A 65,892-nucleotide genomic window follows, 5' to 3' on the forward strand; every position below is an offset into this window, starting at 1 on the left:
TAAATAGGTATTTTTCAGACGTGACCTGGCCATAACTGATAGCCCAACGACGAAGCTTATCACGTGAAAATATATAGCAGCCAAATACTCTGAACGCACGTTTGTCAATGTGGAGGGAAAAACCGGAGGACCCGGAGAAAAATCCACGAGACCACGAGGAGAGAGAGAACACGCAGACTCCAAATATACAGCTGGGCATCAGGGTCGAGATCGAACCCACGACCTCCTTCATAACCAGGCGAGGTAGTTCACATATCGCCACCGCCGACTACAATTGCACTTCCTTTTTATTTAAAGCGCTGCATTTATAAATTGTTGGCGTTCTCTGGAACTCAAAGAGGTTGATCTTCCGCGCCACCGGCCACCGTTCAGAGTACAGCGTTGCGAACGGCGGCTCGGAGATATTGGAAACGCGACGCCGATTCCTACGGAGCCCGGCTGCCTGCTACGTTTACATCTCTCGCCGTCACTTCTAATCGTGCCGGTGATGCGCAAGTGTGACATCGCGCGAGCAAACGGTGGACAAGTCTGTCCGGTGCCGTTAATTGCATTCTGCCACATTCGGCCATTGGTGGCGGCCTTCAATCATTGATAAGTCATGCTGCGTGTATGAAAAAAAGTGTTTTGTCGGGAGAGAAATGAGATTTGTGTGAGTGTCAATGGGGCCAACGCTGAATGTCGACCCGTTTGATTCGCCGCTTTACGGAAAACTATTTTTCGGAGTCCACAGCAACATACAAGGTTTGCGAGATATTCACTACTGCTCCTGGTATGCAGGAGATCGTGGGTTCGATTCCGACCCTCACGATGCCTGTTGTATGTTTGGAGTTTGCATATTCTCTCTCCCCGTGGTCGCGTGGATTTTTCTCAGGGTCGTCTGGTATTTCCCCTCCACATGCAGTATTTGGCTGCTATACATTTCCACGTGATAATAAGCCACTTCGTTAAGCTATAATTTGTGGTAGCCAGGTCGCTTCTAAAAAGTGTATTGTTTTGTGGGGGGTAGTCGATTATAAATTAATCGACATGTTGTTCATGTTATTAGTATGAATGATTTGGACACATGAGACAGACACCCTCCTATGAAAGAAACTGAAGAGACCGGGGTGTTAATATTGAGTTCCCACAACGTGGAAGCCATGTGTGGTGTTGCACACCTAAAATCCAGCGCTTTGAATTGAAGGGTTGGTAGATCACGAATATTTGGCAAAAATCTAAACTCGCTTGGCTGTGACGTGGTCAGGATATGGCAATCGAGCAAGTCAACTTTAAAATATATATGTATATTTTACCAGGTAAGAACCACTGAGCTGTATATCTCTGTATCATAAGCGACCTGGCCACAAATGATAGCCCAACGAAGTGGCTTATCACGTGGAAATGTATAGCAACCAAATACTCTAAACGCATGCTGATTCTAAATGTGGAGGGAAAAACTGGAGGAGGCGGATAAAAATTCACGCAACCACGGGGAAGAGAGACAAACTCCAAATATACAGTACATGCGTCGTCAATGTCGGGATGGAACCCACGACCTCCTGAATACCAGGCGAGGGAGTTAACATCTCCTAGCCACCGCAGCGAGATTCCTTGCCATTGTCTCGGAAAAAAGAACTCGTGGTGTCATTTACGCTGACGGATCGTGCCAGATCACCTCCAAGTGCAAGACATTGCTATAGCATAAATTCTCACCTCACCCAGAGTTGGCGTGATGATCGTTCTTCATCGGTGACAGTCACTTCATCATCGTGCTCCTACAGGCATTTAAAAATATTACTTGGGCTGACATTAGACACCTGCTGATCGACAGTTTTGATGGTATCTCTCTTCGTGTTTTTTCTGAAAGTGGCTCTGCTTTCTCTCTCTCTCTTTCCACAAAAAAGTGGCGATGTTAACTACCTCGCCTGGTATACAGGAGGTCGTGGGTTCAATCCCACCCCTGACACCTGCTCTATATTTGGAGTTCGCGTGTGTCTCTCTCCCCGTGGTCGCGTGGATTTTTCTCCGGGTCCTCTATATTTTTCCCTCCACATTGAGAAACATGTGTTTAGAGTATTTGGCTGCTATAAATTTCCACGTGATAAACCACTTTATTTGGCTATCATTTGTGGCCAGGTCGCTTCTGGAAATGAGCTATGCAGCTCAGTGGGCTTTACCTGGTAAAATAAAACAATGCTTTAGTTTAGTTTTAAGTGCAACGCTCCTCTCACCATCCAGTGATCGCTTCCTGTGTTGAATTTGTCTCTTGACAATCTGGCGTTTTGTCCGTTTGAGTCAAGTCCATCTCTGCTGGCTGTGACGTCTAATGGATGATTACCACCCTCTCTCTCCTCACTCCCCCCTCCCCGGCCATACTTACCAACCGTACTCTACTCTTTGCACCTCAACTTTAGCATCATAGTCGCCCATCACAGTACTATTATTATTATTATTGAACCCTGAACTTAACGCCTTTTAAAATGTATTTATCCAGTCATACACTGAAAAATCGGGAATCACTTTTTTGGACGTTTCACCGATTTGGTATGAGCCGCAACTTGTTGGTCACCCCACTACTGCCCCTCCTGTGAAGGTTTCCTGGCTTGGTTGGGATATTGGCAATGTGGTCTGGGATTTGTACTCGACTTCGTGGACTCATTTCTTTGTTGTGATATCGTTTTTTGTTTTATTTGTGCTTTCTGTTTCGGTGCCATTTTCTTAAATTGCTTATTATATTTTAGATTTTTCTCGGTAGTAGTAGAGTGGTTTTCATTTTCTCGGTACATATGTGCTGGGGCTTGTTTCGTACTGTACATAACCAACCGCGTATATGGGATAGGGTCCTCAAATATATAATTAATGTGCAGCGTTGTGGGATGCTGTTGGCATGAATGACGCCGCTATATAAAATGAAAGTAGTATTATTGTGATGTCATGCATTTTACACCCCATCTGTGGTTGAATAATTTCATGAATTTGGCCTAATTTGTCATCATGGTCGTTTGCTATTGGAGCATACACTGTACTCGTCTTTCGCTTGCTGAACGAATTCATGATATGGTCGCACTCATTACACACAAAGTGCTTGCCACAAATTAACCACAATACCTTGCTGATCTCGTCAAGGAGCATAAACTATCACGAGAACTCCGGTCATCCTCACAGCGGCTCTTGGCTAACCATCAAACAAAGACGGTGGTCACTGCATCGCGCTTTCAGATGCGCTTTTTCAGCCGTCTGGAACGCTCTTCCTTCTGATATTAGTGTAACGACGCCCGACACACGTTCTTGCTTTACTCAGAGCCTTTATTGTGGACACCAACACTCTTCTTTAGGCCCGAATTTCATCTACTCTACAACCGTCCCTTCCGCTTGTGCTATAATACCCTGTTATATCCCCCAAGCCCCCTTTCTCGAAGGTTCAGGCAATCCCCGGCCTCCTTCTACAATAGCTGTCAACCATTCCCTCGTTTCCCCACCTTTTGCGTTGGAATTTCTTCTCCAATCACTGAAATTCTCTGACCCTCACCAATCCCCTGTTGTTGAATTCTATTTCAATCGAGTTACCCCTTCTTACACATGCTAAAATACAATAAAAGTTGGAGTAAAGCTCCGACCGCGTCCCCCCACCCACCCCCTTCCTTTCCCTCCAGTGTCTCCCCACAGAGCGGTGAAGCTGCACCGTGGAGGGGCTTCATCCACAGCTCATCTCGTCACTGGCCGGGCCAGAGCAAAAAATCCCCACAAGGGGGTCGCAAAGGGCACGGGGGGGAGGCGGGAATGGGGCATAGAGTGCTTAAGGCTGCCCCATCTTTGAGTTCGTGCCGCACACCGGGGTTTATATCTATATTGTAATATCAACTCGCATGTATTCCCGCGATGGGAAAATGATACTGTAGCTGAACTCTTCAGCCCAAGGGCAGCTTGCTAAGTTTTCGCTGACATTTTTTTGCGTTACGTAAATTGACGGAGATTTTTTCTCCCCTACCGTCCAATTGTCTTAGGATTTGCCGCACTCGTAAGGAGGATTTTCTCGTTGGATTTCCGCTCTTGAAATGTAATGACTGTTTTTCTCTCTGCCTTGCTTGCTCCCTTTGGTTCTGACCGTGGTATCAACGGCCACGGTGGGGGGTGGGATGGGAGGAGGACACGTGGAGAGGAGAAACCTTTCAAGAAGAGGCTCAGCCCGGCTGGAAATATCTCTCAACTTCGTGTGTCCGGGGACGCTTTGGGAGTCATAGAAATCACGGCCCTTGGCACGTTTCAGAATCTTAATTATTTATTTATACTGGAGGAGGAATCCGATGAGCTACGAAGCTTTTTTTCACAAATTTCCGGTCGATGCAGATGCCGAGCAACAGCGACAATTTCACATTCTAGATTGATACAGCTAATCTGGCTGTGACGGTCCCACCTGATGACGGAGACTTGTGTTGCCTCCGAAACGTCGTGATTTTTGTTTTTATTTTATTTTACTTTCTACGTGACTTTACCGAAAAAACCTAAGAAGAAAATTTCACATTCTGTTGGTGAGAATAAGATCATAAACAGAATATGTAATCATACTGGGGGAATCACATGAGCTATTAAACAATTTTTCACAGATCTCCAGTGGTCAAGCAAGATAACCCTATCAGGAGTAGTGGAGTGTATCGCTGTGATGTCTCCTTCTTATTTGTGGATCGGGTATTGTCCCGTTATACTTTGTACGGTCTGTTCTGGATGGCCAGTCATACACCACTGGAGTTGTGATTTTCTATTTGTGCATCATGTACGTATTTTGAACTTATTTTGCACCGTACGTAGCTAACTGTGCTAATCGGAATTGCGGGGGAATGACAACAACACTATACACAAAAAGCAGTTCTAAAGAAAGTAGTTATTTTTTCAATCGAGATGACGATGTAAACGTGCATCCACAGCTGTTATGATTCGGGGTGGACCGTGAGCTCCCCGTGTGCTGCCTCCCACCACGTGGTTCCGCTCCCAGCCGACGTAATTGGTCAACCCCAACGATTCTGTAGCCTACGTCGGCATCTGTGGATTCCCTTAAATCGTGTCTGTATTCAACACCAACAATACAGGTGTTAAGATGTTCGAACACCAAATATATATATTTTGCAAGGAATCAAGTCTGCATTAACCACACGTGTTTATTGCCAGAAAGGGAAAAACCTATCCTTAATTTTCATACTTTGATGCTGCCAAAAATGTAACTCTACGTCACTTGCAACACGTGACTGTGCTGTATGTTACTGGCCTCTTCATTATTTAGGTATTTTTTATAGGGGGGGAGGGGTGGCTCTACTCAGAAACTGTGTGAAGAAAGAAAATAATTTACAACAAAAATCCATCCACCCAAATCTATACTCGATGTACATTCAATCGTCCTTGTACGAATCAATTATTTATATTTTTTCTGCAAAAGATTTGCAAGTGGAATGCTTAGATTTAGACTCTCCATGAAAAGGCAAAACTGTACGAAGCTGACTGCTAAATCTCTGTTTTCCCACGTACTGACCTATGCGGCACTTTGGAGACGCTACCTTCAATTGATACCCCCCCATCCCCCCTCCTGCCCTTGCCCCGGAGTGCCGCGAGCTGTGCCGTTGCTGTCTGTACCCTGAGACCTCTCTCTTGAGGGGCGCTTCGTCAATACACTTTCCACTCGGTGAATTTGATATTCCTGCGGTGGCGTGCCGAGAGGAACTTGGAAACACACAAAAGACGTTTGTTTGTTGTTGCTGCTTTTTCTTTCTCGAAGCACTTTGCCGTTATTAAGGCTCTCAGGAAAGAGGAGAAAAAAAACATAACCGGGCCAAATAAAGACCCAATTCGATCCCGTGTACTGCACCGACAGTGGGGCCACAGACTTTCCGCAACACATCCCACAAAGCACCGAGAGGACAACAATAATAATATATGGGTAATATTGCAACGTCCACACAGGAGGGTTCATGAGCCCACTCTCTAGGTCATATCCTACGCACCTCGGATCACAGCTTTTTGTGTTTGATGTGTTGTCCTTCTGCCGCTCCTCCGATTAGCGCTGTTGGCTACATACAGTGCAAAATAAGTTCAACATTAGCTTTATAAAGACTAAACAATTTAAAATTTTACCAAGTAAGGCCCACTGAGCTGCATAGCTCTATTTCAGAAGCGACCTGGCCACAAATGATAGCTCAACGAAGTTGCTTGTCATATGGAAATGTATAGCTAAATGTGGAGGGGAAAACCGGAGGACACGTAGACAAATCCACGTGAGCACGGGGAGAGAGCGAGACATGCAACCTCTAAATATACAGCAGGAGTTAGGGTCGGCATCAAACCCACGACCTCCTGTATACCAGGCGAGGTAGTTAACATCTCGCCACCGTGGCACCCCGTGGCACCCCAACATAGCACACAGGAAAGGCACACGATCCGCTCGTGCCAGCCGAGTTGGCAGATACACAAAGTCACAAAAACACACATCATCGTGCCAGTGTGCAGCAGAGCCCTCTGACAAATCCAGCTATCAATTCCGGACACTATAAACAATCCCTACCCCGAGGCGGCTTCAACGGAGGCGTGCACGTGAAGTGAGTGCACGAGACAAACCAAAGTCTGCCATCGCGCATCCTCAATAGAAGCCTCTTCTCTTCTCCTGCGGCCGCAGATTCCCCTCTTTGCTGTTGTCTATTCCGAGTCATGCGGTACATTCGCTCTGACAGTGAGTCGTGTGGTTGTGTTCTCGCGCAGTGACTGTGGCTTCAGTCTCACTGCACACGGAGGGAGGGGGTAGGGGCGGGGTGATGGGTTTGTGCGACACACTTAGCACCGGTTTAAAATATCGCTAACCACTGATGTTAGCCGTGGCTGGGAACTGGTGTCACGGGAGGTCTATTCTTCCTCGTGGTGGTGTTTGTGTAGTGGCGTAACGCGCGGGGTTGGCGAAGAGCGGGTGCAACTGAGGTCGCGCAGGTGTAAGCGGGGAGACGTGGATCAGGCGCCAGAGGCAGCAGCAATTAGGGGGAGAAGCATTAATTGTGCGGGTGCATCTGGGGACGAGCAGCTGCAAAGCGTGGGAACACGGGGTAGGCGCCAGAGAGGCGGGAGCATGAGACGATAAGAGAGAGAGCACGTGCTGGAGGCGCCGGGGAGGCACCAGCTTCATTGGGGGTAAGTGAGGACCCCTAATGAGGAGGGAGATATAAGGGGGTGTGCGGAGCAACACGGGGAGTGGGTTGGTTGGTGCTCAAGAGATGAAGACACAAGAGTCGGGGAGAAGACGCCTGGGGCCTTGCCCACCTCACCTCGTCCCCAGCAGTGTTGGCTGATCCCCTGCTGGGGGCAGGGACGAGGGTGGAGGTGTGAGGGAAGCAGGAGAGAGTTAGCGGAGTATTGAGTGAGAGAGATAGCAAAGTATAGAGTGAGAGAGATAATGGGGAGTATGGGGACAAGGGTGTGTGTGTGTGTTAGTGTAAGTGAGGAGCATCCACACTGGATGCGGGGTAAAATAAAGTGACATAGGAGAAAAGCTAAGAGTGTCTGTGTGATTAGAAGAGGTTTTACCCTTTCTGACAATAAAATAGGAGTTGTGTTAAGATGTTCAACCAAATGGATACATTTTGCAAGGCATTAAGTCTGCATTTACCACATGTACTCGTGGCAAAACATGCAACCAAACATGCTCTGATGTATGTATTGTTTTTTTTTAACTGATTGGCCTACATCAGAGCCAGCATTATTCATGTCCTTGTCTCACTGGTGTTAAAACAGTATAGATGTATTCTCTGAATCTGGAAATCCCAGGCTCCTTCATTTCGAGCAGTGGCGAGGAGGGTTTGTTTAATCGTCTCGCTGGGACAATTGGAGGGCATCTTCCTCCAAAACCTAACCTCTCGCATAATACTTAAAATAAGAAAGTCGGCGAAAACAATCCCAGAGAGTGTCAGGACTCGCTTACGTGTTATCGAGTCCTGAATCTCAGTGAGACTTTCATGAATACCGAACTAGTTACGGATAACATTCTGATAACGAGTGACGGACTGGAATAAAAAAAATCGACGCAGGGCATTTTAAAACACACCGGCCAAAATTCGGGATATGGGCAATTATTTATATTTTTGTTAAATGGGTTGTGCGATGACAAGCTGCGTACTACGAGGAGCTAGATGTCGCCATGTGATGTAGCGTATTCGCGTGGTTTTGCCGTGCCATCTTATTGGCCCATTTGGGCTGGGTCCAAAAACACAATTGGGGAGGAAGGTGGGGGGGTGAGGAAGACTCTTTGGGGATGCAGAATATGGGAGACTTAATGCCAACTGAGAGACCATAAACAACTAAACGTGCACATTAGAGATAATAACATATTTTAATTAACCAAAATTGTTTTATATATGTTTTTTTACTCCGATCACATTGGCAATTTCCCCACGCAGACCGGCCCAGCGGGTATTCACCCCTTGGACTGCTGCCCTATGGTCAGTCCGGGCCCGCTGATAAATTACAAAGTATAAACCTTCATTCGCAGTGTTGTTCAGTTGTAATGAACATTTAAAATTATATATACATATTTAAGTTGCAGGTGTGCCACCACGCAATCGTACGGACGTTTGTCGCAAATGTATGGCACTTAGAGCCAATATGAAAACCCCATCAACATTGCTCACCCCTCCGTTGTCTTCACCATGGCAGGGTGTAATGAAAACAGCATGTGGCACACTGCACTGAATTAAGCCAGGACTCCATGTGTGATTGTTGAGCTTTCGGAGACCCAGACAATAGCAAGTGGACAATTTACAAAAATAAATGTTTTGTAAAAATGGTGTGGTTGCTAGGGCGTGTGTGGTAAATCACATAAGTCCATGCTGCGCTTGGTAATGTTGCAACACGTGCAAATGTACCCAGCAATCGCTATTTCCCAATCGAACAACAATGACTTTGTTATTATATTGCCACCGGAGCATCACGTCAAAATCATATACAGAATATGTATTTATAACTGGATCGAATCCGATGAGCTGTGAAGCTCTTTTTCACGGATGTCCAGTAGGGGTGGGTCAAAACGTTGCAACAGCAAAGAATACAAAAACACGATAGGAGTGCAAAGTATAGAAAGGTAAACAAATTACCTGAGAATATACCAATAAAACAAAACAATTGTTAGCTTACCAGGTATTTTTATCTTGCCACTGAGATATTAACTTATTTTTGAGAAGCGACCTGGACACAAACAATAGCTCAGCATTACGGAAGCTGGGAACGCATCCCCATCGGACTCATGTTCAAAGTTATTCGATATACGCTGTTTTAATATACAAATGGAGCTCCAGGAACGCATCCACTTCGTATATCGAGGTAGTACTGATCTTTGCAATGCCCGGAGCAGATGGCATCACATGGCGCGTGCATGTTATTGGATCCACGTCCACGCGTTTGGCAGTGCGGCCTGGGTCACCTGGAGACTTGGGATTACATAAAAACAGAACTAAAACACAACAACGTAACCGCTCAGCCAAGAATTGATATTTTTCGGGGTAAACTTTCATTTTTGTTTGGTGAAATTTGATTCATGTTCTTTTTTTTGCTTGTTATTTCAACCCAGTCAGAAGGAATTGCTACAACTAAATGCTATTTTGACTTTTGTTCAACTAGCTTTGTTGCAGCCAGGTGTTCATTTTACTTTTTTCACAAAATCTTGGCCGGGGAGTTGGGGGCTGGGGTGGGCAGAGACTGGTGGAGGGGCAGGGGGCGGGCGAAGGGGGGGGCGTTGTTTTGTTTGAGTGATGGATAGAACTCCGCCGCTATGCGATGGCCGTGTAAATCGCCCTGGCTCGGGCAATTTTGAAAAATGAGATCGCTGCACGGCGACCACGAGACCACCGCATGCATTGCGGGCGAATTCATCTCTCTCTTTCTCTGTGCCGTCTGACTCCAATTCTGTCTGTAAGTGCCCCCATCTATACCTCTGCCCAAGTCACTCTCTCGCCCTGCCGTTCCGCGTCGCTTCACGTCACCCGATGAATCTCACAAGTCTTCGATAGGGTCCGTGTCTCCGGCCCTTTCCTCCTGCCTCTATGTGTCTTTCCTCTATGTGTCTGTGTGTGTCCCTCCTCTGTGTGTGTCTCTTAGTGTGTCTATCCTCTGTGTGTCTCCTCTGTCTATCCTCTTCGAGTTTTTCTGTGCGTCTTTCCTCTTCGTGTCTCTCCTCTGTGTGTATGTATGCACGTGTGGCTTTGTTACATTTTCACCCTCTGTATTTTGTTTTTGTGCCAGTGAACTTCTCTTCACTGACATACAATGGCAAATGTTTACTCGAGGGAATTTCTGTGACGTTACAATTTGAATGGAAAGCCATTGGCTATGTTCGTCTCTCTACTGCTGCTGTCTAGATTCCGGTGTGTACATCTCTACATCGAGTACACTGCCTCGCCCCGTTCGCTCGTCTTTGTTTAGGACATTGGATAGGGTGCAAGTTGTCTTTATTTATTTAGCTTGATTATTATTTATTTATTCATTACCAGGTAAGGCCCACTCAGCTATGTAGCTTATTCAGAATCGGCCTGGCCACGAATGATAGCTCAACTAAGTGGCTTATGACGTGGACATGTATTTCAGCCAAATACTCGAAACGCGTGATGTTGACCTGGAGAAAAATCCACGCGACCACGGGAAGAGAGACACACGCATACTCCAAATACAAAGCAGGCGTCAGGGTCTGGATCAGACCCACGACATCCAGTATACCAGGCGAGGGAATTAATATCTCGCCACCGCGACGCCCCTGCATAAAAAACACGCACTGAGTCTCGTGACTCTATTTCAAGAGGGTCGTGCCAAGTTTCCGCATCACGAGGCAATGATTGTTATATATGAACGTGTGATTCCTATTGATGTATTTGCGGTTAATACACACATCTTAGTTTTACTCAGGGCGGCCCGCTGGATTCGAACCGCAAGCCTGTGCAACAAGCTGTACCTGTGCTGTTTGACAGATGCCATTATTTGCTGGAGCGGAGAGGGTGCGGAGTAGAGTGAGATGAGAGGGGAGAGGTAGGAGAGTGTGTGGAGGGGAGTGGAGTAAGATTGGAGATGAAGGATGGGGGGAGATATTTTTGTTGTCCTTCCCCATACCTCCGATTAGCCCGGTTGGCTACGTACTGTGCGAAATAAATTCAACACACATGCATGGAACAGTCCGTTAAGGGGCCGTCCATAAATTACGTCACACGATTTTGGATGATTTTTGACCCCCCCCCCCCCTTCGTCACACGACGTCACAAAAAGTCAGACCCCTCTTCTAATATGACGTCACAAATGCAAACAAATAAAACATGCTTCGAATCACTTTCAACTATTGTCATTTCAGTGCGTATTTAATGTGGCGCTGAACTCTGATGTTGTTGGAGAAAACATTGATTAAAAAGTCAATTTAATTAAGTAGAACGTGTTGTCTATATTTATGTAAAGTTGCGCATTTCGATGTGACGTCACATTTCTTAACCCCCCCCCCCCTCGTCACACATCGTCACAAATGTCTGACCCCCCCTCCCCCTAGGTGCGTAACGTCATTTATGGACGGCGCCTAAGGCTATGCGAGGGATATTTTGTTGAGTAGCCAGATGAAGTTGGGTGGACCCTAGCTCAGTGTAAACGCCCGCGGTTCACAGGGGCCATGGCAATCACGCGACTGTTGACATTCACTGCCAGTGACCGTGGAGGGGGGTGGAGGTGTGAGCGAGCCAGGCTACTGGCGGTGGTCGAGCGTGAGATTTGCAACGGCTCGCTCGCAGTGCGCTTTGAGGTCACAGAAAACCAAAACCCGCCCGCTCAACGCGCGAGGCGGAGGTATGTTTCTGAATGCGCTGTGGTGCGACCTTGCTTGGGTCAGCCAGCTAAGGAAAAAATCCGAGCCCTTTAATTACCGCGTCGCCGGCCTGCCAGGTTGTTTAAATTTTAGTTTTTAATTGCTGGACTTAAAATGCAAATTGTTTTCACTCTTTGGAATTAAAGTGGCGGGTTGATTATATCTCGATGGAGACTTCGACATTTTAATTTATACAATTATATTTGTTTTGTGCCTTCAATAAAAAAGTAAAACATCACGTGCCCCCTTTTTGCATCGCATTTTCTGTAACATATGCTCCGCCGCTCTCCCCCCCCATCTCTCCATATTAAACGCATAGATCAACAGGCGTGCCGCGCGCACACAACACACACCGTGATGTAAAATAAACTTAATAATGTAATGCCGGGGGGGGGTGGGGGGGAGTTAGCATGTGAGGAGAGTGCCACGGTCCACAGATTGTGACCCGGCAGTCAAGGTCGCCGAGATTATCCACTTGCAGGGCCCGGAACAACTTAATTTGGCTCTGCCGGCTGTAATTGGGGCCTCGGAGCTGGCAGGCGAGCACCGCAAAGTGACTCTGCTCCTCTCCGTGACCTCCGTGACCCCCCCCACCCTAACGCCCTCGGCACATTCCCTGGGGCTGCGTGGCTCTCGCCGTGACATTTTCCCCCAATCTCAGCTGGGCCCCACAAAGGAGGGGGGTGCTGACACGCGTGGGTCCGTACTTCCCGTAGGCGGGGATACATCAAGGGGACATTTAAAATGCAGATGGTGGGTGGGGAGGAAGATGCGGTGAAATTGTGTTCCTGTAACCCCCTGGCAAATGGGAAAAAAAAATTGGTGGCACCGAGAATTTACGATTACATTGAACGTTGTCGCCATCTAGTGCCACGTGGACATATCTCACCCTTGTTGAAGTGGTTAACGTTGTTGAGTTTAACACGTTGGAGTCGGCTTTCGCGACCAATATGAATTCATAATAGAGGTTTTTGGGTTAGATGTTCGACACATTTATATTTACGCCATCTAACCCAAAAACCTATATTATGGTTATTTAGATTATTGAGATTATTTTGCTGTGAGAAATTTCCACGCGATAAGCCACTTTGTTGGGCTATCATTTGTGGCCAGGTCGCTTCTGAAAGAAAGAAGCGAATACCTCGATGGGCTTTACCTGGTAAGGTAAGAAAAATCTGCTCTGTATTTGTTTATGTTATAAAGTGATATGCTTACCTTTCCTATTCTTTGAACTCCTACTGTGTTTTGTATTGTTTGTCATTGTAACGTTCTGACCCGCCAATGCTGGATATCTGTGGAAAAGACTTTGTAGCTCGTCGGATTCCTCCTACATGAATACATATTCTAATTCTGTTTAACACGTAGGTTTTGGCGACCAATATCATCCATTATAGAGTTTTTTTAGGTTAGCTACTGCTGACAGTTGTATTTGGGAGAATTTAATATTTCTCTGATGTTCTTTTAGTCTCGTGCTGATCATTCGGTGTGTACAGGATTAACTGCACGTGTGGTAAATGTTATGTTGGGCAAACAAGACGAATGATCAGCACGAGCCTAAAAGAACATCAGATAAATATTAAATTCTCCCACATCCAACTATCAGCAGTAGCAGAACACGCGTGCCAACAAGGACACTCAATCGATTTTTATAATGTTGAAGTTATGTGCAAAACTAGCTACTACTGGCCACAACTAAGTAGATAATCTATCGAAAATGAAATAAATAGAAATAACTTTAACCGTTCGGATAGCTACCGCCTTAGTGCTGCGTGGAAGCGAATCATCAAATAATATATTATTTAAATGCATGCCTACAAAAGGCAGCTTACTTCAAAAGGAATTACCTTTGGTACTGTTATTTGAATAAACACAATAGACAGGAAAAAAAGATCAAAGGGCTCGCATAATGCGCATGCATAATGTACGCTGACTCATTAATCCCCCCCCTGCCCCACTTTTCCCAAGAGCGCAGAAGTGTGGTCACCACATCGACGCCTCTATATGAGGAACGAAACAGTTTAAGACTTCTCCACAAATCTATCTGTCGCCTGATGAAGCTGGTTGTAATTACTGGCGAAACGTCGTACTCAGATTGTCAATGTTGTGGCTTGGCTCTCCAACACACCGTTTAGTGCTGTACTCGTGACGAATTGGCATGTTCTGTTTACATGACAACCCTAACTAGTTGGCTGTGTCGGGTGGTGGCGGGTTTTAACGTCACACATATATTTACGCGATCTAACCCAAAAAACAACTCTATTATGTATTCTAATTCTGTTAAACAATTGTCACTAACAAATACTGCACTCTGCCCTTTTTGTTTTGAGTAATAAATTATTCACGCTCTGCGGGATATTGCTGTTTGCTTGACATGTTTACTGCGGCACGCATGGTTAGCCTCGTCCAGCTGATTATGGTAAATTACATTTTTTTACTCACCACCCGGAGTGTGCATATTCATCATCATCGTCGTCGCCAACATCAACATGGACGTTATTTATACATTCATAGCGGGTCGACGCGAGCGAATTTTGCCAGGAAGACCTGGGGTACAAAGTTAAACTCATCTCAGTGCAAAAAGCCAACGAGCTGAGTAAATATCCTCTGGGTCTTTCGGTAAAGTCACGTAGATAGGTTCAAAGAAAATAACAAAAAATAGCAAAAAAACTACGACGTTTCGATCGCAACGCAAGCGGTTGTCATCAGGAAAGCTGCTGAGGCAGGCTGTTTTAGAGCTGAGGAAAGACAACTCACACGACACGTAAGCGTGGAAGGCTCGCGCCACTGGCAAGAGGTCCACGGGACAGACGATGAGTTGGCTGGCTGAGATGACTTGGCAGACGCACCAGCTGTGCTCCCCTCTGCGTTTTAGCCACCCGGCACTCCGCTCGTTGTTGTGAGCGTCGCTCCTCTGCCCTCCGTTGTTGCTGGGAGGAGACTGCCTCCAACTGCCCAGCAGCCTAAAAGTGGACCTCGCCTGATACTGCCAAGTAGCGGCCTTCACGAGCCTCCTCCACAGACTGCACCGGTTTCAGTCACTGGCGAGTCCAATAAACTCCACATCATCCTGTACCACATCAGCCCATCTCCCCTCTACCCGGCCAAACAAAACGTGATTGGACATGCGGTGCCTGAGTATGCGGGCTACATGGCCCAGCCAACGCAGCCAAGCCTGCCGGAGGAGCTCATTCATGGAACCGTGTACAGATATTTCAAGTGATCGGTGAGTTCCTCACACAATCAAGACTGGTCAAACCCCGGATGAATTGTAAGCAGGCCATCCTTGAATGTTTGAAAGCGGCACGGGTTTTCCTGTAAATTGGTCCACGTTTCGCAAGCACAGAGAAGAGACATCACAACTGTGGCCCAGAAGACCCGTAGCTTAGTATGGTGCACTAGGCCAGGTGCCACTCGACTGATTTGAAGAGAGATCTCTGCTGCCAATCCATAGCTGACCATGAGCACACTGCACAGGAATGGGAACTCTTCCAACTCTCTCCACAACAACCCCATTACTCATGGGGAGTTGATTAGATGGAGTGTTTGATAACATTAAATAACCAGGAATGTGCTTGGTTTTGGTAGGGCTGATAGTAAGGCGCCACCTCTGAGTAGCACGCTCTAGGTTCAGCAGTAGAGTCATCAGCATTCATGGTTGAGCAGTGGTTGATCACAAATGAAACAAGGAACATAAATCATCACTCGAACTCCAGTCATCCTTGCAGTAGTGGCTTTTAGCTTGCGATCGAACAAAGACGGTCACCGCAGCGCGCTCTGTCAGATGCGCTTCTGCGGCCGTCTGGAACGCTCCTCCTTACTATATTAGGACGCCACTTGAGTTATGCACTTTTAAATAATCTAGATTGAAAACTAATTTCGCGTTTAGTTTGTGGTCCTTCCCTGCACCTCCGATAGCACGGTTGGCTACGTACGGTGCGAAAGAAGTTCAAAATACGTACATTTGTAACGGGTTCCGGAGACACTTGTAGAGGTAACTCCTTTATTACAATACAACACTCCAACAGTCCTGATACTCTGTTACAGCCTAGGTACACAGTCTAGGTACACAGCCTAGATACTCTACTCTGGCTACGCTCTGGAACTCGCCCTCACAAGGTCGTCGAGTCGGGAGTTCCAGAGTCCCACCACTGGCTCTCACATCGTCCCAGGGTCCTCAGATGGCTGGTCTTGGGTCTTGGGTCTTGAGCTACGACTGGCCCTGATCGTCCAGGGAGCTCCGCTTTTATGCCCAGTCCCCAACGAGGGGTGAGGACGTGTGCGCCCCCAGATATCCCACAGAGCACACACAGCCCCCCCCTTTGGCGGCGCCAAGGGGATTAAGCGCCTAGGAACTCAACGCCTGACGCCAAGAGGCTTCAGCGTCTGACCCGCCTGAGAACCCACGCCTGGCGCCAAGGGGATTAAGCGCCTGGCCCTTCCAGGGACCCAGAGCCCCCCAGCAGCCCCTCCCTTCTTATGTCACTACACATTCAAGGAGCCATCCCTTGACTGCAGTTGGGCATCAATCAACCCTCCCATTGTATCTGCACCGGATGGAAATTCCTTCGGTAGAGTCACGGAAAGCTTCTCTAACTACGCGCTCAAAGAAGATGTGAAATAGTATAGAGGGCAGAGAACTTCCGTGTTGTACTTCAAGCTGAAAATGACGTGCCTCTGTCTTCCAACATTACCCGGGCCTGCCCACCATCATGAAGATCCTTAACGATTGTGAGCAGAGGGTCAGGGACCCCGAAAGCACGAAGAATAATCCAAAGCCCTGGCATCTTTATGGTATTTTAGGTCTCGACCAGGTCGATAAAGCAGAGGCGTAGGTCCCGTTAACATTCACTGCACCTTGTGCAGGACCGTTCACACAACAAAGACAAAAAAAACACGCGTAGCCTTAACAGACTGCTGCGGCAAGTGCTGTTAGCGAGCATCACCTATGAAAGGACACACCCGGCCGCCTTTGCCTCCCTATTGGCGACGTTTACACACCAAAGACAAAGATCCCCATTGTAGCCTTACCAGACTGTTGGGGAATGTGCTGTTAGCGAGCACCTATGAAGCCCGGCACGCCACACGAATGGGTGGGTGGCCAGTGCCACGCCCGGCCGCCTTTGTCTCCCAAGTACGATGTTTATACACCTCACCTGGTACTCATTTGAGGCTGAGTCGACCTAGGGGAGGCCTAGGCCCGGTTCAGATAATCGTCACTGGTGTTCGCCGTGAGAGGGAGTCTAACTCGGGTTCGCCGGGTTCGTAGCGCGGCGCACTAACCACTACACTACCGCACACTCTCGGAACGCACGGCACCACACTCACGCGTTTGTCGCATCACCGTCTGTCTGTCTGTTTGTTTTTCTTGTGATCTAACGAAGGTGTTTGCGTTGCAGAACCATCAAAAATGCGCTCGAGAAAATCATCAAGCTCACACGGCCACAATCACTGCCTCGCCGATGAAATTACACCCCGCCCCCCTCTAGGTGTATTGCCTCTGGCTCCCCCATTTCACACTCATTCTCTCTCTCACCCGTCTTCCCCCATAACGCCACACTCGCTCTCACCTCTCCCTCTAGCCCAGGAATCGACAACTTGCGGCTCCCGAGTCGCACGCGGTGGCTCGTTAAAGAGTGCAGCGCAGCTCTTGCAATTCGGAAAAAAATGTGTCTTCATGTTATGTTGTTTGCCGACCGCTGACCGTGGCAGTCCAGTTCACCATGAAGTCCAGTTTACCATGGAAGTGCAATACACCATGGGAATCCAGTTCACCATGGAAGTCCCGTTCACCATGGAAGTCCAGTTTACAATGTTCGTCTAGTTCACCATAGAAGTGCAGTTTAGCATGGAAGTCCAGTTCACCATGGGAGTCCAGTTCCCCATGGAAGTCCAGTTGACCATGGGAGTCCAGTTCACCATGGAAGTCCAGTTCACCATGGGAGTCCAGTTCACCATCAGAAAGGGGTCAGCAACCTGCAGGCTCCAGAGCCGCATGCGGCTCATCAAGGACTGCTTCGAGGCGTTATTTATTCAGGACCCACCGTCTCATATTTACCACACAGTGCATTGCGGCTCTTGAAATATTGAGTTGTTTAAACCAATTCTGAAATAAGTGGCTCTCCTTGTTATTTTCGTTGCCGACCCCTGCTCTAGCCACACGCAATCTCGCTCTCATATCTCTCCCTCAAGCGCTCCTGCGATGAGAACGGGTTGCCTACGCACGGCGGTGCGAAAGAAGTTCAAAGTACCTGCGCAGCATTCAAAGGTGGTGGGCGACAACCGAGTGGGGATACGCAACGAGTCGGGCGGGAGAGACATCGCCCCTCGAGGTGCAGTCGGAGCGAAGCTGTTCAGGTATCTGCCAGAGTCAGTCATCGTCTCACGTCTCACACAGCCCGCAACTCTCTGCACATGAACGACCCTGTGCTCGCTCTGAGACTAAGAATAATTCATAAATTTGGTACTCATTATTGTTGTTGTTGTTCTTGTTTACCCATCACAGCACGCAGTCATTTGAGGCTGAGTCGACATAGGGAAAGCCCAGGGACGGGATCGGATGATTGTCACTTCTGTCGGTGGCCGTGAGCAAGAATAAAAGGTAGCAAAATGTTAACTACGTCGCCTGGTACGCAGGAGGTCGTGCGTTCGATCGCAACCTGGACGCCTGCTTTGTATTTGTGGTTGATGCATGTTCTCTCTTTCTCTCTCATCGCCATCTAGTGTCCAGCGGGGTTTCCCGCAACGTTTAGAATGAACGTGCGTTTTTATTATTTGGTTACTGCTAAAAATTCCCAAGTGATCAAGCACATCGATGATAGCCGGGTCGCTTCTAAAAAAATATGTAATATCTCCGTGGGTCTTACCAGGTAAAATAAAAATAAATTAGTTGAGTTTAGTTAATAATAGCTCAGTTAAAAGGTCAGTCGGATTTTCCTGGTAAATACACAAATATAAAAGGCTTAATTAACGAGGTAATGCTACATTAATCTTTACCAGGTAATGTTCACTGAGCTATATAAATGTTTTTTTTTTAAGCGCCCTGGCTACAAATGACAGCTCAACGAAGTGGCTTATGTGGAAATGTCTAGCCGCCAAATACTCTGATCGCACGTTGCTAAAATATGGAGGGAAAACCCGGAGAGCCCGGAGACAAATCCACGCGGCCAATTGGAGAACAAACAGCGAACAAACAGCAGCAGGCATCAGGGTCGGGATCGCAACCACGACGCCTGTATACGAGGCGAGGGATTTAACATCTCGCCACCGTGGCGAGCCATGAGCTGCGAGATTGGCCATTACAGAGTGAATGGGACCTCCTGCTCAAGACGAGCTCTGAGTCATTGGTGTTCACAGCCCTGAGCTCGTGGTGGACACGCCACGATCCTATTACGGGGGGGGGGTGGGGGTCTATCTGTGTTACTACATCTCGTTAACTTCGGCGGAAACTACGAATGACTTTATCCATCCAAGGGGAGGTGGAGGGCAGCATCGCCATGTAGTGTTTTTTTACAGCTGATGATGATTGCTTGTGTTTGCAGTCGAAACGTCATGTTAATTTTATTTTTTCTATTTTTATAGTTTTATTGTTTCCCTTCTACGTGCCTTTGCCGAAAGAACCAATAATATAAGCATCATCACCATGTAGTGTGTGACGTCATCATCACCATGTAGTGTATGACATCATCATCACCATGCAGTGTGTGACATCACCATCACCATGTCGTGTGTGACATCTTCATCAACATGTCGTGTGTGACATCATTATCACCATGTAGTGTGTGACGTCATCATCACCCGGATTGGCTTGGCCGTTGCTTTTGTGCTCAGTGTACCCGGGATGGTTGAATCCGTGCTGAATGGAAACACCGTGGCGCCGGATTGTGTTGGAGCGATGGCCAATTCACTAGAAAGCAGCATGCGGGCAAGCTGGTCCTGCTGTGGGGTAATTACATTGCTCAGAGTCCACCAGGGGACACCTTCAATGTGCCGGATCCAGCAGGGCACAAACCTGTGGATTCACACAGCTCTTACCATCATTACCACGGACGACAACGACTCATGCCGGATACGCTGCACATTAAAACAATCATCTTCATTATAACCTGCTGTATGGAGTGCCGCGTTGGTGAGATGTTAACTACCTCGCTTGCTATACAGGAGGTCGTGGGTTTGAGTCAAACCTTGACGCCTGCTGTATATTTTGAGTTTGTGTGTCTCCCTCTCCTGGTCCTCTGGTTTTTCCTCTCCACATTTTGGAACATGCTGAGAGTATTTCGCTGCTACTCTTCGTTGAGCTATCATTTGTGGCCATGTCCCTTCTGAGACAACTGCGACAGCTCAGCGGGGCTTTACCTGGTGGCCAAAGCTAGGAGCTGGGCCCCCCTTGACAAGCACCATGAGATATGTGTTCAACAACAGTGTAGAAGAACGAACGCTTATGTAATTATAGGATGTGATTAGGCGAGAGAAGAGCCGCGATGCAAACTAGCATCGGTGCGACCGTGCGAGACAAATTCAAATATTCGGGCCCCACGTGGCCGATTGCCTCACCCCCTGAGCTGATCATGTCGTTACTGCGTCACTGTTCAAGATGCACCTGGCCTCACGATGCTTGCCCTGCACAGAGCTAGTAATGGCAAATGCCGGGAATCCCCAAAGGCTCCAGTAGATGGAGGTGGCGTTCTACTCGCTGCGTTCCGTGAGCTTCTGCCCCGAACGGCTGAGATGTTCCACTTTAAGCAGAGCCATCAATCACCGCGGAGGTGATCGATGAACTTCTTTCGCGCCGTGTGTAGACAAACGATTGCACCTCCGATCAGATGCCAATGTCGAGGTCTGCCAGCCACGAGATGGCTTTAGGAGAATGTTCCTGCAGTTGTGCGGTTCCTCCTCCGTTGAAGGAATGTCGACTGCAGTGGGTTTATTATCGCGTCCAAAGTTTTTGGTTGCATGGCCACGATCGCACTCCTGTGGCTATTCTTTAATTTAACATTCATGAAGGAGAAGTGCGCATATGGATGTCGATATTGTGTTGCATGCAGATGGTTGCACCAGTGTCATCTAGAAATGCCAAACGCCACGGGGTGCGGTCACTGTCCAAAAAGTGATTATCTATTTTTCAGCGTGCGCCCGGATGAATAAAAAGGCCTTGAGTTCACATTTGAATAATATGACGATGGAATTGATTTGTCGGCCGCGGAATGGGAGGGTACTCCAGACTGCAGGGGTTGTGCATGAGAAAGCTCATCCACTAATGGTTTAAAGCAAAGGTTCTTAACATTTGCTGCAGGCTTGCACTCTTTCGGTTCTTAATCGTAAAAACAATGTAAGTTAATAAATACATAGAGGGTTTGATGAAACAAAGTGGGTGTGCTTACGTGCCCGTGCTTAATTTGTTTCGATGATTTACCTAATAAACAAGGGCATCTCGCACCGGTAAAAAATTAACCCGTAAAAACAAAGTTTTTCACTATAAATCCTTTATATGCGTGGCGGCTAGAGTCCTCTCGTCCTCTGGCTTGAGATGGCTGCCACCTATGGGTCAGATGATTGCCTGCCACCATTAAGCAATTGGTAATTAAATATAAAAAAACATTTTCCTAAAAAGTATAAAGTTATGGAAACAAATGTTCACGAAAATAAATTGTCACGCACAACGAGTCTGTGTGCAAAATGTCAGCTCGATTGGATCACGGTAAGTGGGTTAAAAAACGACCGAAAGATTTGCACGGTCGTAAGCGCGCAAGCAAGCAAGCAAGTGAACTTAATATAAAGGATTTTTTTAAAATGCGTGCACCCCAGGTTAAGAATCGCTGATTTAAAGTCCGACCTGGAATATCCCTCCTCTTCGTCTCGAAAGCAAATAGTCCGTGAGTATATTAATTATAATTAATTATAAGTATATTAATTCTAATTAAATATAATTTATATATTATAATAATCTTCTTAAGAGCATTACGTAAAATCCACCACGAATTTAAGTTTACTTCGTACGAGTCTTAGGGTTCCATCTGTCTCACTCAAGGACGACTGTTTCATAATTTCGAATCAAACTTTGTTTTATGCGTTCTCTGCTCTCCCGTCGTGGGCTGTAACGGCTCAATCATTCATGCTTCTTGTTTTTTATGTACATGCATGTTGAACTTCTTTCACATCGTACGTTGCCAACCGTGCAAATCGGAGGTGCGGGGTATGGACAACTAAACTCAAAACGTTCTCAAGAAATGCGTTTCCAAATTAGATTGGAAAGTGCATAGCTCCAGTGGCTTCCTAATATCTGAAGGTGCGTTCCAGACGGCCGCAGAAGAGCATCCGAAAGCACTGCGCGATGCGGTGATGGTCTTTGTTCGATGGCCAGCCAAAAGCCTTTTCGAGGAATTTCTCACTTTTCCCAAAGCATTTTAATTCCATGTATTCTCACCCTTTTGTTCATACTTCTCCGTCTCTTTGTAACCACAAGTCATGGACGGTAAGGTGGAAATCTGGCAAATCGACTGATACTATTTGTAATTACCAGCGAAAGGGCACGTACTCAAATTGTACATGTAGTATGTTTACTCTCCAATCCACCAGTGTGCTGTAGTACTGTAATGACTTATTGGCACGTTTGGTTTACGTGACAAACCTTGCTAATTGGGTGGCGGATTCAACGACACATTTATATTTAAGCGCTCGAACCCACACAAAAAGAAAACCTTTAGAGATTTTGGGGGGAAAGGTTTGAAAGAAAACAAGATATTTCTTAAACCACAAGGCATATTCACCTACTTATTGTGGTGCTCTATGCCACATCTACAAACATTTTGTATCCCGACTACATGATTTGTAATATTTAAATGCTGCGCTTAATGTTCGTGTGGTCGACAAAACATGAAACTTTCCGTTTGCGTCCCATTCAATTGTGACATTTTAATTGTACAAATACATTCCCCGTAGACGGCATCAACTTTCAAATAAAACAATGCAAAGTGCATTTCCGTCCAAATCAGTACCTGATCCAGTTATGGAAATTCTACGCTCCTATGGACGTGACAAGTTTATCCAAATAACTGCCGGATAACAGCATACGAGCACTTGGGAAATTCTATCAGATGTAATTTTATCCCTCGTGACAAAATATGGATATCAGTCTGGTTAAGAATATTTTTTTACAGAGGGCGTTAGTCTAAATTATTCATGGTGTGGCGTGAACAAAGATCCCGGATTAGAATCATGCCAGCCAGCCAGCCAAGATGAACGCACATTGTTTTAAGTGCAACGCGTTCACGGTCTTTGTCTGGTGACTTTACAAAATTATCATTCGATTGTGCTCTTAATGCAGCACTCGGGTTCTGAGAACAAAGAAAATTGGGTTTGCCAAATGCCACGATCGAGGCCTAATGGAAGACGGTCAACATCTTCTGTACGTACGCTGGTGTTCTGCCGCTTCTCAACGTTGAATTCTGAATTTAATATTTTTTTATCTCTAAAAGGAACACCTGAAAAACATAAATTGCGTAAAAAGTTTTAAAAGTAATAAAATACCTTCCTCTTCAGATGCTTATCACGCAATACCTCCCCTTAGAACGATTAATGTTTTTGCTTTTTACAAATTTGGCAATTAAAGAGCAGTATTTGACGATGCTGGACATGCGATTGGTGTGCATTACTCCACTCGGGGTTGGGGGGGGGGTCTCAATTACAAGTAAATCGATCCACCGAAGTCACGCAAAACTCACAACACACGGCACTTAAATATTGACATGAGATTCAAGTACTTTATTAAAACTTATTTTCAACATTATTTCGGTCTGTGTTGTTTACTACAAGTTCACAAAAAGCCTTGTAATAAGCAAAAAAGACGACAAAAAAACAGGGCCTTAGGATATACGTTGAGCTTACAAATCCTGAAGACTGTTAACAGCGCGTATTTGCAAAATTTGGCAGCCGAGCATGCAAACACCACATTCGGCTAAAAATGAAACAAAACAAAAAAAAGTGCCACGCCAAAAACTTTGCTGCCACTCACTGAGCCGAGCCACAGTGGGGGTGGTTGCCACTTGACCTCCTCGTGCACCGGTTGACACCCACCAACCCTCGATGCTGCCCGTGCCTCCCGGCATGCAGCGACGGGGCCAACCCCTTATTCTTCCTCCTCCGTCGGCGGCTAATAAAGGAGGGAGCAGCAGCACCACAGCCATAACCACCACAGAACCAGCAATCCTTGGGCCGGGGAGGAGTCGATGATGAGCCGATGAGGATGAGAGACAACGGGAGGAAGGGAAAAAAATGGTTCTCGGGCATATTTTTGTTTTGTAACTTGGAATAACAAGAGTTTATTTTTTTTCAGATTTGGGGTAGGAGGTGGGGGGGAGGCAGGAGGGGAGATAAGAGGCTGTGAAATTTAAATCTAAATCCATGTATGCATGAAATATGCTCGCGTTGATAGGAGCTGAAAAACATCATTTTTAGGTCAACCATATAACTATACCAAAAGAAATGGGTGGCGATAATAATGCTGATGTGTTTATATTAATTGGATAAAACAATACTCGGGTTCATAACGAGCAGCAGCATTTTGCCAACGAAATCTACCATTTTCCTATTTCCGATGATCAGGTTGTGCATTTGCTATTTTTTTTCCAAGGAACATCTATAACAATTGCGAATTTACAAATTGTCCGTGCACACAAATGTCAACTCCGGGTCCTTCCAATTTCCACACCAGGGGACAGCAGCCACAGAAGCCGTGTCCAAACCTCCGAAAACAAACCCTCACAACTTTAACTATTCAGTGAAGAGCAGACCATGGCTATTTCATCACCGTTCGCCACAGCAACGTTAATGGGCAACAGTCGAAACGTGTTTTAAGGCCTTGCAACAACCTTGGCGCTAAGGTTAAATAATCCTTTCGTGCCTAGTGGTTATACACGAGGTGTGCAACTCAAGGAGGTTGTAGGTTGAGTGGTGAGTGTAGAATGGTTTAAGGCTTCCCAACGCTCAGGTTCAAGCAATTTGGCGTGTTTAAAGGCTACCCCCCCCGCCCCCTCCACCCCTCAAAGCTGCTCAACAACAAAGTGTCGCCAACACAGGATTCACGAAAGCCATCTTTTTTTGCAAACGTACGGTCATTCATACCCCCACTGGTCATTAAAAGGACACGATTTTTTTTTTCTAAAATAAACTCTAAAAAAATGTATTCCACTAAGACAAGTCGAAATAGCAGTGTTTTAAAATTCATAGAATTTTAGGCCATATATGCCTTCTTGGGAGTATTATCAGCCACTTTAACTTTCTAACTATCCTGAAAGGTAAAAGGCTCAGCCCTACCATTCCGTGCTCACACCACTGCTGGTGAAAGGGCCTCTCTCTGCAAGAGGGCGCTGCAGGGGGGTATATTGATCTCCTCTTCCACACTGGCCCGGAAATCTTGCAATAATTAATCTATGGGACCCCTTTTTGCCGGTATCAAGATGAAAACAAAAGGTAGAGGCTTTACCCTTTCCAGCAATACTATCGGGTCTTATGCTATCCCATAGATATAACTGCTCAACCTGAGCTATTAATAACGCTTTGATGAGTTGCATTGTCTTTGTGCTGGTCACGTTTTGCTGTTCTATCGTCAAACACCGGTGAGACAAGGCCAATAAAGGAGGCTGTCTCTGGTGTAGGCCGATCAGTTTCAAGGACAATGCATAACATTATCATCAAAGCATGTTTTGTTTGCATGTTTTACCACACGCATACGTGGTGAATGCAGACTTGAAGCCTTGCAATAGGTGTATAGTTGGCGTTTTAACATCTTAACACCTCCTGTTTTATCCCTGCAAAGGGGAAAGCCTATTTTTGTTCATCTTGTAAAGAAGTTCAAGTACCCATACTTTACCACATCACACATGACAATGCCAATCAACTGTGGTGCACCCAGATATCTAATTGTATATTGACACAGCGCCTTCACTCAAGGTGCTTGACACAGCATAGACAACTGTGGCGGAATATAACGATTTACATGGCAGGAGCGTGCTGCAAGGATTGAGCAATGAGTGACAGCAGAGACAGAGGGCTACTTGGGCATCACGAAAGGGTAGGGGAGGGATGGGAAGGAGTGGAGGGGGCAAGGGGAGGGAAGAGAAGGAATGAGAAATAAAGAGGTGAGGCTTAAGAGAGGAATGGGAAGTGGTTAAGGAGGGGGACCCGCTTAATGTACAATGGAAGTTGATGGCAGTGGAGGCGTGCAAGTAAAGAGGACTGAACACGGGATTGAGCATGGGGAGGAGGAACAGATAGAGAGAAGATTGGGAATTAAGAGGGCGAGAAGACAGGAGATGAGAGAGGAGAGATGATCAGGTGGGTGGCAAGGCCATGGAGAGATTTAAAGATTCAGCTATTTCAAAAGACTGCGGTGTATTGAACAGGAAGCCCATGGAGTTGAAGGAGGAGGCAAAGTGGTGATAATTAATTGGGAGATTGAAAATAACCCACGAGGAAGAATTGTTTTTATTTATTGGGAGAGTAGTGATGGCAGAAGCAGGGTGACCAAGAAGAACGGAATTCCAGATGGGTAGAGAGCAGAGCATGAACTAGGAGGGTCTGCAGAAAATATGAACATCCTGATGATTGAGATAAACTGAGATTGAGATTAGTTGCTGGGTAGCCAGAGGGAAGGGGAAGATTTAATCAACTTGCTAATTCTCAACCGCCATGCCCGGAGATCGAACCGGCGACCTCTGGATTGCAGGGTCCAGTGTGTGCTGACCATTAACACCCCTGCGGCAGAGTCCCTGCTCGTTCTCACTAAAAGCTTCATCTGCTGATGTTCCCAAGACAAAATAACGTAATTAATTCTGTCACATCGTCTCCACGTTTTGACTTCTGTTTAAAGTCATTGTCTGCGTAACACACAACTTCCATCATCCTCTTCTTCGCTGTGCAGCATATATGGCCTAACAAAGCCTTTAAATGCCTTCTGACGCATGCTTCATTTCAAAATGGATTAAACCTTCAAAGAATATCTTTTTTTCACTGAATAGTACACATCACAAAAAACGCCGTCCAAACGTTGTTTTCTTTGTTAACAAAACGAAATGTTTTCATAGGTGCATAAGTCCAACCCGAGTTGTGACGGTTGAGTAGCTATTAAACAGATATTCTATATTTTACGCAATGATAGCATTAATGTTGCCAAACAGAATGGAAAAAAAATACATGTAGTCTTTTGATACCGCTCATAAGACCATATTCTCTAAGGTCACTTCTATCCATGTTAAGTCCACTTAGTAACATGGAGATTAATCATTTGTTTAGATTATAACAGCCTGTTTTGAGTGCTTAGAATGTATTCCTTTAGAGAACTAGCTGAGCTTGTGCAATTAGAACACTAACCAAATATCCTTCCCCAAACAGTCCAATTTTCCAGATGCATTTGCCCAATAAACTTTATTTTACACTCTGTTTACACATATACTCACAAGTATACGGTTCCAGTCCAGTTAGTATTTTTTTTGCTGTCGTTTTTTTCCTCTCAAATCTTAAGAATTAAACGGGAAGGGTGTGCAAGACTTGGATCCAAGCGCTCTGTGGCCGTTGCCATCGTAGTCGGAGGATGACGAGGAGGTGGACGAGGAGGAGGAAGTAAGGGGGCAGCGTCGTCACCCCCCCACCCAAGGCCTCCTCATATGAGGCGGCTGCGTTTGTGCGTCGGCGAGTCCGTGATCACGTCGGGGCACTGCGACGTGGCCGAGCGCTTGCGCGCGCTGGCCGCCATCGCCGCCGCCGTCGTCGTGGTGGTGGTGCCCCCCTCCAGGTGCAAGGCCATCTCCTCCGAGATGAACGTGTTGAGGTCCATGTCGTGCAGGCTGGAGCGGCGGCGCGACGGGCCCGAGCCACCGGCCGCGTGCGTGGGCGAGCCCGGGTTGCCCGAGCGCATGCTGATGCTCGCCATCGCTCCGCTCAGGCCTGTGCTTGCCAAACGCGCACGAAAAAGCGCACGCCAACGCGCACGCCAACGAGCGCGCACACGCCCCCCACACGGGGGCGCAAACACGCACGCACGCGCATCCGGGGTGAGAGTTACTATTTAAATAGATCAAACCCACAACCTCCTCCATACCAGGCAAGGTAGTTCATTAACATCTCACATGGAGCCGCACGTTCATGACAAGCGTCACACTCTGGGAATCTCGAGCTGTCTCCATAGCCGGCACACGACCTGTTCTTACACTTTTTTGTGACATGGATAGACTGGTACTTGCCATAGGAATGTGGAGTAGCCATAACTTGCTTAGGACCACGGATGGAGATGGTCACTGCCCAATGCTTGTTTGAGCATTGGAAGCACTCAGACTTTTAGCGCATTTAGTATCTACATTGAACTGTATGTACGTAGAACTTATTTCGCACCGTTCGTAGCCAACCGTGTTAATCAGAGGTACAGGAGAAGGATAAACGAAACATAAAAAGCAGTTCTAAAGAAATTAATTCTTAATTTAGATTAAAAATGCATAGCTCCATTGGCTTCCTAATATCGGAGGAGCGTTACAGATGGCCGCGGAAGCGCATCTGAAAGCGCGCAATGCGGAGACCGTCTTTGTTCGATGACTAGCCAAAAGCCACTGCTGCAGGGATGACCAAAGTTTGCATGATGGTTTATGCTTCTTGACGAGATCAGCGAGGTATTATTGTTCATTTGTGGCGAGCACTTTATGTGCAATTAGTGCGACCTGAAATGGTTTACTCCCATGCCCACACAGCGTGTTCTACAACGGGGAAACTCAGAACACTTTACATGTGGATAAGCGGCTTGCATCTAAGCTGGACCCACAAAGTAATCAAAGTAGAAGTCAGAAAAAAGGATGCATATAAAAGAAGACCTGATGTAGGCAGTGATGAAAAGGAAACTGGTACTGTCTGGACACATGTGTAGGATGGACAACAGGAAAAGTGAAAGTGTCTTGTTTGGAAAAAAATTGACGGAACCGGAGAGGAAGACCGAACAGAGAATGGCTTGATGACGACGACATAAGAGATTCGTTCCAAAAAGATGTGGAAACAAATGCCGAAATGTGCAGTGATGATGATGATGGAAGCAACTTGCATGAAATCTCTCAAACAATGTTTCTTTGTTTATTTTACCAGGTAAAATATCCAGTATGGGTGGGTCAGCAGGACGGTATTTTCAGCGTGGAGACGAGGCCGCATGGCTAATCGTCTGTCAAACACGTATGCCAACTTTGCATCTTGTTCTCATGCGACTTGGCGCCCTCTGCTGGACGTACCATGTCCTGTATGTCAAACTAAACTCAAACTATATAAGGGGATCTTCTTTGCCACCATCAACAGATGAAAAATAACCACACAAACTGCCAACATAAACTACTCTGGTAATATATACATTACCAGAGCATGTTTTGTATGCACGTTCACCACAAGTATGTGTGGTTAATGCAGACTTGATTCCCTGCAAAAGGTTTCCATTTGGTGTTTGAACATCTGAACACCTGTTTTATTGACAGAAAGGCTAAAACCCATTCTTATTCTTTCTACTCAAACAATTTTTTATTTCACCAAGTAAGGCCCACTGAGCTGTATAGCTTTTTGTCAGAAGCAACATGGCCACAAATGATAGCTAAACGCGGAAAATTATAGTAGCAGTCGAATACTCGAAACGCACATTTTTCTACATGTGGAAGGCAAAAAGCAGAGGACCCCGAGAAAAATCGATGCGACCAGGAGGAGAACATACAAACTCCAAATATACAGCGGGCATCAGGGTCAAGAACAAACCCACAACCTGCTGTATACCAGGCGAGGTAGTTCACATCTCACCACCGTGGCGTATGAGGAGTGGGGTTGCCTGCAATTGCCACAAAGGGTCGCTGTTGTATTTGTGGGGGTGTGACAATGACACCCTTGGAATGTCCTGGCAGTGCCCACTTTAACAGCATTGCCTTGGACACCAGTGGGAATTTTTGAATCGGACCTGAATTGCTTTTTTTTACTTTGCAGGGGGAACTCGGTGACAACGCCTTCTATTTTGGCAGTGTTGTTGTCGTTGCGAGTTCCTGTTTACAACTGCTGCTTGTCCTTCCTCTTGGCAAGTGTGTGAATAGGTCCCTACAACATCTGAACACTCAGGGCTGCTGCTCTACAATACAGTAGTCCCTCGGTTGACGTTTTTAATCCATTCCATGTACACTTCTGTTAATCAAAATAAGTATTAATCGAATGCACTAAAAGTTTAAAGGAAGAAAAAAATATCACCGAGTCTGCAAGAGAGCCGTTTCCACAGCCAAAACAGAAATCAGTGTAAACAAAGCCAGTGGAGGACTAAATGCTCATAAATGGGCGTTGCTGATTGGCTGAAGACATGGCTCAATCCCACTTAAGAGCGCTCGGATTGGCCAAAATTAGCGCCTGCGTGCATAACGTTAACATGACCGTGAATCAACATTTTTACATTAGTCAAAACCATGGGGATCCTATGGAAGGTGAAACGTTAAACGCAAAAACCGTTAAGCGAGGGACCTACTGTATATGCCGGCCTGACCAGAATGACCCAAGCCCTCCGCTGGTGTTTGTGTGCCCAACCCTACAGCTCAGTTGTAAAATCAGTAAGTCTAGTAATCGTTTTACTTCTGCAAATATTGTTCCGTTCACCGTAATTTTTGTTACATAACAAATTTAGTGTTTTGATTTTGCTGTGTGTCATTGATGGACTTCCTTGTAATACATACCTGTTGCAATACGGACCGAATTTCCTTAGTGCATGTATTGCAACTAAGAACTCAAACAGCCAGCTTGTTGGATGGTATCACTAAAGGTGTGTTTCAGTGTATTGACATTATGGTCAATATGTACTTTGTCCCTAGACTGTCCAGCTATTTTTTTAAAATATAAAACGAGCATTTTGTTGTCACGTGACCCTCATTGTCCGTACACAGGGACCATTCTTTGTTAAGCAGGTAATTTATTTGAATGCTTCAAGCGAGCAAGAATGTCACAATGCAAGGATTTGTGCAGGTGGGAAATTTTTTACGTGACTTTCACAAGAATCTGCTATACATGTATAAATAAATCTAACATCCAAAAACAACTTTTTTAACCATCGCTTGAGACTCCTTGCGGCTCTCGTAAATAAACAAGGAAACATGAATATACTGTATACTGTTTTTAATTGGATACCTATCCAATTCGGACCATAACGTGCAACGTACTTATTGGAAATCCATCTGGTTGGTGCAACGGAAAGAAGTTCTTGCTTTACAATTGGAAGGTTTAGATTTCAAGTAATGATCAGGGAATGAGCCAGACCATCATCACCTTATGGGATGAATATAAAATGTGTACCACTTTGTGTAAAGCCAACCAGCGGGTTTGTCCCATGGTGAGACTAGTCCTCGACATAGAAACATCTTGTCGCTATGACGAGATGTTAAAGGCCCTTGCCAGGTACGAAGGAGGTTGTGGGTTCGTTTCTGACCCCGATGCCTGTATATTTTGAGTTTGCATATTCTCCCCGTGGTCAGGTGGATTTTTATCGAGGTCGTTCGGTTTTTCCCTCCACATTTAGAATCAACATGCATTTAGAGCATTTGCCTGCTATAAATTTCCACGTCATAAGCCACTTCATTGAGCTTTCATTTGGGGAAGGTCGCTTCTGAAAAAGAGCTAGAAAGTTCAGTGGGCCTTACCTCATAAAATAGAAAGTTTAATAGTATAGCATAAGAATTGATAATATACTACACTATGGGATGCTGCTGTCATCCTCCCAGCCAAGATGGAGTGGCTACGTACACACACGGTAATGCCGTCAGGTGCCATGCATTGTTCTACGAGTGTGTGTTGTGGCGAGGTGTGTCGGGAACCAGTGTAGTGGTGAGCGCACTGCACTAGGAACCGGCAACCAGAGTTCAATTCACGCTCGCAGCCAACAAATGGTGACAAATATCTGACCTGGACCTGGGCCTCCTTTACATTGACCTAGCCTTAAATGAGTACCTGGTGCTGTGTGTAAAAACATCACCAGTGGGGAGACAAAGGTGGCCAAGCATGATGCAAGCCGCAACACCACCTCGTGTGCCCCGTGCCAGCCTTAAAAGATGCATGCTAGAGAGGCACTTAAACTAAACAAAATTATTTTTTATTTTACCAGGCAAGGCCCACTGAGCTGTATAGCTCTTTTTCAGAAGCGACCCGGCCACACATGATAACTCAACGAAGTGGCTGATCACGTGGACATTTATATAAGCCAAATACTCCAAACGCACGTTTCAAAATGTGGAGGGAAAACTGGAGGACTCGGAGAAAAATCCACGCCACGAAGGGGAGAAAAAATACAGGTGTTCATGTTGTTGTCGGGAAGCATGCGTGTTTGTGTAGTCACATGTTTACGTGTGAAGAAGGGAGCATGTGTGTTTGTGTATATTTATGTGTATATGGAGAGGGGAGCGTGTGTGTGTTTTGTGTGTCGTTTGTAGGTAGTGTGTGTGATAACTGGGGAACGTATGGATTTGTTAGACGGTGTATGTGTGATAAGGATGTGTTTGAAAGTGTGCGTGATAACTGGAGAACTTATGGAATTGTTAGATGGTGTATGTGTCAGGAGTGGTGCGTCTCGTGTGCGAGGCCCTCTCCTCACCGTGCAGGGCGATGGCCTCGCGGAAGGGCTGCAGGTCAGTATCGTCGGTGGGGCTGGGCTCCGTGGGGGTGACGCGGGGGGAGGCCGGGATGCCCGAGAGGCGCGCGGGAGCGCGACAGCCGCCGCGGGACGGCGGAGGTGGCGGCGACTTCCCGCACAGGAAGCTGATGAGGTCCTCGCGCCGGATGGTGCGCCGCCGCTTCTTGGCCCAGGCAAGAACGTCGCGCGTCCGCCGCTGCAGCCCCATCTGCGCGCCGTGTTCGTAGCTCCTCCGGTGCGTCTCTGCGCCGTCTATCCGCGGCGGGGAGGGGAGGGAGGTGGGGGGGGTGGGGTGGGGGGGGTGGGAGAGCCGCGTGCACGCGGTGCGGGGGCCACCCGAAAACGGAGATGGGCGCGAGTTTTTACAATATTCGCTCGATGCTCCGCACGCGGCGACGCTCTAGCAACGACGACACCGAGAGGTTTCCAGGCGGCGATTCCACGCTCTCACGACGACGATGACACACCCAGAGGTTCCCACACGGCGTGACGATGCGAGCAGCAGGCCCCTGACGCGCCAACGCAAAGCTTTCTTACATTCGCGATCTAAACGACAGTCGCAATGCCTAAGAATAAACTAACTAAATGCACTCACGCGTGCCTGAAAGAGACATCGCTCAAACTATCAATTTATTTATGTAAACATTAAAAAAAGCTATTAATCGCATTATTTCTAGGAGTTTATATATATATAATGCTGGATTCATAAGAAGCAATTATCATGTTTATCACAATTCACAATCACACATGGATAAATGCACGTAAAAAAAACGTTATTTATGCCAAATAATGCGCAAAAGTTACCTTCAGGCCAATGCAATTTTGACGGAACAATCCAGAACACAGGGACAGACGACACAAAGACGGCAACACAAACAAGCATCGATGTTTACATCGATCCACCACCGACACTTGTCCAACCACGTAGGATCCGCTGTTAGATGCCCAAGTAATACTACGAAGCGGGAAGCACGTGTACCCAAGCACTCAAAACATACAAACGCTAATGCAAATTAATCTACATTTGAACACGTGTCAACACGAATGCTGCGTGATTGAATTTGTGCGCTAAGTGCCACCATGAGATACAATCAATTGAATAGATTATCGGCCTCTTAGGCTTTGCACCAATTTTGCAGTGACAACTATGCAATTGCACAACAGTCTGGAACGTCTGTACAGAATTACCCAAGCATTCTGCCCGGCTAAAAATTGGGCATTGCTTTCAAGGGTATGCCGACTGAATGCTGGGGTAAGAAAAAAAAATACAAATATATGTTAATTTATGACCCTCAACTGAATGCTGGAAAACAAATTACTGTTCCTTCTTACTGTTAAATTTGAGGTTATCCCTGTATACACTACAACAGATCGTTAAAGAGTAGTTGGCTGCTATAAATTTCCACGTGATAAGCCACTTCGTTGAGCTATCATTTGTGGCCAGGTCGCATCTGAAAAAAAGCTATAGAGCTCAGTGGGGCCTTACCTGATAAAATAAAAATTAGTTTATAGTTTAGTCATCTTAAGAATCTCTTGTAAAAGACCGGCATTACTGCCGGTCTTTTACAAGATATTGACGATTTGGGCATGACAAAAACAGGGCATGCTGAAAATAACGTCTTTGTTGCTTGTCAAAGGCAAAACTTTGCCACTTCACGTTTACAGCATTCCAAGATGCGTTTCCTACTTTTCTCTTTATTCCCGCGCATTGGTGCTGAACAAAAGACCGTTCCCACAGATAATGCGGTTAGAAATTATGCAATCACAGAATGTCCCAAACAAACAAGGAATGCTGCCGGTCGCTTTAATCCCCTCCACTGTTGTCACCGGGCTAGGCGCAGAGAATCCACTAGCAGTGTGCGGAGGTGAGCAAAGCAATTTAAATGTACAAGGAGACACGCCGGACAAAGAAAAGGGTAGCCGTCTACAACATTATGCACTGCATTGGTGGAGTGAGAGTAATTTCGGATCGTAAACGAATAAAAATCTAATTGGTTTAACACATAGTAGTAGTAGGCTTTCTTGACCAATATCCATAATAAAGTTTTGTTTGGCTTAGATTGCGTAAATATAAATGTGTTGCTAAACCCGCCACACCGCCCGACAGCCAATTCGTAAAGTGTTTCATGTAAACAAAACATGCCAATTAGTTACTCATACAGCACTGGTACGTTGGAGAGTAATTTGTTGTAGTGGGTTTACTCTCCCACACACCGGTGTGCTGACGTTTTATTATGCACGGAGTTGCTTCACCCACCGAAAATAAAAACCACGTAGGACCTTTAAGCTGATTAAACTCGTGACACAATATTACCAATGTAATACAGGTTTCAACTGAGAGTCATCGGGCAGGGTGTGACCGCTGAAATAAATGTTGCTTGTTTTCCTGAAATGAACAGGCAAGAGCCCTGCATGGACACTGTGGGTCAATTGAGCACATTGCACAGCAACGTACGTGTAATTCAATCGAGCGAGCCCGAGACTGTATTAGCACCAAATAATACAATTAACATTAAAGTCCATCTGGTTAATGGGGCCTTCCAGACCTATGTTTCCCATCGTCATCACGTGGACATGTTGCCCTTTCCCGTGTTGCAGGTGCAGCCAGGGAAAGAGAAAGTCTGGGTGACTGCACGGGGCCACAGTGTCTGTGCCAACTATGCAATGGACACGGATTCAATCCAAACCGGTTCTTTACACAAGCGATACATTAATCAAAGCACGCGAGTAAGAGCCGATTGTGTACGTGTATACAACTGGGTCGAAAAAACCCTGCAGCAACATAGCAGAAAAAATATTCTTAAATCCATGGAGTTTCGATTGTTACGAGTCAATGAAATGGCAGCCTGACAAGGTTAGTCCGAGTAATTCCTCGAAGGCAATACTGAACTTTCAGCTCAGAAAATTGCAGATGTTCGCATTCCTCTAAAACCTTTATATTACAACTAGCGGAAGTACCCGGCTTTGCCCGGGTGAAAAATATATTTCTTAAAAACCTTACATATATATACACAGATACTAAGGTATTGTCAAAGTCCGGTGGGCTGTTTGTACATTTCTCCACCAACAAATATATAAGAGGCTTTCACAAGTCCAAAAAGTTGTAGAAAGTGTGAGGTAAATAGTTGATATCAAAAGGTTTCCGAAAATTGCGGTCTCCCCCCCCCCCTCAAAAAATATCTTTACCCCTCGTAGGTATATATACTAACAACACCTTACATACAACAGAGGAAGTGGTATCTATTGACTCTGTAGTAGTATCTACTGACTGTACAGTAGTATCAACTGAGCCAGTAGTAGCTACTGACTGTGTAGTAGTATTTAGTGACTGTAATAACTACTGACCATAGTAGTATTTACTGGGCCTACAGTAGTATCTACCGACTATATACTCGTAACGACTAACTGTATAGTATCTGCTGACTCTATAGTTGTATCCACTGACTATAGTAGTAACTACAAAATCTATAGCAGTATCTACTCACTCTATAATAGTATCTACTGACTCTAGTAGCTACTCACCGTGGTAGTATGTACTGACTGTATAGTAGTATATACTGACTGTAGCAGTATTGACTGACTGTAGCGGTATATACTGACTGTTTTAGTATTTACTATAGCGGTATCTACCAACTCGATAGCAGTATCTACTATCGCTACAGCAGTGTATACCGACTGAGGTCGTACCTGCTATCACTACAGCAGTGCATACTGCTGTGTTGGTACCTGTTATGATGGCAGCAGTGCATATTGTGGTGGAACCTGCTATGATTACAGCAGTGCATACTGCTGTGGTGGTATCTGCTATGATGAGAGGAGTACATATTGTGGTGGTGGTACCTGGTATGATAACAGCAGTGCATATTGACTGTACTCATCATTCACCCTCACCATTCACCACTCACAACTCACCCTTACCACTCATCCTCACCACTCCCACTCACTATTCACCATTCACCCTCACAACTCACCACTTACCAACCTCCCTCACCAATCTCCCTCACCACTCACCCTCACCACTCACCCTCACCACTCACCCTCACCACTCACCAATCACCACTCACCCTCACCACTCACTCGCACCACTAACCCTCACCACTAACCCTCACCACTCTCACTCACCACTATCCCTCACCACTCACCACTCACTCTCACCATTCACTCTCACCATTCACCCTCACCATTCACCCTCACCACTCACAACCACCACTCACCCTCACCACTCAACTTCACCCTCACTACTCACCATTCATCCTCACCAATCACCACTGACCAATCACCACTCACCACTCTCCACTAACCCTCACCACTCAACCTCACCACTCACCCTCAAAACTAACCACTCTCTCACCACTCACCACTCAGCACTCACCCTCACCACTCACCCTCACCACTCACCACTCACCCATCACCACTCACAACCGCCACTCACCCTCACCACTCATCCTCACAACAACCACTCACCCTCACCACTCACCCTGACCACTCACCACTCATCCTCACCAATCACACCCTCACCAATCACCACTCACCCGCACTGCTCACCCTCACCACTCACGCTCACCCTCACCACTCACCCCTCACTAATCACCACTCATAACCGCCACTCACCCTCACCACTCACCCTCACACACCCTCACCACTCACCCTCACTACTCACCACTCATCCTCACCAATCACACCCTCAACAATCACCACTCACCCTCACAACTCACCCTCACCACTCACTCTCACCACTCACCACTCACCCTCACAACAACCACTCACCCTCACCGCTCAGCACTCACCCTCACTACTCACCCTCACCACTCACCACTAATCCTCACCAATCACACCCTCACCAATCACCACTCACCCTCACCACTTGCCACTCACCCTCACCACTCACCCTCACCACTCACCCTCACCATTCACCCTCACCACTCTCCCTCACCACTCTCCCTCACCACTCACGCTCACCACTCACGCTCACCACTCACCCCTCACCCTCAACACTCACCACTCACCCCTCATCCTCACCAATCACACCCTCAACAATCACCACTCACCCTCAACACTCACCCTCACCACTAACCCTCACCACTAACCCTCACCACTAATCCTCAACACTCACCCTCACCACTCACTAATCACCTCTCACAACCGTCACTCACCCTCACCACTCACTCTTACCACTCACCCTCATCACTCACCCTCACAACAACCACTCACCCTCACTACTCATCCTCACCAATCGCACCCTCACCAATCACCACTCACCCTCACTGCTCACCCTCACCGCTCACCGCTCAACCTCACCCTCACCACTCACGCTCACCCTCACCACTCACCTCTCACTAATCACCACTCACAACTGCCACTCACTCTCCCCACGCACCCTCACCACTCACCCTCACCAATCACCACTCACCCTCACCACTCACCACTCACCCTCACCACTCACCCTCACCAATCACCACTCACCCTCACCACTCACCCTCACCACTCACCCTCACCATTCACCCTCACCACTTTCCCTCACCACTCTCCCTCACCACTCACCAGTCACGCTCACCACTCACCCTCACTTCTCACCACTCACCCTCACTCACCCTCACCGCTCACCACTCACCCACACTCACCCTCACCGCTCACCACTCACCCACACTCACCCTCACCGCTCACCACTCACCCACACTCACCCTCACCACTTTCCCTCACCACTCTCCCTCACCACTCTCCCTCACCACTCACCCTCACCACTCACCAGTCACGCTCACCACTCACCACTCACCACTCACCACTCACCACTCACCACTCACCACTCACCCTCACCCTCACCACTCTCCCTCACCACTCTCCCTCACCACTCTCCCTCACCACTCTCCCTCACCACTCTCCCTCACCACTCTCCCTCACCACTCTCCCTCACCACTCTCCCTCACCACTCTCCCTCACCACTCTCCCTCACCACTCTCCCTCACCACTCTCCCTCACCACTCTCCCTCACCACTCTCCCTCACCACTCTCCCTCACCACTCTCCCTCACCACTCTCCCTCACCACTCTCCCTCACCACTCTCCCTCACCACTCTCCCTCACCACTCTCCCTCACCACTCTCCCTCACCACTCTCCCTCACCACTCTCCCTCACCACTCTCCCTCACCACTCTCCCTCACCACTCTCCCTCACCACTCTCCCTCACCACTCTCCCTCACCACTCTCCCTCACCACTCTCCCTCACCACTCTCCCTCACCAATCTCCCTCACCAATCTCCCTCACCACTCTCCCTCACCACTCTCCCTCACCAGTCACGCTCACCACTCACCACTCACGCTCACCACTCACCCTCACTACTCACCTTAACCACTCACCACTCACCCTCAACACTCACCCTCACCGCTCACCACTCACCCTCACCACTCACCCTGACCACTCACCACTCATCCTCACCAATCACATCCTCACCAATCACACCCTCACCAATCACCACTCACCCTCACTGCTCACCCTCACCGCTCACCCTAACCACTCACGCTCACCCTCACCACTCACCCCTCACTAATCACCACTCACAACCGCCACTCACCCTCACCACTCACCCTCACCACTTTCCCTCACCACTCTCCCTCACCACTCTCCCTCACCACTCACCCTCACCACTCACCAGTCACGCTCACCACTCACCACTCACCACTCACCACTCACCACTCACCACTCACCCTGACCACTCACCCTCACCCTCACCACTCTCCCTCACCACTCTCCCTCACCACTCTCCCTCACCACTCTCCCTCACCACTCTCCCTCACCACTCTCCCTCACCACTCTCCCTCACCACTCTCCCTCACCACTCTCCCTCACCACTCTCCCTCACCACTCTCCCTCACCACTCTCCCTCACCACTCTCCCTCACCACTCTCCCTCACCACTCTCCCTCACCACTCTCCCTCACCACTCTCCCTCACCACTCTCCCTCACCACTCTCCCTCACCACTCTCCCTCACCACTCTCCCTCACCACTCTCCCTCACCACTCTCCCTCACCACTCTCCCTCACCACTCTCCCTCACCACTCTCCCTCACCACTCTCCCTCACCACTCTCCCTCACCACTCTCCCTCACCACTCTCCCTCACCACTCTCCCTCACCACTCTCCCTCACCACTCTCCCTCACCACTCTCCCTCACCAATCTCCCTCACCAATCTCCCTCACCACTCTCCCTCACCACTCTCCCTCACCAGTCACGCTCACCACTCACCACTCACGCTCACCACTCACCCTCACTACTCACCTTAACCACTCACCACTCACCCTCAACACTCACCCTCACCGCTCACCACTCACCCTCACCACTCACCCTGACCACTCACCACTCATCCTCACCAATCACATCCTCACCAATCACACCCTCACCAATCACCACTCACCCTCACTGCTCACCCTCACCGCTCACCCTAACCACTCACGCTCACCCTCACCACTCACCCCTCACTAATCACCACTCACAACCGCCACTCACCCTCACCACTCACCCTCACCACTCACCCCTCATCCTCACCAATCACACACTCAACAATCACCACTCACCCTCACCACTCACGCTCAACACCCACCCTCACCACTCATGCTCACCACTAACCCTCACCACTCACCCCTCACTAATCACCACTAACAACCGCCACTCACCCTCACCACTCTCCCACACCACCATCACCACTCTCCCACACCACCATCACCACTCTCCCACACCACCACCACCACTCTCCCACACCACCACCACCACTCTCCCACACCACCACCACCACTCTCCCACACCACCACCACCACTCTCCCACACCACCACCACCACTCTCCCACACCACCACCACCACTCTCCCACACCACCACCACCACTCTCCCACACCACCACCACCACTCTCCCACACCACCACCACCACTCTCCCACACCACCACCACCACTCTCCCACACCACCACCACCACTCTCCCACACCACCACCACCACTCTCCCACACCACCACCACCACCACTCTCCCACACCACCACCACCACCACTCTCCCACACCACCACCACCACTCTCCCACACCACCACCACCACTCTCCCACACCACCACCACCACTCTCCCACACCACCACCACCACTCTCTCACACCACCACCACCACTCTCCCACACCACCACCACCACTCTCCCACACCACCACCACCACTCTCCCACACCACCACCACCACTCTCCCACACCACCACCACCACTCTCCCACACCACCACCACCACTCTCCCACACCACCACCACCACCACTCTCCCACACCACCACCACCACTCTCCCACACCACCACCACCACCACTCTCCCACACCACCACCACTCTCCCACACCACCACCACCACCACTCTCCCACACCACCACCACCACCACTCTCCCACACCACCACCACCACCACTCTCCCACACCACCACCACTCTCCCACACCACCACCACCACCACTCTCCCACACCACCACCACCACCACCACTCTCCCACACCACCACCACCACCACTCTCCCACACCACCACCACCACTCTCCCACACCACCACCACCACTCTCCCACACCACCACCACCACTCTCCCACACCACCACCACCACTCTCCCACACCACCACCACCACTCTCCCACACCACCACCACCACTCTCCCACACCACCACCACCACCACCACTCTCCCACACCACCACCACCACTCTCCCACACCACCACCACTCTCCCACACCACCACCACTCTCCCCCTCACCACTCTCCCCCTCACCACATGTTAAGGGCGATCCTAAAGGAATCTACAACCTTCGATGATTCCTTTGCGCGATTCAAAGAATCGATTCCTGGCGCATAGGAGGTTTCCATTTTTAATTACAGAGTTTTATTATCATTCGTATGTTATGTTTTAAAGTTTTCAGGAGTTTTTAATTATATTTTAGTCCCGGTCAACGCCGGATATTTCCCATTCGTAGCAGTTTATATCAACTCTATAACCAACTAATATTAAACGGAAATAAGGCGATTCTAAATGAATCTACAACCTTCGATTCCTTTTCGCGATTCAGAGAATCGATTATTGGCGCGGTCGGGTTTAGAGTTTTAATTACACAGTTGTATTTTCATTGGGATGTTATGTTTGAAAGTTTTCAGAAGATTTTAAATGTATTTTTTCCCCGGGCAACGCTGGGTATATCGAGTTTATACCACAAAGTCGACGCCTGACAGAGTTGCGTGTCGAGGCCTAGTACCGTGCAGAGCCTCCGGCCTCGCCTAGATTGCCCATCCGGCTGAGGCTGGGTGCTGGGGCCGTTAACCCCCCCCCCCGCGCTACAATAATACTGTCTAATCGCTATAATTGTATTACCTACCGACCCTATAATAGTAATTGCACACATTGGGGTGGGGGGGGATTGAAGAGGACGTGAAACTTTGATGAATTTACCTCAGAATCGCGTGTTAATGCGTGCGCATATTTTTAATGGTAATTCAAAATGGCGTCCACCCCGCAGCGAACGCGTTGCTATCCGTTGCCAGGGGCAACCGCCGTGGTCCGCGCCGGCCGGCAAGAGTAAATAAATAAATAAAGCGTTAAATAAATAAATAGAAATCGCACTAAATCGATAATCGGTCCGATTTAAAGTTTAGAGACGAAAAATCGGAAATGCCTAAGTTTACCGCGGGGCCGGGGGCGTGCCCACCTGCAAAATTTAATCTCGCCGAACCCCACGGTCCGAGAGCTAAATCCCCCGGTAGGGAGCGTACGCAGACGGACGGACAGACAAAAAATGAATTATATAGGTTAGATTAATCAGGCAAGGGTAAATGTGTTGTTTACTGGTCTGAAGTGGCCATATCCATTGTGGAGCAGATTGCAAAAATTTTGTTTTAAAAGGAAAAAGATTTCCAAGGAATGATTGACGCAACAAACATCTCGCAGCACTTTCACGACTTCCCAATATCAGGCTCCCGTGGACATTACCAAGACATTGCCAGTAGGTCAAGGTTGGCCAAGACAGGGAGCGATGGCGGCAAGTTATAAAATCGCACACACAACGTCAACAAATCAAGACGAGCCATCATCCTACACACACACAAAACGATGCACGTTATGTGCGCAATAATCAATTTTAATTTATTCCATGCAACAATGCATGCCTAACAACAACTTTGTGCATCCAGGGCAAAAGAAAACGCCTGTTTCAAAGTCGTTTCTCTCACTTAGTTTAATCGTTCATTTACATTACATTGTGTGTGTGTGGGTACATGTTTACTGTGAGCTTTGAGTGTGATCAATGAGCACGGCAGTTAAATCAGCTCTCAGCAGCAGCACTGTGACTGGTACGCTGCCGTGACGATGACGCTCACGCTGGGAGCCAGACTCGCCGCGTCAGTGGATATCAGCTGCAGAAGCGGCATGCGCCGGGGTAGTTTAAACACGGTGGAGATGGCAGCACGTGAGAAACGATGAGAGGAGGGGGGGGGCTCTCGTCAGGGGTGACTCAACAGTTACCCGTCCACGGCAGGAGTCAAACAGCCGCTCTGCCGTGGAACTATCTTGCTTTGGTAAGTAAATAAACACCCGCTTGCTTTGGTCGAGTCTTCCATTATCGCTGAATGCCACGAACCTTAGGGGTGATTACAATGTGGTGGCTTTTGAGTCTGAGGGTCTCATCCTACAGAGTAAGAACCCAAAATTGTGCACCCAGGGCCTCAAAATCCAGAACCTTAACCAACCCTTTCCCCGTTCTAACCCTTTAAAGCTTTAGGATGGTGTTGTTATTGACAAGTGTTGAGAGCTGTTTAATTAAAACTAAAATTATTATTTTATGAAGTAAAGCCCATTGAGCTATACATCCCTTTTTCAGAAGCGACCCGGCCACAAATGATAGCTGAACGAAGTGGCTTATCATGTGGAAAAGTATAGCAGCCAAATACTCTAAGCGCGTGATATTGATTTTAAATGTGGAGGGGAAAACCAGAGGAGCGGAGAAAATTCCGCACAACCACGGGGAGAGAGATGTGCAAAATACAAATATTACAGGTGTCAGGGGGTTGGGGATCGAACCCATGAGCTCCTGTATACCAGGCGAGGGAGTTAACATCTCGCGACCGTGGCGCCCAAATTAGCTCTTAGGCATAACAAAAAGTAGGCCATCAGCCACCAATAAGTCACATCCGAGCCACACACAATACATCCCGACAGAGGTGCTGCTAGGTCAGAGTGAAGCTCATAATGTCCAGCACAGGAGATGTGGGATTGGTTTGCCACTGTGAGCCTCAAGCAATGAACCTCCATTATCCTAAGGGTTCCTACTGACACCTACTAAACATTAGGGAACAAACACGTACATATGTATACATGTTGAAATTCTTTCACACCGTACATAGCCAACCATGCTCATCGGAGGTGCGGGGAAGGACAAAACACAAAAAGCAGCCACCTCTAATAAAGCAACAAATGATCCTCATGGCGGTACCCCGGGGTACCAAATAACACAAAATGGCCGAGGCAATTAAATATTTTATTTCTGGGACACTATTTTGTCCAGGGGTGTACTTAACTCCGCGACTGGGGTACCAATCAATCCGAAATCAGTGCTCCTCCGCGATGTCGAAACGCCAAACATTAGCATAAAAAACTCCGTTATAAAAAAATGCAACTTTGAATAGTGCATCGTGTACAGCTCGTCGAGACGAGTCGATTGCCGCATCGCCGACCATCAACAGACTAAAAATTACGACATCACTGACATTGTGCGAGAGGCGGGGTACTATGGTACCCCGGGGTACCGCCATACGGTTTAATTGCACAAAATTATAGAACGATTGCCCTATGTCAATGCACTGCTGGATAACAGCCTCCCGATTCCATATCAGCCGTCGGGGTTGTTTGACCATACTTGACCGCGCGCATCATCAGTGCAGGTTGACGAAGGAGAATATAATTATATCCGTCGCCTGATGAGGCTGGTTATAATTACCGGCAAAACGTCACAGTACATGAACTGTAAATGTTGTGGGTTTACTCTCCAACACATCGGTGTGCTGAACTAGTAACCAACTGGCATATTTTGTTCACGTGATGAACCTTACTGTGTCAGGGAGTGGCGGGATATTGGTCGCGAAAACTGACTTAGGTGGGGGGTAGGATGCCCAGGAATGGTTCAGAGGTCACTCGCTTAACCATTACACACTCAATGTTCCTAAACATTACGTAAAAGTAAACTCGAGGCAAAATATTACAGTCAATGTATTCAATCACAAAGTATCATGATCACTGCATGATGCATATTGGTAAATTAAATATCCGATTCACAACAAATGGCTTGCGTAAATACAGATTCAGTAAAACCGTCCGATCTAGTTAAATTACTATGTTTCTTGGAATGTTTACATCTTGGTTATGCTGCACCAAATTTACTTTTGTAAACAGTACCTTTGAAACCCACTAAAAAACATCGGAGAAGCATCTCTTAATGGAAAAATGTAATAATTTTGTACGAGCCACACATGTGCAGAGCAAGCGTCATTTATTCTAAAGTATATTTATAATCGACAAAATGTTGCTTGTGAAATAAATTCAGTTAAATTAAACTTGAGCTGCCTTCCAGACCAGCCAAACGACCACCACCGTTAAATAAGTACAGAACGAATCAAATGGCATTCATTGCAACCGTCGGTATATATATACATACACATACGGTTGCAGGTTGAACTTCTTTCGCATCGTACGTAGACAGTCGTGCTAATCGGAGGTACGGGGGAAATACAACCAACTAAACAAAAAAAGCAATTCTAAAGAAATGAATTATCAATTTAGACTTAAAATGCATAGCTCCAATGGATTTCTAATATCGGAAGAGCGCTCCAGACAGCCGCAGAAGCGTATCTGAAAGAGCGCGATACAGTGACCGTCTTAGTTCGATGGTTAAGCAAAAGCCACTCTCCGAGGATGACCGGAGTCTGCGTGATGGTTTATGCTCCTTGACGAGATCAGCAAGGTATCATGGTTCATATGATCCTTATGGCGGTACCCCGGGGTAACAAATCATACAAAATGGCCGAGGCAATTAAATATTTTATTTCTGGGACACTTTTTCTTTCAGGGGTGTACTTAATTCCGCGACTGGGGTACCAATCAATCCAAAATAAGTGCTACTCCGCCATGTGGAAACTCAGCGAGGACGATTGCGCTGAAACCCTGACCGCTCGTACGTACCATCGTGCATCGTGTGCAGCTCGTCGAGATGAGTCGAATGCCGCATCGCCGGCCATCAACAGACTAAAAATGACTGCATCACGGACATTGTGCGAGAGCCGGGGTACTATGGTACCCCGGGGTACCGCCATAAGGTTCATATGTTGCAAGCACTTTGTGTGCAATTGAGTGGGACCTTATAATGAATTCGTTCAGCAACCGGAAAACAATGCAGCTCTGTGAGCACCGTACAGACATGGTCGGATCTTGCAGTACCCATCATGACACGTGCCAACGAGTTAAGTACACGCTGCAACTTTTGTCAGGCATCCCGTAGAGGCGCAAGTTGCAATAATCGTACAGAGTATGATCCATGCTACACGAACTTCCTCGCCATCCTCACCTCAATCCACACACATCCATCATCTCCATCTCGGTCCAACAGACCAACTTTCCTACGTGCATAATCGGCAGGGTTTCCCTGTTCCATCCCTCTGATGGTTATCTCCAATTGCAAAGTGAATTTGCTGCATGTCAACTTTGCTTTGCTCAATTACCGTGGGCCCAACTTCGTGACCTTCTTTATGAAGTTTAGTGTTCCCTCATTATTTGCGAGGGATACATTCTGAAGATGCTCGTGAATAGCAAATTTAGCAGATAATGATATTTGCTTACTAAAACATATATTTTATTTTTTAAAATATTTTATTCCACATCCCCCCTGACATCGTACATTGCAACATACTGACGTTCTGGATTGGCATTACCAGGGGCATCGTTGGTATCACAAAAAACTATTTTATTAATGAATTACAGTGGTACCCCGGAGATCGAACTTAATTTGTTCCAGAAGGCCATTCGAACACCGATTTGTTCGAGCAGCGAATTAATTTTCCCCATAAGAATTAATGTAAATGACATTAATTGTTTCCAGACACAAGAAATATCTCATTATAAAGCATTTTTACATGAAGTTTACAGTAATTACATGCATAAAATAATAAAAAAATAAATGGAATAAATTAATAAATATATGGAATAAATGAAATAAGTGAACATTGAACTTCACTTTACATGTAGTAAGGAGAGTTGATGGCTTGAGTGGAAGGTGGTGAGGAAGAGGAGGTGGTAAAACCTTTGTCTGGCCAAGCGTCATGCACGCTGGCCATACGCGTCTCGGCCGTACGGATTCTTTCAAGTCGCGATTGCCCGTTCGACCTCCGAATTTCGTTCAGTTTCCGGGGCAAAAATTTTTGGAAATATAATTCGAACACCGATTTCTTCGAGTTCTGGTGCGTTCGATCTCCGAGGTTCTACTGTACTAAAATAAAGACAAACAAGTTTTTAACTACATTTAAATTATCTCACCACTTTATCTTACCACATACATACATAGTACATTATCTCATCACTTTATTTCTCTCTCTCTCATCTCTCTCAATTCAGTAGTCGTCTAGCTGCATAGGCGATTCGCGGCCAGCCAAAATCGCACATGGCAAGTTCGTGAAAAACAAGGGAATACTGTATTCTAACACTTCCTGTAGTTAATTGACATTGGACATTAGAATGATTATTGTGCGCTGAAGAATCAATATAAATCGATATATAGTAGATATAGGAGCAGAGGGATTTACTTACTGGTCTCTGAGCAAGTATTGTGGGGATCTGTGCATTCAATACACCAGCCGATCTCACCCGGGGGCACGTGGACCCCTGAGGGTACACGTGGAAATGTCCCAGGGGGTATGCGAGGTGATTTATTAATGTGTGAAATTATGTCATACACTAGTCATTTTGGTGAGTAATCATGTAGGAATCTACCAATATAAAATAACGATTAAATATGAATCCATATGTACCCTCGAACGATATAAATACCTTTCTAAACTCGTTGGTCGTAAACAATGCGGTTTCCAAGAGTAACCTGCAAGCACGAACAAATGACATCACGCATGCAGAGGGTCTGTTGACTTTGTTTTCATTTGCCTGCAGTTATGAGCCAGTTAGAATACCTCACAAAATGAACAAAGAACCCTGAGAAAGATAATGGGGGCGGCCTTGCATCTCAAATATTCACCAACAACCATGGGATTATAAATGCACCCCAAATCCAGCTCTCCGACACGGGAAGTAATGCTTATATATTTTACATGTGCACAGTACAAAAAAAGGCAGAAGATCCCTCGTATAGCCTTAACAGACTGTTGGACGAGTGTTGTTAGCGAGTAGCACCTATTAAGGCTGGCACGGAACACGAGGGGGTGAGTGGACAGTGTAGCGGTTAGCGCACTGCGCTATGAATCCAGGGGAGATCCGAGTTCGATTGCTGCTCACTGGGCCTCCCCTAGGTTGGCTCAAATGATTCCCTGGTGTAGTGTGTAAACATCGCCACGAGGGAGAGAAAGCACTACAGAACCCACTGATATACATACAACAGATCATGAGGGCAATGAGCATGGCATCGTGCTCACCTGCACACACTGCGTTGCACCTACCCACCACAGGACAATCTGAACATCTCCGCGAGGTAGCAGCGACTTCCAATATTGTAATAGAATTTGGTCATTATATAGAAACACGCAAAAGTGGGGTGCAGCAGTAAGGCTGTGGTTCAAGGTGCTGCTTTACAATACGGGGGGATCTTCCGTCTTTTGGGCTAAGATCACCTCCCCCCTGAGTTCAACTCCTGTCCATGGTTAACATCAGTGGCATGTGATATCTTAACTACCCTCCCTACCTTCCACTGTCCACCCATCTTCACCAACCCCATACACACGCACAAGTCTTAGAAAACATCGGAGGCCAAGGCCTAGTCCAGATGGACTGTGGCTGCCTCATCCACCAGACAGCCCAGATCGGACACCCTCAAGATTTGTATCTGCCCTTGAAAGGATGGGCTACTTGGGCAACATTTAGAAAATTAACTGCTCAACAGGATGTCGTTTGGAAATGGTTCTCGCGAGGCTGATGAATCTTTTGCACCGCGATGGATGTCTGGCTCTGGCTCCACATTGGCACGAGTGCATAGAAAATAATAGAGGCCATGTTCATAAATAGCAAAACGTTAAATGGCGTTCCCGCGAACGTGTTTTTAATTTGGGCTTGCTACGACAGTTAGCATTCACCTTTGTGCAACTCTGTTAAAGCTAAATATATTTTAAAAGCCTTTTGCCCGTCCAAGGACGGGTGTATTGCAGTAAATCTGAAACTTGCAAGCGAAAAGCAGACTGCGACGTGATATTCATTGCATCCATTTGTGTGCAATTTGTAAGGCTGTGGTGACAGACCTATTTCATTTTAAGGTTATAATCCCTTGTTCATCATGACGTCCTTTTTACTTTGATGTCTCAATAGCGTTACGGAGAGCACGTGATGTGAGTGTTCTGCCTTTGTAGTGAGGGTTGTAAGTTGACACCAAGGAGGGGGGAGGAGGCGCCTCGCCCCCCATGTGGAGTGACGTCAGCCGCTAATTATTATGAATGGGGGGGGGGGGGGTCCATTTGGAGGACGTTACCTGTTTATGATTATTAATGAGGGGGGCTGTTCGATGTGGATTTACGTCACCAACTACATAATTATCAGTGAAGGAGGAGGGTTCTCTATGTGGAGTGACGTCACATGCTCATGATTATTAATGAGGGGGGGTTCGTGTGGAGGACGTATCCTGTTCATGATTATTAATGAGGGGGGGTTCGTGTGGAGGACGTAACCTGTTCATGATTATTAATGAGGGGGGGTTCGTGTGGAGGACGTAACCTGTTCATGATTATTAATGAGGGGGTGTCTATTTGGAGGACGTCACCTGCTCATGAGTAATAATGAGGGGGGCTGGTCGATGTGAAGTGACGTCACGAGCATTAAGGAAATTCCTGGGTGATTATAGTAGGTATTTTACCAGGTAATGCCCACTGAGCTATATAGCTTTTTCAGAAGCGACCTAGCCACAAATGATAGCTCAACGAAGTGGCTTATCACGTGGAAATGTACAGGGAGGGGAAAAAAGTATTTGATCCCCTGCTGATTGTGTACGTTTGCCCACTGACAAAGAAATGAGCAGTCTATAATTTTAATGGTAGGTTTATTTGAACAGTGAGAGACAGAATAACAACAAAATCCAGAAAAACGCATGTCAAAAATGTTATAAATTGATTTGAATTTTAATGAGGGAAATAAGTATTTGACCCCCTCTCAATCAGAAAGATTTCTGGCTCCCAGGTGTCTTTCATACAGGTAACGAGCTGAGATTAGGAGCACACTCTTAAAGGGAGTGCTCCTAATCTCAGCATGTTACCTGTATAAAAGACACCTGTTCACAGAAGCAATCAACCAATCAGATTCCAAACTCTCCACCATTGCCAAGACCAAAGAGCTCTCCAAGGATGTCAGGGACAAGATTGTAGACCTACACCAGGCTGTAATGGGCTACAAGACCATCGCCAAGCAGCTTGGTGAGAAGGTGACAACAGTTGGTGCGATTATTCGCAAATGGAAGAAACACAAAATAACTGTCAATCTCCCTCGGCCTGGGGCTCCATGCAAGATCTCACCTCGTGGAGTTGCAATGATCATGAGAACGGTGAGGAATCAGCCCAGAACTACACGGGAGGATCTTGTCAATGATCTAAAGGCAGCTGGGACCATAGTCACTAAGAAAACAGTTGGTAACACACTACGCCGTGAAGGACTGAAATCCTGCAGCGCCCGCAAGGTCCCCCTGCTCAAGAAATCACATATACGTGCCCGTCTGAAGTTTGCCAATGAACATCTGAATGATTCAGAGGACAACTGGGTGAAAGTGTTGTGGTCAGATGAGGCCAAAATGGAGCTCTTTGGCATCAACTCAACTCGCCGCGTTTGGAGGAGGAATGCTGCCTATGACCCCAAGAACACCATCCCCACCGTCAAACATGGAGGTGGAAACATTATGCTTTGGGGGTGTTTTTCTGCTAAGGGGACAGGACAACTTCACCGCATCAAAGGGACGATGGACGGGGCCATGTACCGTCAAATCTTGGGTGAGAACCTCCTTCCCTCAGCCAGGGCATTGAAAATGGGTCGAAGATGGGTATTCCAGCATGACAATGACCCAAAACACACGGCCAAGGCAACAAAAGAGTGGCTCAAGAAGAAGCACATTAAGGTGCTGGAGTGGCCTAGCCAATCTCCAGACCTTAATACCATAGATAATCTAGAGGGAGCTGACAGTTCGAGTTGCCAAACGTCAGCCTCGAAATCTTAATGACTTGGAGAAGATCTGCAAAGAGGAGTGGGACAAAATCCCTCCTGAGATGTGTGCAAACCTGTTGGCCAACTACAAGAAACGTCTGACCTCTGTGATTGCCAACAAGGGTTTTGCCACCAAGTACTAAGTCATGTTTTGAAGAGGGGTCAAATACTTATTTCCCTCACTAAAATGCAAATCAATTTATAACAATTTTGACATGCGTTTTTCTGGATTTTTTTGTTGTTATTCTGTCTCTCACTGTTCAAATAAAGCTACCATTAAAATTATAGACTTATCATTTCTTCGTCAGTGGGCAAACGTACAAAATCAGCAGGGGATCAATACTTTTTTCCCTCACTGTATAGCAGCCAAATACTCTAAACACGTAGATTCTAAATGTGGGGAGAAAAACCTAAAAACCCGGAGAAAAATTCATGTGACCACGGTGAGAACACGCAAACTCCAAATATACAGGCATGAGGGTTTGGATAGAACCACGACCTCCTGGAAACCAGGCGAGGGAGTTAACATCATCTCGCCACCACGGCACCCCTGAAAAGCACCTTCGTCGATCCATTGCTGGACGAGGGGGAGAGATTCCACCACACACTGCGGCAGTGTGAGGGTGCGGAGCATATGGGGGCAAAGAAATAAAGCGCAACCGACTTTGCTGCACTACCTTCTGCTGCCACACAGCCCTCTAAGCCGACAACATACCCGCTATGCATGGTGGTTGTCAATCCAGACACTTAACAACAAAGGATCTGCATACACAAAGAGTCTACTACACACACGGTTAATCATAAAAGGATATCGTAGAGTTTGAGGTCAGAATTATTTTAGTCGGTGGTGGTTTGATTCACTCCACTAAGGAGTGGCAATTTAATGCTCGAGTCAAAGAGTTGTTATTCCATCCCTCACTCAGATTGATGAATAATACAAAATAAACGAATTTCCCTTGAATTTGGTTTCAAGAAAAACATTATTTTGACCAACACGAAAACATCAGGCTACGGTAGTCCCATGTCTCTTTCCCAACGTCTTGTGTGGAAGGACCGCCTTAGTGTGCCCACCAACTAACATCTTGTGTTGTTTTGATTTTGTCTTTTGTGTACATCTGTGCGCTGGTGAATTTGTTTTGTACAGTCCAATGCAAAGCTAAACAATTTATTTTTACCAGGTAAGGCCCACTGAGCTATACAGCTCTTTTGCAGAAGAGACCTGGCCACAAATGATAGCTCAACAAAGTGGCTTATTATGTGGAAGTTAATAGCAGCCAAATACTCTAAACATATGTTTGTAAATGTGGCGGGGAAACAGGAGATGGAGAAAAATCCACGTGACCACGTGAAGAGACATGCTAATTCCAAATATGCAGGCATCGTCAGGGTCTGGATAGAACCCACAACCTCTTCCACGCCGAGCGAGGGCGTTAACATATCCCCTAGCCACCATGGTACCCCTGTGTAACGCCTAGAGGGGGGCAGTCTGGAGCTCCATTAAACAAGTAATGACAGGGCTGCACCATCCCCTACTTCTGTACTCGACTGGTTTCTTTCATCGAGTGGATCGATTATTTTCTGTAGTGTGAACCGTTATCTTTTAATTCGTCTTAATATACAACAGCACCCCCCCCCCCTTGTGTTTGTGCCCCGTCACGCGCTGTAGCTGTACTTTTGCCCGCACTGTATTTGTGTCCCATTTTGGTAATCTAATTCAGTCCTCGTCACATTCCCACGCGTCCTTGTGCTGGTCATAGAATTAACATAACATTATTAGAACACCACCAGTACTGCATTTGCATAATCGACAAGGTCATTTGGATGTTTATCGACGTATTGTACCGGGCTTGCGTTTTGTCACGATAAAAACTTTTTTTTAAGTTTGGAGATACGCCTTATAAACTGGGGACTACATTTATTCCTTCGGCAAGACTCGTTCTAATATGGTTGTTCAGGAATCACCTTCCAAAAGACTTCTCTCATTTTAAAACAGCACTATCAGAATCACCACTACCATAATCTCCCCATTACAGGACACTTTTTTTTAAACGAGCCACGTGTTTGGGGTGCGTCGGGAGAAGACGGTAACTTAAAGCTGTTCACAAAACTTTACCAAGTAAATAATGATGCACTCTGCTACTATATATTTAGATAATTTTAATTTTTTATGCATATGAGCAAATACCACGAGATGTATAGATACCCCAACTTCTGAGGAATGCCGTGAACTACAGAAGACTGAATGAAGGTTACCAGAATCCTAACATGCAGCATTCAAATTGTGGTTCCCATTTTACAGGTGGAAATGAGTTAACGATAAAATATGGAGACACGCAGCTTGCTATGGAGTTCCTTGTTTAAAACAAACCAGGAAAATAGGTACTATATATTAGAGAAATATGCTTAAGCAACTGCCTCATTCAATTGAGACATTAATCTAAAGAGCCTTAGATTTAAATGTAATTGGGTTGAGGAACAGGATGCTGCGGTGGCGCTATGTTAACTCCCTCGCCTGGTATGCAGGAGGTCATGGGTTCGATCCCGACCCTGACAATGTCTGTATATATTTGAAGTTTGCACTGTCCCCCGTGGTTGTGTGGATTTTTCTCCAGGTCTTCCGGTTTTTCTCTCCAATTTTAGGAACAACACACGTTTTTACAGAATTTGTCAACTATAAATTTCCACGTGATAAGCCACTTCGTTGAGGTATCACTTGTGGCCAGGTCGCTTCTGAAAAGAACTATATAGCTCAGAGGGCCTTACCTGGTGACATTAAAATTGTTTCGTTACCGTTGAAAAAGAAAAAAAAATTGAGATAAAAATCCCGGTACATGTCGTGTAGACATTTCAACAAAGTACATAATCGTAGCATCAAATGACTCGTCGACTGTTACCCTTCCCGTGTTAAGTGGTGTGCGTTTTTTTTTGCAACCACACACACACAGAACGGGACCCCACTGTCAATATCCAGGCTTCTGTAGAACAGTGTGTTCTGAAATGTCCCTGGCATTAGGTTTCCAGTGGGCTCGCAACGAAGCGCTTGGAAAGCATGCTCGTCCATGCCTACACTACAACCCGATGGCAATGAAAACGTGACGAGTTGTGCAGCCAAACACTATGTAAGCAACACTTGCCCACATTTTTGAAGCATTGTTTTACTATTAAATGCAATGTATTTTAACTATTAAACAAAACAACGTGTTTTTTTACCAGGTATGGTCCACACTGAGCTGTATAGCTGTTTTTTCAGAGGTGACATGGCTACAAATAATGGCCTAATTAACTGGCTGATGATGTGGACATTTCTGGCAGCCAAATACTCTAAAACGCATGATTCTAAACGTGCAGGGAAAACCCGGAAGACCCAGAAAAACAAATCCAGGCGACCACGAGGAGAGAACATGCAAACTCCAAATATGCAGGCATCAGGGTCGGGATCGAACCCATGACGTCCTGCATACCAGACGAGGTAGTTAACATCTCACCACAATGGCGCAATCAATAACGCTACCAATCTCTGTAGGCAACTGAAAATCGTACTTTTGGTGATATTTTTCTCGAGTAACTGTTTTAATAAGACAATAACTGTAAATGCTATACAGCTAGATATGTTGGTGCGAGAAAAGTAAAGTATCTGGGACCATGTCATGTGTTCTTTCAAACTGCTTTTTGCGTTTAGTTTGTTGTCCTTCTCCCGCAACTCCGATTAGCACGGTACGGTGCGAAAGAGGTTCAACGTACATACAGTTCAACGTACGTACTAAATGCGCTAAAAGTCGTAGCGCTTACAATGCTCAAACAAGCATTTGGGCAGTTCAAATCTCCATCAGCAGTCCCAAGCAAGTTGTGGTTATTCCAAATTCCTATGGCAAGTAACCATCGACCGATCGTACTCCCACTAAGTACTTGTCACAAAACAGGATACAATATTTTTAACCCAGGGGCATGATAGGCTAAAGCAGTAATACAACTTTCTTATATTATCTTTAACCTGCCTTGACTGGATATCTGTGAAAAAGAGGTAGAGCTCATCGGATTCCTCTGCTATAAATATCCTGATTATAAATATACACAAACACACGATGCGTGGAATGGCTAAATACTTTCAATTGCATACAGTGTTACTTTTGACAATGTAGACAGCGGGCATACAATGTTCACGCTGTCCGTACAACCAACTGCTAAGGAAAGAATAGCCAAAGCAGCTGCAGCATGATCGCTGAACTACAACTAGTCTTATTATTTCACTTGGTTAAGGCGACTCATTCCATATTTAACCCATTCATCTCAAGGTACAGGGTGCATTGATGACGACGACGATGATGATGAAGATGCAATAGCGTTCAAAAACAAAAACCAAACAAAATTAAACTGGAGAGACAGCCACCATCAACAAGGCCTCTCTCTCGCTTGTGTTGCATCATGTGCATGCGCTTTGTTTCTCGGAAGCCAACTTCATTATAATTGCTCCGCTCTGAAAGTACTGAAGTACCTCCGATTTCGCACTTCCCGATGAGCACGGTTGGCTGCGTATGGTGCAAAAAAAGTTCAACGTACATATGTACAAGTAGTTTAGAGTATGGCAGGGTAGCGTGCCAACATTATGTACCTATTTTGTGTGTAAATGTTTGTTTAAAGCACCCTCATAATGTGTAGATGGACGAACAGGCTTGCATTAAAAACAGTAGGCAAGACAGTTTCCCCTGTGCGTCTGCTTACACACATCTTCAAAACACCTCACTCGGCACGACACCTCAACCTAGGCCCTTTGTTCACACCAATCTGTATTCATGGCTGCCGAGTAAGATATGGTTATACGAGGTAAACGTGTGGTCAATATATCCCCATAATACAATAATATACACGTGCTGTAATACTCTGACCCTCAGTGATATTGATGACTTGTCGACAAAATACTTTTAAACACAAGCTGTGTACCGATACCGTGCACGGTCTAATAGTGAGAGGTGATTAAGTTGCACAAGAAGCCTGGTCAGATTTTATAAAGTAATCATGGTTGGGATGTACAGGAGACAATTAAATAGACACAATTATAGTTGGTAAACAGTATCCGACCTCATACTGTCAACATGCCACGACAACATGAACTGGATTTAAACATCAACTGCAATTTCTCAGTGAAAATCGTTAGAATGACTCAAATACATTATTAAGCACTTCAAAGGTAACAAATGCCGCCACAATGACACTCTCCTCCCTCAGCTTTAACAGAAGTTTAAAATCCCGCCTAAAAGCTGCAGTGCACCATACATCAGCTGTGAGTAATGTTTACTAAAAAACAATTGTGATCTATTGTAAAAAGAAACGGCAGACGTCAATCAACCTTCCACATTTGCGTCCAGGCAAGGCATTGCGCAAACATACAACAATTCATAGCAGCACACGCATACATGCATGGAGAGTTGTCGAAAATGACACGTGTGGATTTTTTGTGTACTACATACAATGGGAGGAGGGTGAGAGGGGGATGTTTCTGGGGACCCCTAAATATTAACAACTTCTGTTTTATACTCCCGAAGCTCAAAAAACTAAAAACTGAACAGCGTGCAGGGCAATGATGACCACATCACTATTAGTACTCGTGCCAATAGTGACACAGCTCGCACACGCAAGGACTCGGCATGACAGGAATGTGTGTATGGACACATCTGATGGACACCAACACAAGCAGGGACGAACGCAGATAACCTAAAGATATAGACACGCACTCACCGACACTATTAACAGGGCAACAAAATAACACGCAAAGACGGTTTACACCAAAACGGAGTTGTCAAAAGCAAACACAACACTCGGCAACCAAATCTACAAGCATTGCATCATTATTGTAGCGGGATTTTGCAATATTTTTATATATATAATTATTCACTGTACAGAATTCAATAGTTTAACCTTTCCATAAGCCATAAGTCGAGTCTGAGTTGCCACCTTGCCAGTGTTTCCACAATGTCAAACTGAGTTGACCCTAAAGATGTTCAGACATCACTTGCCAGTGATATTAGCTATGGCAGGGAATTACACTTGGGTTGCCAGGTCTGTACCACCACAGTGCGATAACCACTATGACTGCTCCACACAGACACAGCTGAAATATATATCCAGTGCTCACGCACGGCTGACAGACACAAACAAGAAGCGACAACAAAAGCCACCGTTTGTTACGAAAGCGTTTTGTGCCAGGCTAGGTGCACTTTGAAGACACGTCAATTGTTGGAGTCTCGCTGGCAGGTCAGACCCAGTTGTTATGGGTTAATCGACTATAATGACGAGCAGATGCACCACCTGTGCTGCCCACACACTGTGCCACACAAGACAGACATCACCCATGCTATCCACTGTGCCACACAAAGACAAAGATCCCCTGTATAACCTTAACACACTGTTTGGGCAAGTGCTGTTAGCAAGCACCAATGAAAGCCACCACAACACACGAGGGGGTGTGTGGGGCCAGCACCATGCGCGGCCGCCTTTGTCTCTTCAGTGGTGATGTTCACACACCAGGTACTAATTTTCAACGTAGTCGACCGAGCGAAGGCCCAGGAACGGTTCAGATAATTGGCACTGGTGTTGGCCGTGAGCAAGAATTGAACTCGGGTTGCCAGGTTCATGGCGCAGCGCGCTAACCACTGCACTACCACTCCACACGTCACAAGTGCTTACCACTCACTGTGCCACACATGACAGAAACATCACCCGTGTAGCCCACTCTGCCACAAAGGACACAGACATCACACCCGTGCTGCCCAACAAAGACAAAGATCCCAACAAAGACAAAGGCTGTAACAGACTGTTTAGGCAAGTGCTGTTAGCGAGCACCTATGAAGATGTTGCCCGTTGTGGCACACAGGACACGTACACTTAACAAATGCAGCCCACTCGCTGTGCCACACAGGACACGCACGCACAGCGCCCCGCACCTTTGTAAAGGTTCGTGACGGCCGAGGCAGCGTTCTGGAAGGGGATCCACAAGGAGACTCCCTGCTGCTGGCAGACACGGTCTGTGGAGACACGAGTACCACAATTTCAGACATACATTCAAGGCGATATAAAATACGTGGTTATCATCATCACACTCCATGGACAGATAGCCCTTAGGTGTTCACTACAGACGCGGTCTGTGAGGACACAAGTGCCACAATTTCAGATATACGTTCCAAGCAATAAAAAAATACGTAGTTATCATCATCATCACCACCACACTCCATGGTGAGATAGCCCACGTTGGTGTCCACTGCACCTTTCGCCATTCGTTTCCACTATAAATCTAATCTGTCTTGTGCCAATATGGTCAAGTGGTGCACATCTTTCTGGCACCAATCTCCCATGTTGTCAATCAATTCTCTGAGATCTTCCATTTTTTCCTGTTCCTTCCATTTTTCCAAATAGCACTTTTAATTTTCCTGCTGTTGTCCATCCCACACGTGTGTCCAAACAGCACCAGTTTCCTTCTCATCACTGCCTGCATCACGTCTTCTTCTATGTGGAACCCTTTTCTTACTTCAACATTGGTCACTCTTTGGGCCCACGTGATTATACATTGGTTTATTCATGAAGTGCCTTTTCACTTGGGCAAAGCATGTCAAACTATTGCGACCAACTCAGAAATAAATATGTAGTCCACCATTCTTGAAAAATAATAAATGCTCGTACAATTATTTCAGTTTGTTGTCCTTCCTCCGCACCTCCGATTAGCATGTTTGGCTACGTACGGTGCGAAAGAAGGTCAACATACGTACAAAATACCAGTGCCATAAGGCGTACTCAGACCAATGCATCCGACAGTTGACACCATTGCAAACGACACGTTCCCTATCAACGGATCTTTCCAAGGGAAATATTTGAATGTAAAAAAGGATGTCTTCATCCACCCCTGGGTGGTGGTGCATTCATTTACGTTTAATAAGCCACGTTTTATAAAACCGCAGCTAAGTACCCCTAAAATGAGACCCCCCCCCCCTAACCTCCCCCCACATCCAATGTGCTTGCCCTTGCAAATGAGACCAGGCGACCATGCTCCAAGGGGCCACTCCTCCATCACCCCACCCCGCATAATAAACAATGGCTGGCGACTACAGGCCCCGATCCTAGCAAACTGAAGCAGCAACATCATCATGGTTATCATTGTCATCATCTTCATGATCACGCTCACCAACAACATCATCGTCATCACTGTGAACATCACCACATCCAACAACTTAATTGATTAAAGTCACAATTACAAATACCACCGGCGCCATAATCGGCATTACACCGCACCGCCAATCAGCACCACCACCATTACCCACACCAAATTATCGATAATCATTGTAACTCATAACACCACCTAAATTATTATAGTAATAATCGTCATGACAACCACCACCACCTAAGTCATAAACATCGCGTTGTCATCACTCACACCTCAATCACTCAACTATCACACCACTGTCACCAAATAAACCAATCACTCGCCCCAAAACAATCACCACCACCACCACAGCCATAATAATCACCCTCAGCGATCTTACGTATCCTCCACTATTAATCACTCACGGCACCATCATCACTTCAACCATCACTCGTCAAATCACAACCATGATCACGCCCAACTGGATCAACATCATTACTGCCATTATAAACATCACCCCTACAACCAGCCACTCGAAATTATCACGGTATCCATCACTACTACCACCACTCACATCACCCCCACCAATCCTGCCATCACCATCGTCTTCACTCCCACACCGCAAGCGTCATCACTCCCACCACCACCACCACCTTCAACGGTCACCGTAATTCCCCACCACCACCACCATCGCTCCCACCATCGCCACTGCGCCTCTGCCAACACCTCACCATAATCACCTCCACCGCCATCAACGCCACCTTCACCACCTAGGGGCCTCACCCTCTCAACAACAAAACGACGCTCAGTGTAAGCACCATCATCAACACTACAAACCACCACTATCGGCCATATTCTTCACAATCGCCATTTTGGGCCCTCGGCTGCTTTGCGAGCCCGGCTCGCCCAGCCCGCCCGCCCGACCCGCCACTCGAGCCGAGGCCACCGCCCGCCTCGAGGCCCCGTGAACGTCATTCGCCGGGGGGGAGGTGTTGGGGGGAAGGGCTTTCTTCCGCACCTTTATAGAGCTGGGCGACCGCCGTGGCCGAGTTCTGAAACGAGAGCCACAGCTTCTGCGCCGCCTGCTCCCTCTCCAGGGCGAGGCGGTCGTCCTCCTCGGGCGCCTCCTGCTCGGCGTCGTCCAGACACTCGCGCTCCCAGATGGAGAACCAGTGCTCGGGGCAGTGCTCCTGGATCTCCGCCTCGGCCGCCTCCTTCCTCTCGTCCATGGCGTCGCGAGGAGGGCCTCGAGGCCTGCCTGTCCTTGGCCCCGAGTGTGTGTTTTTTGTCGGTCCCGTCTCGGTTGTCTTTGCGTTCCCTCCTCTCTGTTACTGTGGTGGTGGTGTCTTTATTATGTAAGAGCCGAGCGGCCGGCACGCTCCGCCACCCCGCGCTCGACGCGAACTCCGCGTCGTCTGACGCGCCGGCTCACCCGCCCCCGCCTTATATATCCCGCGCGGGGCATGCCGGGAATTCCCCCCCCTTGGCCCCGCCTCCACGACAGCCCCCGGTCGCCCCGCCCGCTGCACACCCCCCCTCCCGACGGGCGGCTTTTGCGATTACGAACGGATCGATCCCCAGACCTAACCGATCGATTACTACGCCCCAATATTCGCGTATTGATCCGTGCGTATCGTAAACATGTTTTTAGAAATATTAATTTTGCCGTACGTTTATACCGCTATGTATTTAATATATTTGCGCTGATAAATGTGATGCATGGACAAACATGGGGGAGAAAAATAAATGGATCCGGGCAAGAACGTTTGGCTGAGAATCGTTACGTTCCTCTGTGTGACCGTGACTTTGCCGGAGTGCCTCTGTGCGATACGCTTCCAGTTGTTTCTGTTTTTAATCCGCGAGGGGAAAGAGAGCGATCGGGGGGGCGGGGCGGGGGGAGCCGCGCCCACTTGCCCGCAGAGCGCCGCTCGATGCCACGGTCCATGCGCACCCGTCCCGTTGTCAATGGCCGTTTCTCCATAGCACGTGTTATGGGACGCACTGCAATTTATCAAATTTCCAGTGGGGACAAAATTAGTCAGGAGCGTTACTATGAAAAACTATGACACTATTTTTTAGCAGGTAAGGCCCACAGGAGCTATATAGCTGTTTCTTCAAAAGCGACCTACCCACAAGTGTTAAGCTTGTAATGTGGACATTTATAGTCGCCAAGTCCTCTGAACGCGTGATGTTGATTTTAAATGTGGAAAGAAAAACCGGAGGACCCGGCGACAAATCCACGCGACCACGGGTAGAGAGAGAGACAAGCAAACTACAAATATACAGGCGTCACGGTCGGCATCCCGTATTGTTGTACAGGGAAATTGAGTTTTCAGGTCCGTTTGGCGTACAGCCGTTTCTAGGGCTGAACGATTCGGGGAAAATATCTAATTGCAATTTTTCTGACAGATATTGCGATTTGATTTGCGATTACATGTTTTTAAGTCAAGCTTCAGTTCAATATTCACTGTGTAATAGATTTAAAACATGTGATGGAGAATTACCACAAGATACCATCAAAATATGAACTGCTCTATATATTCTAATGCAAGGATGAGAACTTAAAAATATATTAATTGCTTCCAACATGTATTTATTAAAATGTTTTAATTTAAATAGAACAACCAAACAGAACAATTGTTAAGGGACCGTCCATAAATGACGTCACGCACCTGGGGGGGAGGGGTCAGACATTTGTGACGAGGAGGGGGGGTTTGAGAAATGTGACGTCACATCAAAATGCGCAACTTTAAATAAATATAGAATTGTTATAACAACACTAATTTTGATTAATTTTCATGATTAACTATTTGTTTATTTAAATTGACTAAGGTCACCTTTAATTTATTCCATGAAGGAGCATTTTGTTTTTCCATGGGAGATTGGAGAAGCATACATTTTGAAAAAATGTTTAATGATTGTTATTAAACATCTTGATTCTACCAGGGCTTTTCATTCTATGGAATTAATATGTGATTGCTATAATTGTACTCTCCAGTTTGCTTCGTTCTACTACAACGTTTCAAGTATTTTATTAATAGGTATAACTAGCTGTACTACCCCGGCTTCGCCCGGGACTTGGATCCACCACACCCGACCGCCTTTGTCTCCCCAGTAGCGATGTTCACACACCACCCGAGTTACTCGTTTGAGGCTGAGTCGACCTAGGGGAGGCACAGGAGCGGCTGAAATAATCGTTACCGGTGGTGGCCGTGAGCGGGAATCGAACTCGGGTCGCCGGGTTCATAGCGCGGCGCGGGTCACGTGACAGATTTGACGTCACAGCTCACTTGCCGTGCAAAATATGCATTATTGAGCCCCCCCCCCCCCCCCCAAAAAAAGTGTAATTTTTATAATTTTTGCATGGTGTACAGTCTGGAAAGTACCCACATGGCAAATTTCCAGTTTGTTGCATTTCGGGAAGTACGCTACACATTTTGAACAGACACACATTCACAACTTTGCCTTTTATGTATGGAGATTACTTATAATAATTTATAATTATAATATTCTGAATATTTTAAAGTGAATGTTATGCTAAATTTAAGCTTTCCAACGCCTCCTTTTTAATACGTGTTTTCTCCTACAACATCAGAGTGCAACGCCAGATTAAATACGCACTACAATGGCAATAGTTTAAAGCGATTTGAAGCATGTTTTATTTTCAAAATGGAAATATGGTTTTGGGGGGGGGGGGCAGAGCTTTGTGACGTCATATTTGAGGGGGGTCTGACTTTTTGTGACGCCATGTGACGAGGGGGGGTGGTCAAAAATCGTCCAAAATCGCGTGACGTCATTTATGGACGGCCGGCTCCTAAGTTAAATAAATACAGTTATGATAAAACAATTCCAATAATAAAGTTATTAGACGTTTCAAATCGCTAAAAATCGCAGCCTCTGCGATTTGCTAATCGCATTGTTTCAAATTGCAATTTCGATTTGAAATCGATTAATCGTTCAGCCCTAGCCGTTTCAATACGGGCAAACACTTTTATTGTCTGTTTGTATTTATCCCTTGTGATGGGACTCTGTAGGATGAACGTTGAAGTGTATAGGGCCACTAGGCGAAGAATACAATTTTAATTGGTCTCTAATAATGTAGGCACTGGTAAGGTATGGGCTGGAACCCACGACCTCCTGCATACCAGCGAGGTATTTAACATCTCGCCACCGTGACAACCCCTGGTGGCCAAAGTTAGGAGTTGGGGCCCCCTTGACAACCACCATGAGATATATATTTTACGTATAAATAACAAAAACTTATTTAAAACGCGGTTTAAATTAATTTTATTAAAATGCTTTCACATAAAACTCCGTTTCTGGGATATTTATTGCATTAGATACGTGTCAATGATATTCCAAAGAGGTGCTACCGAGCTGTTGTGGCTGCATTTGCGAAGACGGCGCGCCCATACAGCGTTAAATGTTCGAGACCTTGAGCGTAACGATGTGATTAGATAAGAGGAGCCGCGATATATAGACGAGGTGCGACCGTGCGAGATAAATCAAATATTGGGGCCCAACCTGAACCAATTGCCACACCCCCTGAGCTGATAATGTAGTTACGCCAGAATAAAAAGGTTTTCACCAGCCCGCATTGCTCAGCGTGGTGAAGTACGGGCAAACAATTCCCATGACCAATGCAGCATGAAGGAGGGTTGAAACAAATACTAGATTCACAAATAACAAACCAGGCAACCTAGATAATTGTTCCAAATTACACTCATACGTGATCTTGAGTTCTCACCTGGATAAACATAATAAACTTGAACTTTAATTAACGGCAGTTGAATAAATAGCAGTTGATATTTCCCTAATGCCGTTACATGATGGATATGCAGACCCGTTGACTTATTTTCGCACGTAGGTAATTATTAACGAAGATCATTGGGAACAGAATATAGGTTACTGGAGAAGCCAACCAACCAAGCCAACACAGTTGTTTGAAGAAAGCTTTCTCCACCATCGACCACATCTGGAAAAGATTCATGAACATGAATACCATAACGCTCAGCTTTTACAGACCATGGAAAATCACTTTTGACTCAATCCCACCATTAGCACTGTATATCAACCTATCGTGACAATGCAAGCTTATCATACGTAATTTATTTTCAGAAAGAATAGGCAATAATATGCCTTATGGCATTGTTCCCTGGTCTAAGACTGGTGAGACAAGGCCATAAAGGAGGCTGTCTAGTGGAGAAGGTTCCCCCAGGGGGGATATAAGGGAGATCGGGGGGAAGGTTTGGGGTCAGTGTGGAAGCCTGGGCTCCGGACGGCGGCGCTGCCCTTCTCCTCGCCACGGGCCACGTGGCGGATCTTCCCTTGAAGCTCGCCTCCGCTTCCAGCATGCCGTCAGCCAGCGGCGAGGCCGGAGAGTGGAGTGAGCCTCGCGGGAACGCGGAGAGAGAGAGAGGCGCCTCGTCCACGGGTTGGGAGAGTAAAATTATTGGGAGGGGAAGTGAAGCTGTGCTGTACCGTTGTGAATAAAGAAGCACCCAATAAGCATCGTCGTGGAAATACTTCATTACAGTGGTGTCAGACGTGGCCTTTCAAGACAAGACCATCGTGAGGGAGAAATGTGTCTAAAAACCTCAGAAAGAAGAACCCACCTGTGGAATTTTCAGACGACGATGAAATGGAGACCCTGGACCAGCCGACCCCGGGACCCGTGGTCCCGGTTACAAGTGCCACGGCCGAGGAAGTTACTGCTCCGGGGGTGGGCACTGCGGTCGCGCACCTTCGTCCGTAGGGCCCGACGACGGGTGGAAGAGTCGCTGCGGGGCGTTGTTCTCCAGCTCGTCTCGCTCGTAGCGACGTCCACGGTGGTGGGACGTCCACTCCCATTGCCTCCAGGAAGCGGCGATCGAGAGGTCGAGGCAGCTGCGATGGGCTCCTCAGCTGGGGTGACGGCCGCCATCGCGCACGCGGAGTCGGCGTCCGCCATCGTGCGCAGATGGGCCATCCGCCATTACACGACCGGAGTCGCCCACGCGGCTGGACGCCGCCATTTTGGACAGTGCGGCGAAGGCGGGTACGGTGGCCGCCATTTCCGACGAGCCGCGTGCTGGGAAGGGGGCGACTGCCACTGCTACCACTGTTGTCGCGCGCAGCGTCATCGATCGTGGACGTCATCTTCCGCACGTTAAAGAATTAATTGCAGCTGGTGGCGACTGGAACGCCTTCACCTGGAGATTCGAAGCGGCGTTCCGGTCGGTCCATTGGTCGGAGGAGGAAGCACTGGTCGCTCTGCCGACAGTGCCGGACGATGACGCTCTGGCGGTCTTCAGGTCCATTCCTCCAGAGAAGCGGGCAACGTTACAAGGTGTGTACGCCAAGATGGCAGAAGTTTACCTTCAGACAGGCGGAGAAAATGTATACAGCATAAGCGGGGCAGTTCAGAATATCCCCTGGCCTACCGTAGTGCCTTGATGGCACTGGCTGTGGCTGCCTACCCCGAACATGGGGGTTGTCCTTCCTGCATGCGGCCATGAAACGCAATCATCCCGGTGGGCTGCCAGGTGCTTGCATTGGCACGAAAATTTGCAGCGCTGGTCTCAAATGGCGGCGTGGACAGGGAACCCTAAGCATGATGGGGGACCCCGGGGTTGGTCCCCATCTAAAGTTGTGAATAATCCGCCTCGAGAAGATTCTTCGGTTGGTGATCTGGCCACTGCGGCCTATGAGTGGGATCGGAGACGGACCGTGGCTTCTCGTCGCTGGGGGACCGAAGGACCCCATCTTCGTGACGACCGGGGGACTCAAAGACCAGCCATCACTTGTTACCGCTGTGGTCGGCCGGGTCACTTCGTGAGGGAATGCCGGAGTCGTCCTCGCTCTCCATCTTCGTCTGCT

At 46.9% G+C, this 65,892-nt stretch overlaps 1 protein-coding gene across 1 annotated transcript; it reads right to left on the minus strand.

Annotated features, from left to right (window-relative positions):
* Window positions 1-23,129: 23,129 nt before the first annotated feature.
* Window positions 23,130-60,450, minus strand: LOC144934544 (HUWE1-associated protein modifying stress responses-like). Its single transcript, XM_078860451.1, has 4 exons — window positions 60,053-60,450; window positions 57,845-57,925; window positions 32,448-32,738; window positions 23,130-27,766 (listed from the first exon to the last, which is right to left on the minus strand). The coding sequence occupies exons 1-4, from the start codon at window positions 60,261-60,263 to the stop codon at window positions 27,483-27,485; spliced, it is 867 nt and encodes a 288-aa protein (XP_078716577.1). The 5' UTR covers window positions 60,264-60,450; the 3' UTR covers window positions 23,130-27,482.
* Between the last annotated feature and the right edge of the window lie 5,442 nt (window positions 60,451-65,892).

This window comes from Lampetra fluviatilis, chromosome 1, assembly GCF_964198595.1.
Source record: "Lampetra fluviatilis chromosome 1, kcLamFluv1.1, whole genome shotgun sequence".
NCBI lineage: Eukaryota > Metazoa > Chordata > Hyperoartia > Petromyzontiformes > Petromyzontidae > Lampetra > Lampetra fluviatilis.

Excerpts from the sequence above, each read along its gene's own strand:
- LOC144934544 (XM_078860451.1), bottom strand. The coding sequence starts at position 60,263 with ATGGACGAGAGGAAGGAGGCGGCCGAGGCGGAGATCCAGGAGCACTGC. Across the intron at positions 57,926-60,052 it reads GGTCGCCCAGCTCTATAAAG|ACCGTGTCTGCCAGCAGCAG; the intron begins GTGCGGAAGAAA and ends GTGTCTCCACAG. Across the intron at positions 27,767-32,447 it reads CGAGGCCATCGCCCTGCACG|GCCTGAGCGGAGCGATGGCG; the intron begins GTGAGGAGAGGG and ends TGGCAAGCACAG.